The sequence below is a fragment of the Toxorhynchites rutilus genome, chromosome 1 (genome assembly GCF_029784135.1).
Source record: "Toxorhynchites rutilus septentrionalis strain SRP chromosome 1, ASM2978413v1, whole genome shotgun sequence".
NCBI classification, from domain to species: Eukaryota; Metazoa; Arthropoda; class Insecta; order Diptera; family Culicidae; genus Toxorhynchites; species Toxorhynchites rutilus.
The window spans coordinates 125,593,076-125,665,164 of NC_073744.1; the positions used below are offsets into that span (position 1 = coordinate 125,593,076).

A 72,089-nucleotide genomic window follows, 5' to 3' on the forward strand; every position below is an offset into this window, starting at 1 on the left:
ATGATTATTGTTTGCCAAGAAAAAATGTCGCTATGGAATCGTTCAAGCATGATCGTGCAAAAGGAAAAACAGTCGTTTGGAAATTTTGAAACTGAATTACGCACCCAACTGCAATATTGCGAATTTGAATGTACAAACTGTCGTACGTCTTATTCGGATCGAATGCTACGGGATCGGATCATAGTCGGAGTGCAAGATAAGAAACTTCAATTGAAACTGCTGGATGGCAAAGATGATCCTCTCCCTAAAGTGGTGGATACGTGTAAGGTGTTTGAAGCTGCTGCTGCAAACAAACAGTTGCTGGATCGGAAGGGTCAGAGCCAAATGGAAATCAAGGCATTAGTTGAGGAAATTCCGGTTGCGGTTGTGAGGCGTCAATGCTACAATTGTGGACAAAGTTTCAATGGGCAACATTTACGTAATTGTCCAGCGATCAACATCAAATGCCACAAGTGCGGTAGGACTGGCCATTTCCAGAAGTACTGTAGGACAGGAGGATATGAGGCAACTAAGGCGCAACCGTCGAAGAAGGATGACAAGAAAAAGACAACTGTGAAGAACATTCGATCAATTGACTGGCGTGACTCAGATAAATGTGTTTTTAACAAAGTAGAGCAGGATGATAGTGCTGATATGGTTATTTCGTATGTGTCTTATTGCAGAAGATATGTGAATGAACAAGTTGTTGGTCGATTGAGATGGATGAAGACTTACCTAATTCGAGATTTTCCTGTGACATTTAAGCTTGATACGGGGTCCGATATAAATTGTATTCCAGTTGATCTTGTAAAGAAATTAAAAATTAAAATATCAAACTTCAAGCAACATCGAGTGTTAGATTACAGCTCAAACGACATTAAAATTCATGGTCGGGTAACCCTTGACTGTTTGGAAGAAAACAGTAATTCAAAGCATGTGATAACTTTTCTTGTTGTTGATGACGATTTTGAACCTTTGCTAGGCTTGGAGTCTTGTGTTACTCTCGGTTTGGTTAAACGGGTTTACTCTGTGTGTTCAGAGGATGATTTACCGTCTGATGTACATGAGTTTACTAGTATGTTTAGTAAGATTTTCGAAGGCCTCGGTAAATGTCCTGGAAAATGTTCGATCGTACTTAAAGATGGATCGATTCCTTCGTTGCACTACAAGAAGAGAATTCCCTTCAGTTTGGTGGATCGTTTAAAGACACAATTGAATGAAATGGTAGGTGAAGGGATTATTTCACCAGTTGATTATCCCACTGATTGGGTTAATAATATCCAAATAGTAGAAAAGCCTAATGGATCTCTGAGAATTTGTCTCGACCCTAAGCCATTGAATGCATGCATCAAGAGGGAACATTTCTTGATTCCTACTCTTGAGGATATTATGAGTAGGTTGTCAAATAAACGTGTTTTTACTATCCTTGACCTGAGAAATGGTTTTTGGCAGATGGAACTGGATCGTCAGAGCTCTGACCATACAACCTTTATGACTCCATTTGGGCGATATAGATGGAACCGTGTTCCATTTGGTCTTAATAGTGCCCCAGAAATGTTCCAGAAGAAGATGGTCCAGATATTCGGAGACATTGTTGAAGTGTATTTTGATGATCTAGCTGTGTCCGGGGTCGATAATGAGGAGCATGACAAAACATTGAAGTTGGTGATTGAGAGGGCAATAAAAAACAACATCCGTTTCAATACTAGTAAAATTCAATATCGATGCTCAGAGGTTAAGTTCATGGGACATATTATTACAAATGGTACCATTCGACCGGATGATAAATACATCCGGGCAATTACTGAGCTTCAAACTCCTACCAGTAAAAATGATGTTATGAGAATACATGGTTTGTTTAAGTATCTGGCAAAGTTTATACCAAATTTATCGCAACGAACAGCTCTAATGCGTGAGGTGACTAGGAAAGATATACATTGGCAATGGACTGAAGGACATGATAAAGAACTGAGGGATTTACTACAGGTGATTTCGACATCTCCGGTACTGGTTCTCTACGATCCAGAAAAGCCAGTGACTGTTCAAACAGATAGCTCAAAAGATGGAATTGGCAGTGTACTGTTGCAAGCTGGGAAACCAGTTGCGTACGCATCACGTTGTCTCACTAAAAGCGAACAGAAGTGGGCTCAGATAGAAAAAGAGCTTTTAGCTATCGTATTCGCATGTGAAAGGTTCCACTATTTCCTCTATGGTCGGGATTTCGTGGTGCAATCTGATCATAAGCCGCTTGCTACCCTCGTGAATCGTGATGTTGATACTGTCAGTGTACGTTTGCAACGAATGTTTATGTTTTTGTTAAAGTACCCTGGTCTATCAATTGTTTATACCCCTGGAAAAGACATGTTGGTTGCAGATTGTCTCTCAAGAGCCCCACTCAATGATCCTGTTAGTGATGACTTAAATTTGGTTGGTTTGATTCACTCAGTAACTAAGCGCGTGTGCATGTCTGATGATAATTACAAAGCATGTGTAGAAGCTATTAGGAATGATGAACGTTACAGTCGTGTTTGTAAGTATGTTCAAGAGGGATGGCCGTCTTACCATAAACTTGATGACTTGTAACAACATTTACATAAGGTGAAGGATGAACTACATTTTGAGCAACAACTTCTTTTCAAAAATCACAGATTGGTTATTCCGACTGAGTTACAGAGAAGCATGTGCTATTGGCTGCATGCTCCACACATGGGAATAGAGAAAACTCTTGCGCGTGCGCGTATGCATGTTTACTGGCCAGGTATGACCCAAGATATAATTGAAACCGTTAGGGACTGTCCAACTTGCGAAAACTTAAAGCGGAATAATCAAAAAGAACCACTTATTCAGGATAACAAGCCAGAGTATCCTTTCCATAAGGTTTCCGTTGACATTTTTGAATATGGTGATTATAGTTCTGTGTCTTTGATCGATGCATATTCGGGTTTGTTATGTTCAGAAATGTTGAAGGATAAATCGGCTACTTCAGTGGTGAAGAGTTTAAATAACATTTTTTGTAAGTATGGTTTTCCCACTCAAATCCGATGTGACAATGTGCCGTTTAACTCTGAAGTTTGTGAGAGATTTGCTAATGAAAGTAATATTCGTTTTGTTTTCTCGAGTCCAAGGTATCCCCAAAGCAATGGACTAGCAGAAATAGGTGTTGCCATAGCGAAGAATCTGTTGAAGCGTTGTGTGGAATTAGGAGAGCTGCATATGTATCAATACCGTCTGTTGGAATATATTACTACCCCTGTTGCTAGTATGAAATTGTCACCAGCTCAGTTATTCTTCGGAAGATGTCTCAAGACAAAATTGCCAGTGAATTCAAAATTGTTGGTACGCCATTGTCTTGATGAATCGTTGGTTCAAGAATCTTTCGATAACAAGCGTGATATCCAGAAGAAGTATTATAATCAGCATGCAAAGAGTTTGCCGGGTGAGTTATGAAAAATGTTAATGATAGGTCGTACGTAGTTTCTGATTACATGAACAATCAATTTTGCAGAAATCGTTGCTTTATTTCTAAAACTAATAACAATGACATCAACACGAGTGATTTATTATACGATGAGGGATTGTTGACGGATACCTCAACGAATAGCAATAAAGCTAATGGTTTTGATCTTAATCACGACAAACCTAAAGCCAGTTATAGGAATATTCATAATGAACGTGAATTAGAACCAACATTAGATTTATCGAAAAACTCAGAGCTAGGTTCCTCAATTTATGATACAGCTTCAAGTGGTTCTGAATGTGATGTAGAAATTGAATGTGAAACGGCTGATGAGGTACAAAATAATTATCCGTTAGAAACGCGTACACGAAGTGGTCGTGTAGTTAAACCACGTGAAATGTATGGTGATTGGACTGTGTGAGAGAATTGTGTTCCCTCATTTTCCTTTTCCTTATCATACATAAATGTTATCCCTAACCTCGAGATAGCCGCGAGTAAACGGCTTCCAATGTAAATAACATTAAAAAAAAAAAGAAGCGTGTAATAATAATGGCCTTAATCCATTCAGCACTATCATAACCATAGGGCACTCTTTTATGTTCACACTGTTTTGACAGCTAGTTAGATATTTCATGCCAGTCAACTATGTTACAATGTCATTGATATGCAAAATAAAACGATTGTAGTAGATCCATGTTACTGCTGACGACAAGCACGAGTAATTATTGAGAAAACATTACATGCGATGCGTTTCCTTTTGTGATTTTTCAATCAAGTATTTATGTGAATATTTTGGGGGGAACTTTGTACGCAGAATCTACACTGAGGGAAAGCGGTACACCACGATTGAAGACCTCAAGGTCGCAATTTCGGAAACATGGAAAAATACCGAGCAGTCTGCTCAGCAGAATTTGGTAAATAGTATTCCAACACGAATTTTCCAGATTTATAGCCGAAATGGCAAGGTTGCCGGTTATTGACAAGTAAATCAGCCGTTTTGAATTTTTCATTGATAAAAATGAATTTTGAAATGGTTTTATAGAAACTGGTCAGCTGCAACTATCATATTTAAGCACAATAAATAAACAAACAACTCTTTTGAACGAAATTAACGTTAAATATACTTTATTCTAAGCATTCAACAATGTATGAATGTATCTTGTTGAAATTCCATCTGTTTGTGTTGCAACGAAATAGAATCAGGATGGTCTTATAGAAGTTGGACAGAGTATAGATTCGGACGAGAGATGTAAAAGTATTGAATTATAAAATTAATCTTCATCGAAATATGATTGAAATTTACTTTGAGGCTTATCTTAAATAAGCAATAAAAAAATAACCTGAACTTAAATTATTTGAAATTTGAGAAACTTTTGAGTTTGATTGACTGTGTGAAGAGAGTCGACCGCGAGTAATCGGTTTCCTATTTCATTAACCGTAGAATTAAGAAAACATGTTAATAGTAAAAGTATAGTTGAGAGTTTAGCTTCTTTAAACCTATGTAACTGAGCCTGTACAAATAAACGAATTATATAAAAAAAATAAAAAACTGTGTGAAGAGTAACAATATCAATTCTTGGTTTTCGTTGTTTTATCAGCAATGTACCGTACAAATAAACCATTGCGATGCCCCTTGTTGCTTCTTCTCACTCATGCGAGTCACATGGGCGTCTCCGATCCAGTTTTTACGTAACGACTCGTCGGCTAAATCGATTCATCTGTGCTATAATCACATGTGGAGCAAATTAGCACAAAATACAACAAAAAAAAAAAAAAGTTTTGGATTATCAGTCAGCCTGAAAAATGGTTCACTGTCACGGAACAATGAAGGTTTAATCGTATTAATATTTTCTCTAGTCTTTTCATCCTTTCGAAAGGGTTTCCTTTTGTGTCACATGGGTACATCAAATTCAGCGTCGCCGTCGCTCAAACAGGTGGAACGTCGTCTAAAGATAACGTTAATAAATTTATGGACGAGTTTTGGTTTGGGAAAATCAGGAGAAAGCATATGACAACCAATTTTCTCGACGAGGTAATTGCAAATCGTCTGCTGCAATAATCATTAAACGTGTTGCAATTTCTTCGTCTGAAATCCGGACTGGATCTTCCGGTGGTTTTGCCTGTTTCGAGTGAAAGAAGATTGCGGGTTAAATTTGAGATAAACCAATTATTGTCCGCTACCGGACACAATGTGTTGATGTTGTTTAGTGTTTTATTAGAGAGATCGAAAGAGAGTGGCAGCTGCTTCGAGCACCGTGCTTTTAGTTCGGGTCAAGAAGTTCAGCTCGTGTTATTTGATGTTTTCTCAATTTCCAAGCGAGCGAAAAAATGTAATGTGTTGTTTCGATAATTTGAAGAAAATTGCTTCGGATTCGATTGTCGTATAAACGACGGGTGTGAATCAAATTAAATTTTGCACATGATTTGGGCTTCGAGGCAACCCCTCACTCTTCAAACGCTCCGCGTTTTGAAGATGATCTTCGTTTGCGCCCTGCTGAAGGAACAAATCACTATCCAAAGGCTGCACCCCTCTCAATAATACCGCCCAATGTGACAACGGATTTCACCAATTTAATGAAAAAATGAAACGTTCAACAGCGCAGGGAACGCAGCGGTACGAAATATTGCGTCGGTTCACCTAATGAGCGAATGACCACCCGCTGATGCTGATGATTTCCTGAAATAGGGTTCTACAGTGAAGTTTTCACCAATTAGCTCGTCTGCTAGGGTTTCAAATCTCTAGTACAAGTAGACAGGCAATTTGAACGCACAGCAATTGTTGATCAATGCTCGAATTTTTATAACCATATTTTACCTCGGCACCTACGGGCATGTCAGTGCCTATTCGGAAATGTAGCATCAAATTTGAACTTATCTCGGAGGACGCTTGAACGAACGGGAGCAGAAGTTCAGCAGAGCTGGCTGCCGCTTGCCGCTTTCCGAACGAAGGCTGATTACTTTCGATGTCATTTCCGGCGTCCGGGTATGAACCGAACCCATCAAGACTGGGATGGATCTAGAGGCGAGGGCTTTCCTCGTCGAGATATAAAGTGTGATTTTTCTCCTGTACATCTCTTTACAATTTAATTTTGTTTCGCCCGGGATGCCCTGCCGGGACGTTCCGCAGGCTTTGCTGCAGCGCCAAAGGGTGCGATAGTTTCAGGCGACGGGATCCATGGGATGGACGGACGATCGGATGTGTGCATGAGAGGTGATTTAAAAGAGGATTAAAATTCCTAATTGAAATATTTGCATAAATGGACTTGTGGAGTGAGAGTGGAAGAGGGCTCTAATAAGCCGGAAAATGTATTTATCTCAACTGACTTATGTTCAAAGTAGAGTGGAAGATGGGTATCGATTGCTTGGAAACTGTATTTGATTTGACTAGAGCCTTTTGAAGGGTCGATAGATAGTCGCTTTAAAAGAAGGATTACGTTCTCAAGTTGACATAGATATGACAGAACCGAAGATAGTATGCATATGAACCATTTAATATTGGTATTTATTCGAACCTTCAATTTTCTTGAAATCTATTTAAACCCAAATAATCGCATATGTCAATGGTTTTAATGAGGGGGGTGGGGGGGGGGGGGGAGGTTGTCTTCGTTGCCACATCGGTTGCGCGTTCGGATAACAACAGGCGTTAAACCTGGAGAATTTATTTGAGTCTAGTGTCTATGAAGGAAGGAAGGAAGGTCTTGTATTATAGAGACTTTAAGCTTTTGCAGTTCATTCGTCTCTAGCCTTGAGAAAGGCCCTTTGAAAACTCTACTCTACTCTTTTACTCTACTCCAGCGCTACCACCTCCGCCCTCTTGCCTTGAGAAAGGCACTCGATCTCTCGCCGTCCAGCTCGTCCAGCAACGATGTTGTCCAGTCGGTGTCCACACAAAGAATGTGTCTATGAATGATGATGATGTTGGATTAAAGAGGCTTTAAACTTTTCAGTTCATTCGCCTCTAACTGTGTCTATGAAACCCCGAATGGCTTCTTTTATACCCAATAATATACAAATGGGCGGAGCTTGAATTTCCAAATTTCCTCGTTCCACGGTGCGACTGCGATTCAATATAGAACAGTTGTGTCACACCGCTACACCGCTTGATTCGAAAAATTAAAAATTAACATTAGCTTTGGTATTGCTGGATTTGATTTTCGTTGGGTTCTGATTAGTTTCTATTATATTTCTACACAATTTCTGAAATCCATCTCACTTCCTGTTTTCTGCCTCTGCTTTTTTGACGTAGAACTACGTCTTTCATTAAGGGTGCCAAATCAGGAAACAGGTCACGTTTTCGTGAAATAAAGTTAATAACGTTAATAACTATTTTTGCCGTGAGCGGATTCTGGCGATTTATATACCAAACGAATCGGAAATTCCCTAATTTTTGTTTTATATGCTATACATTACAATCCCATAGTCTGTAAGTGGTTTAAATTGATGAAAATTGGAAGCATTCTCATTTCCATATACATTTGTTCTGTCCATTTGTGTGCTTTCCCGAACAGAGCTGTCAATAACGAGCAACTTATCGACGAGCAACAAAGGGGAAATCGTAAGATGTAAAATCCCCGTGAACAAAGGAAAAGAAGAAGAACGAAGGGGAATATTTGCCTAGAGTATAAACAGTGGATCTTGCTGAGGCAAACTTCATTCTTTGTTTGGACACCGACTGGACAACATCGTTGCTGGACGAGCTGGACGGCAAGGGATCGACTGATTTTCTCAAGGTAATGGGGGTGGAGGAGTAATATAAAGAAAGAGTAGAGTTTTCCGAGGGCCTTTTTGAAGGCTCGAGATGAATGAACTGAAGAAGTTTTAAGTCTCTTTAATTTAACAGGGAAAGGAAGGAAAGGCGAACTTTCAGTATCGTTCTAGATACGAAACAATGAACATTGCTTGTTCTTCCTTGTTTTGCGCCATCACATTTCTTTGTTTCGCACTGAGCTGTGGACGCGACCAAATTACTCACTCGCTCATGTCTCTGGCCATGCAAACATTGCATCAAACTGACGCCATTGCATTAATGTTTTGAGACACACAATTGTGTGGGGAATCATCAAGTTAGGCTATCGTCAGCTCACCAAGAAAATAAATGTTCTGGAATTTTGTCAGTGATTTGGTTTCACATGACGGTAGGAAAACTCTCTCCACAAAGGATGATAGCGAAGGTAATCTAGACTGGCGATATTAACAGAAAGGGCTTCTTTTGAGAAAAGCGCAAAACAGAGATAAGTATGTCTATATTTATTTGCTCCAAGCCATCAATATATGGATATGTGTGTGCGTACGTGCGTGCTTCATAACCCGTACGTAAAAAAAGTGCATCTTCGCTAGGCTGAAACCCCTTTTGTAATGATAACTAAAGGGTGTGTCACATCAAATTGCATCACGGAAAAAACGCTGTAGAAATTCTCCCAGTAGACCGATCCTTTTGAAAATTTTAGACAGTAAAATAAAAACTATTAAACAACTTTTGGCATTTTCTTTTTATTCATACTTCGAGCCCAAGCCCGTATGCTCGCACCTTCCTCTTTACCATACCTCTTTACCGTCCATAAGGTTCTGTACAACGTCATGTTGTAGTTTTTTTGAACAGAAATCCATTTTCTCTTGAAGTCCGCCTCCGATTTGACAACTTTTGGGTTCTTCCGGAGGGCCTGCTTCATAATCGCCCAATATTTCTCTATTGGGCGAAGCTCCGGCGCGTTGGGCGGGTTCATTTCCTTTGGCACGAAGGTGACCCCGTTGGCTTCGTACCACTCCAACACGTCCTTTGAATAGTGGCACGAAGCGAGATCCGGCCAGAAGATGGTCGGGCCCTCGTGCTGCTTCAATAGTGGTAGTAAGCGCTTCTGTAGGCACTCCTTAAGGTAAACCTGCCCGTTTACCGTGCCGGTCATCACGAAGGGGGCGCTCCACTTTCCGCAAGAGCAGATCGCTTGCCACACCATGTACTTTTTGGCAAACTTGGATAGTTTCTGCTTGCGAATCTCCTCCGGAACGCTGAATTTGTCTTCTGCGGAGAAGAACAACAGGCCCGGCAGGTGACGAAAGTCCGCTTTGACGTAGGTTTCGTCGTCCATTACCAGGCAATGCGGCTTCGTCAGCATTTCGGTGTACAGCTTCCGGGTTCGCGTCTTCCCCACCATGTTTTGCCTTTCGTCGCGGTTAGGAGCCTTCTGAACCTTGTATGTACGCAGGCCCTCCCGCTGCTTGGTCCGCTGGACGAATGAACTTCACAAATTCAGCTTATTGGCGACATCCCGGACCGAACTTCTCGGATCACGTCTAAACTGCTTAACTACGCGCTTGTGATATTTTTCACTGACGGAGCATCCATTTTTGCCGTTCTTCACCTTCCGCTCGATGGTTAGGTTCTCGAAGTATCGTTTTAGTACTCTGCTGACCGTGGATTGGACGATTCCCAGCATCTTACCGATGTCCCGATGTGACAACTCCGGATTCTCGAAATGAGTGCACAGGATTAATTCACTACGCTCTTTTTCGTTCGACGACATTTTTCCAAATTTACGAAAAATTGACAGTGAAGCATGGCCAACGTGATCTATACACTTTTATCTGATTAAAGGGTGTGTCACATCAAATTGCATCACGGAAAAAACGCTGTAGAAATTTAATTTTTAGGAATTATATCTTCAGCTTTCGCTTAAAATCAGATAAGAGTGTATAGATCACGTTGGCCATGCTTCACTGTCAATTTTTCGTAAATTTGGAAAAATGTCGTCGAACGAAAAAGAGCGTCGTGAATTAATCCTGTACACTCATTTCGAGAATCCGGAGTTGTCACATCGGGACATCGGTAAGATGCTGGGAATCGTCCAATCCACGGTCAGCAGAATACTAAAACGATACTTCGAGAACCTAACCATCGACCGGAAGGTGAAGAACGGCAAAAATGGATGCTCCGTCAGTGAAAAAGATCACAAGCGCGTAGTTAAGCAGTTTAGAAGTGATCCGAGAAGTTCGGTCCGGGATGTCGCCAATAAGCTGAATTTGTCAAGTTCATTCGTCCAGCGGACCAAGCAGCGGGAGGGCCTGCGTACATACAAGGTTCAGAAGGCTCCTAACCGCGACGAAAGGCAAAACATGGTGGGGAAGACGCGAGCCCGGAAGCTGTACACCGAAATGCTGACGAAGCCGCATTGCCTGGTAATGGACGACGAAACCTACGTCAAAGCGGACTTTCGTCAACTGCCGGGCCTATTGTTCTTCTCCGCAGAGGACAAATTCAGCGTTCCGGAGGAGATTCGCAAGCAGAAACTATCCAAGTTTGCCAAAAAGTACATGGTGTGGCAAGCGATCTGCTCTTGCGGAAAGCGGAGCGCCCCCTTCGTGATGACCGGCACGGTAAACGGGCAGGTTTACCTTAAGGAGTGCCTACAGAAGCGCTTACTACCACTATTGAAGCAGCACGAGGGCCCGACCATCTTCTGTCCGGATCTCGCTTCGTGCCACTATTCAAAGGACGTGTTGGAGTGGTACGAAGCCAATGGGGTCACCTTCGTGCCAAAGGAAATGAACCCGCCCAACGCGCCGGAGCTTCGTCCAATAGAGAAATATTGGGCGATTATGAAGCAGGCCCTCCGGAAGAACCCAAAAGTTGTCAAATACGAGGCGGACTTCAAGAGAAAATGGATTTCTGTTCAAAAAAAACTACAACCTGACGTTGTACAGAACCTTATGGACGGGGTAAAGAGGAAGGTGCGAGCATACGGGCTTGGGCTCGAAGTATGAATAAAAAGAAAATGCCAAAAGTTGTTTAATAGTTTTTATTTTACTGTCTAAAATTTTCAAAAGGATCGGTCTACTGGGCGAATTTCTACAGCGTTTTTTCCGTGATGCAATTTGATGTGACACACCCTTTATAAGCGAAAGCTGAAGATATAATTCCTAAAAATTAAATTTCTACAGCGTTTTTTCCGTGATGCAATTTGATGTGACACACCTTTTATAAACAAGGAGGGGAGATAGCTGGAGGGAATTATTTACGCTAGGGTATTAGTAATGAATCTCTGCTGAGGCAAATATTCAGCCTTTTTCCAAGAAGTAAACATTGTTTGTTTTCTGTCATCATGAAGACTTCGGTAGTGCCTTTGACATTGCATCAATGCATTAAACTTACGCTATGGTGAACCAGGTGTTAAGCTTGTGCACCAAAACATTATTTGGGGAATACCGAGCTATTCATTAAGTTATAATAAGTCATTTATTTATTTGGGTTCGCGTGCAGATAGAGTTTATTTCGCCTATTTAGTCACCAAGAAAGTAAATGTCGTTCTAGAATTTTGTATGTGATTTGGTTCGGCTTGCCAGTTGCAAAATTTTCTTCACTAAGGATGACAACTGCGCTTATCTCAAGCATGTATTGCGAGCACAACAATGAATCATCAAACAATTATCGTCAAATGATTCCGAAATAAAAAAAAAAACATTTCAGGCCGACCAAACTGGTAGAATGACTATTTCAAAATTTTCGTAGCATTATAAAATAATATCCGCAGTTATAAACAAGCGACTGGAATTAAACTACAGCGTAGTTCTACGTCAACAATGCGGTCGTTTCCTGAAAACAACCTCCTATAATTTTTTTTATTTATTTTATTGATACTTTTCATTCAGACGTTCAATCGTTGGGGTTGTTTTGATGATGATGATAATAATGTATCTTGAATTATAGAGGTTCAAAACTTTTTTAGTTCATTTGCCTCTAGCCTTGAAGAAGACCAAGGAGAAAACTTGACCTAAACTCACGACCAGAGAAAGACAGTCTGTCCGCCACCACCAGGCAGTCTCGCCTGCAGACTTCAACAGTAACTGATATTTTAGTAGATTGATTTATGTTTTTTATTACAGAGACTTTCAACTACAAAGTTCTTTCGCCTCTCTCAGATGTTTTGGTGATTCGGTTCAGTTTTTGCATCATAAAGACTTTAAACTGTATAGTTCATTCGATTTAAGCCTTGGGCCTTTTTGGAAACTACCACACAAATGAAACACAAACTTCTGCATAACTCGAGAACCAATCAAGCAAATGGAACCAAGGATTGAAGGATTTTTGGTACGAGAAATGTTTCTATGATGGTATGACACCCCTTCCTCCTCTGGAAGGGAGAGGGGGTCCCATAAAAATAATGCACATATTTCAACCAAACATGACAATTGAAAATTTTCGGAAAACTCTGGAGGAAAATGGGAGAATTCCGAAAAATTCAACTCGCATGTGTTCTACAATTACATATTGACAAGCGTTGTTAGTCCATTTGATGTTTGCGCTGTCGAAATTGATCTTTGTTCGAAAGTGGAAATGGATTTCAATGCGATAAAACTCACTCCTATAGCTTCTTCTATCAACAGGGTTTTCCAACTATAAATTCCGAAAGTGAATTGAAATAAAAAAATTCGAATTTCGATGAAACTTTTATTTGAAATTAAAGTTTGGTTTATGCCATTATGTGTGAAATACAACATCATTCAAATGTCCACCTAGGACTTCCTCGCACACCTTGATCCGGAACAGATAATTTTCGATGACTTTTCGGCACATATGGGGCGGTATCTCAGTCATAACTTCACGAATGTTGTCTTTCAAATGTTCAAGAGTTTGCGGAGAGTTGGCATAGACACTGTCTTTCGCATAACCCCACAAAAAAAAGTCTAGCGGGTTCAAATCGCATGATCTGGACGGCCAATTGGCATCACCAAAACGCGAAATTATGCGTCCCTCAAATTTCGTTCGCAATATGGCCATGTTCGGTCGTGTTGTGTGGCACGTGGCGCCGTCCTTCTGAAGCCACATGTCATCCGTATCCATATCTTCAATTTGTGGCAAAAAAAAATCGGTTAACATGCGGCCATAGCGCTCACCATTCACAGTTACCGTTTCGCCGTCCTCATTTTCAAAGAAATACGGCCCGATGACTGCACCAGACCATAATGCGCACCAAACAGTGACTTTTGGCGGATGCAATGGCCTCTCAACAATCACGTGTCAATTTTCTGAGCCCCATATACAGAAATTTTGGGTGTTCACATAGTCACCGAGCTCGAAATGTGCCTCATCGCTGAAGAAAATTTGATGCAAAAATTCAGCATTTTGCTGCTGTTGTTCGTTCACCCAATCGACGTATACCCAACGCATTCCATGGTCACCACGATCTAATTTTTGTACCAGTTGGACTTTATATGGATGTAGGTGCAAGTCCAAATGCAAAATTCGCCACAATGATGTGTTTGACAAGCCCAATTGCTGAGCACGCCGTGGAATCGAAACAATCGGGTCATCCTCCACACTGGCAGCAACAGCAGCAATATTTTCGGCCGAACGCACATTACGATGATGCACAGGTTTCACAATATCCTCTACGGATCCAGTTTGTTCGAATTTACGCACTACATTAGCGATTGTGTGCTCTGTAGGCCGTCCATGTCGACCAAAATCCGTCCGTAATGCTCGAAAAACATTTGCCGGTTTTTCATCATTTTTATAGTACAATTTAACAAAATTAACACGTTGTGCGATGCTAAAACGATCCATATTGTAAAATGGCACACATTCAACTAACGATATGACGCTTTGGTTGACAGCTATGTCAAACGGTTGTCAGCGCAGGGCTGTATACTTTCGGAAGCCCGAAATGGAAAACCCTGTATATAAATCATAATGGATCGCCGAATGTGTTTAAAAGAGCAAAACTCGAGAAAGGAATTATCCGATTTAGGGCTGTCTTTATTCTATCATATTTTCTGTATCAAACATCTTTTCCATGTAACGAAGAAACATGTTATTTTCAAGTGGTTGAAAAATCGTGAACGAGAATTTTGTCTAAAAATAATCTGATATTATAATGACGAGTAATGGTTGAAGTACTAGGAATTCAATAGTAAAAGGTAGTTTTCAAGAGTAGATTAGAAGATCAATCAATGAACAGTTCTGCGATTGGACCCATGGACGTTCGCTTAGTAAGAAAACGTGAATGTGATAACGTCAGCTAGTATTGAATAATAATCAACTAGCGCGATAATTTGAGTAAATAGTTTATCAACTGAGTGTTGGAATTGGTAGTGAGAATGAACTTTCGTAGGAGTCGATTCAATATTTGTTGATTTTATCATTCAAAGTAGTTTTTTTTCTTCCATTGACACACTTTTACATTATTTAATCGCGATTCAAATGCTTGCTCTAGCACATTTTGAGAAATTGCGTTCAACATTTCGGGTAAAGCCACTCGAATGAACATAATATGGTCCAAAATATGTTCCTTTTATCTTTCTTTAATTAGTTTGATGTAGTTTGAGTCCTGGAACTTACTCGACACTCTGTGTATAGACGAATTAATATCAAATGAATAATAGAAAGCTTTTTTGTATCAATATTCATATCGAATTTAAGTTTACCGTCGATAAACTCTGAGACATAACTTGGCCAAATGTATTACAACGATGTTGTGAATTTTGGTGAATGCAACCGTATACAGGTAAACTTCGATATAACGTACATTTCACTTTCAAAATTGTACGTTGTAACGAATTGTACGTTATATCGAAGCATAATTTCTCATGATGTTTTCCTTCGTACTGTTGATTAAAGCTTGATTCATTTAGAATCCGAAATCACAAAACCAGCTGTATTTCGGGATTTATTGAAGGTACAAAACTTGTTTTAGCATCACAATACAGGTAATTCATTGTTTTATCAGAAAAAAATATTGAAAAAAATGTTCCTTTACACTTTGGAAATGTGTACGTTATATCGAGGGTACGTTATAACGAGGGTACGTTATATCGAAGTTTACCTGTATTGTTGTTCGTTAAGTAACTTACCTTGAATATAATTATCACGCAAAAATGAGTCCTCCTTTAGAATCCGTTTGGACACTATTTTTCCAAATTAATAATGTGCTCCCCGAAGTAAGTGTATTTTTTTTAATGAATAAGTATCCAAAGTTGATCATCATCAACTATCACTTGCTTTCGTCACTCGACCGACCACTGGACAGATTTCGCCTCCAACTGACCGATCCGCACCGCATTAATTACCGCGAAAAACTGATTAAATAATCATTGCCAGCCTCGCTGGAAGCCACCTCCGGATTCTCGAGCACTTCGATTGGATGGTTTCGAATTGTTCCGAGTTAACTGTCACCTAATAACAAGCGGCAGTAGCAACCAGTCCCAGTGAATAGCGCCAACTGTCAACCAAAGCCAAAGCCATCCAAAAGCACCACTTCGGTTCGGTTCCGGTCTGGCGGGGACAGAACAAAACTATTCCACTCCCACAATACCCGATACTCGGTCCAATGTGGCAGCAGTGTGCAGCACAATTTCATTATCGTTCTCGAAAAATTTGTCTTTAATTTGAATCTCATTCGGTCGAAACGATCCCAATTGGTGTGTACTTGCGGGGCTTGCGACCACACTCGGGAAACTACGACAACAAAGCCAGAAAAAAAATCTGATATAGTTCAAACGCATAAAATCAGATGAATAACAGAGCAAGGGCCACACCGAATACACTCTGCGCTCAAAATGACCCAAACAAGCATGAAGTTTTATTGGACGTCGATACCATTTGTCACGGTGTATTCAAACATCCTCCGAATTCAGCGTGTACACCGGTAATAAAACAAATATGCGGCGGAATTACCCCCTTCTTCCTGCCCAAAATGTCCCCGTCAAGCGTACGAATGAATGAATGAATATGGTTTTAAATGAACAATCAGATGGTGTGCTCTCTCGCTGATGTCGCAATGCATTCGCTGTTCTGACAATTCGCGTATGTTACGCCTTTAATTGCATTCAACCGTGACACCCCCGCCACACTCGACGCGAATAACGGTGCGACAGGCGAACTTTTCGAGCACAACATTAGCGATCTGCCGTCAATTTCAGCGTACCGATTAGTGTTGTGTGCGAGCATATCTGTTTATCTTGGTGGCTAAACGATTGACATTCCAATGAAGTACGGGGAGTATACTTGAACTGAACTGCTGTATCTTTCGGGCGTATTACTTATTTGTTGACGCATTTTAGTTACCATTGTATTATGGTTGAATCCGGCATATAATCTTTATTCGATAGAGCTTTACGCCAGCTGTCAAACGCAACGCAAACATGCGTTGGAACCATTAATAACTAGAATTTTCATCGTGTTTGAAGCGTCGTATTTTATTCCAAATAATCATCATTGCAACGGGAAATCACCGTTTGTCTGTGGGTATATACAGTAAAAATATCTTTCGGTGGTCAAAGTTTTGGTTACGATACATTTAAATTAAAAAATTATAGGAGGTTGTGTCCAGGATACGACCGCATTGTTGGCGTAGAACTACGCTGTTATTTTATATAAGTCGCTTATTTATACCTTCGGATATTATTCTATAATGCTGTGAAATTTTAGAAACAACTGCTCAGTAGAATAATCTCTGAAATGGTTTTTTCATTGTAGAATCAGTTGACGATAATTGATTGATGATTCATTCTTGCCCTCGCAAAACAATACACTAGCTGATCGTATGTCCCAATTTATTTCATGTCAATGCATTGAAAATTTATCTCGAACGTTATTCCGGTGGCCTTTTTCGCAATTGACATAGACTCGGCTACAGTCGATTGTATACATGTTGCATCAGCACCATTATTCCACATCTCATAACTACATCAATATATCTTTGGCACCGCATGGAAACAACAACAATGCACACGGGAGCAAATACAAATGGGGTTTCAGCGTAGCGAAGATGCACTATTTTTACGTACGGGTTATGAAGCACGCACGTACGCACACAAATATCCATACACGATGGCTTGAGGCAACTAAATATACACACACTTATCTCCATTTTGCGCTCTTCTCAACAGAAGCTCATTCTGTTAATATTGCCAGTCTTGATTAGCTTAGCTGTCATCCTTTGTGGAGAGAGTTTTCCTACCGTTATGTGAAACCAAATCACTGACAGAATTTCAGAACATTTATTTTCTTGGTGAGCTGACGATAGTCTAGCTTGATGGTTACCCACACAATTGTGTAGCTCAGGACTTCAATGCAATGGCGTCAGTTTGATGCAATGATTGCAATGCCAGAGACATCAGCGAGTGAGTAATTTGGTCGCGTTCACAGCTCAATCCGAAACGAAGACATGTGATGACGCAAAACAAGCAAATTTACTTTATCCATAATATTACTCCTACCGATCCCCATAACCCCCCCCCCCCCCATTGCCGTGAGAAAGGCTTTCGAACCCTCGTCGTCCAGCTCGCCCAGCAACAATGTTGTTCAGTCGATTTCCTCACGAAGAATGAAAGATCGCCTCAGCGAGATCCACTGTTTATACTCTAGGCAAATATTACCCTTCATTCTTCTTCTTTTCCTTTGTTCACGGAGACTTCACATCTTACGATTTCCCCTTCGTTGCTCTTCGATAAGTTGCTCGTTATTGACAGCTCTGTTCGTGGAAGCACACAAATGGACAAATCAAATGTATGAGAAAATGGGAATGCTTCCAATTTTCATCAATTTTAACCATATACGGACTATGGGATTGTAATTTATAGCATATCAAACAAATCTTAGGGAATTTTCGATTCGTTTGGTATGTAAATCGTCAAAATCCATTCGCGGGAAAAATAGTTATTAACGTTAACTTTATTTCATAAAAACGTGACCTGTTTTCTGATTTGGCACCCTTAATGAAAGACGTAGTTCTACGTCAAAAACCGAGAGAATTTCTAAAACTAAACTCTCGGCTTAAATTCTCAAAATCTTCAAATCATATCATCCGCGTCTTTTTTTAATTTTTTTTCATTCTTTCATTCTTTCATTATCCCGTTCTTTAATTCTTTCATTTTTTCATCCTTTCATCCCTTGATTCTTTCCCGTTGACGGGATTAGAGTTCGAGAAAGAGTACTATTGATGATTAACGGTATATATTGCCATTCCGATTGATTTTAGTGGAGTTCTCTCCTAAAGATAACACTCCGCTGTCGCGAGTGGGATTCCATACAGAGTAGGCGCGGTGAATAACGATACATATCGTCGGTCCTATTGGTTTTATATGAGTCTTCTCGGTTACTTTGTCAGGTTTCCGAAAGATAACTCTTCGCCGTCACAATTAGAATTTGACACAGAAAATGCGCCATACATAACAGAATATATCGTCACACACAACACACAACAGAATATATCGTAGGTCTGAATTTACAGGATTTTGCTCGGTTATCTTTTCAGGCTTTTCAGGTTTCCCAACGATATCGTATGTAGAGTTCGATACAGATTACGCGAGATGAATAGAGAAGTTCTTTTATTTGCCTTCTCAGGTTCCTTAAAAATAACTCGAAATATATAGTCAATTTTAGCGAGTTTGAAAGAATTTCCTCGATGAACTTCTCATGTTAAGAATATATCGTCGATTAGAGGAATACTAAAAGGGTTTCTTAGTGACCTTCTCAGGTTACCAAAAATAACCTTGGTCTCCGCTATCGAATAAAAATATATAGATCGGAAGTTTTTATAGCAGTTTTTATGACCTTCTCAGGTAAAGAAAAATATCTATGTACTATGCACGATGAAAAACGAAATGCATGACCGATTCGATGAGAATGTATATTTTCTTCAAATCTCATTTTGCCGAATAATTGAGAGTTCACGTTTATAGAATCTCTTACCGCAGTGAATCCTGATTTTTTTTAACCATTCCCACTAACAACTATCCCATGATAAACGCTAGGGTACCACGCTATAGAGGCGACCCTTCTGGCCTTCGGGCGGCGAATATCATACTAACATTCCTTCCCTTCCCTTGGTGACTGTAAGGACGTGGCCGCTCGAATCACCGAAAATTGCACAACGAGAATGATTTGCTAGTCCCAAGCGTCATTTTGTGTGTTTTTTGTGCAATTTGGTTGGTTCAGGTCAATCACGGAGAGCAACTACGAATTGTACAGTCTACCCAAGCTCAAGCTAAAGCTCGAGCTCAAATTGGAGTCTACATTTTCGCTGTTGGATGTTCCCGTGCCGACGAGAAGCCGTCTCTCACGAAGCAACGAAAATATCGCAGCCGCAAGTGAATCCATCAGAAACGACCCAAATCAGTCAATTGCACGGTGTTCTCAATAATTGGACATCTCTGAATTTTATTTTTCAATGTGTTGCCAAGTAGTGGAAAATTGTGTCCAACGGATCGATCGTTGTAAACGAGCCCGTGGTATTCATATGACCAAAATCAATTCTATTCTTAAAATGTAAGAGTTAAACTACAACAATCAATATCTTAAAAAACCTGTGTTTTGTTACAAAACAATTCGACGGATTGTATCTGAGACACGACCGCTTAAGACGTAGGACTATGCAATCTTTTCTTTCTTCAATTTATTGGTTTATCATTTCGGATATTATTTGCGAATACGTCGAAACTTCATAAATAACTCTTTAGTAAAAAGTTTCGAGGACCCTGAAAAGTTTTAGTGGTTTGCGTGATTTTGTAGAATCATTTCGGGAAACAACGATTCTTTCTCGCCTTTTCGAGAAAAATACACTAATTGATCACGACTCGAGGGGAAACATAAAACACAAAACGAGCGGATTCTGAGAATTTTCCTCAGAGGAGATGCACGCTAGCGACAGCTTACTCACTATGCAAGGGTGGAATTTACTTCGCAAATATTCTCTTTTCGCTATTCCCCTTCGTTGTTTCTATTCTAGCGGTTGCATAAGTTGCCCGTTATTGACAGCTCTGTTCGGGAAAGCACAGAAATGGACAGAACAAATGTATGGGGAAATGGGAATGCTTCCAATTATCGTCAATTTAAACCATATACAGACTATGGGATTGCAATGCATAGCATATCAAACAAATCTTAGAAAATTTTCGATTCGATTGGTATGCAAATCGTTAAAATCCGTTCGCAGCAAAGATAGTCATTAACGTTAACTTTATTTCATAAAAACGTGACCTGTTTCCCTTAATGTAAGACGTAGTCCTACGTCAAGAAAAAACTTGACAATTCTTAATGAAAGACCCGTTACAAGAGGAGGCTTGCATCTCCGATTTCGACCAATCAGAGGGCGGAATTAGCGTTTGGATAGTGGTTGAGATTTTTGAATTGTTCGATAGTTAGTTTTTTTTATATGTATTATTTCCTTCAAAGTACCAAATTGTTATGGAGTGACCAAATAGACAGACGCAGAAGTCTCATAAATCCATCAGATGAGTTCAGCCGTCAAGTCAAAGACAAAGTATCATCGATGGCAAGATGAAAAGCAGCATTGGTAAAAAAAGAACAACCGGGCGAAGAATTAAATACTGAGACAGGAAAAGTTATAAATATGCAACACCTAACAAAAACGATAAAGTATCCTGAAATTTTTTTAACATAATCAATAATTACATTATTCTTAGGCTTTGAAATCGGGAATATCTGCTAAAGCGAACAACGCAATATTTTTAAAAAACATGACCCCCGCCCCATTCTATCAAGCAAAATTGAACGCACCAACATTTCCCCTATGCTTTTGTTTTCCCTATCAACAACAACACGACATCAATCCATTAGGCCTTCATTGCGAGGAAGGCAAAATATCGGTAGTTATAATTGAATTTCCAGTTCACCCACACCTGGCCTCATGTCCAACGTGCCGCGAGTAAAGTCAACCGGATGTAGGAGGGATGCGGTGTTGCTACTACCTGGTTGAGAGAATCGGAATTTTGATTCAAATGGAATGCCATACTTACACATACCCAACCACGTGCTGCCATCTGTTGATTATCCAGTGTTGGGATTTTTTTTGCTCACACTCTCTCTCTCTCTCTCTACTGCTGTTAAACATTTGCACTCTTAAACCGGGCGCGAACTCAATTGAAACTCAATATTTCATCATCACATCCTATTGAATTAATTCGATTTAGCCGGAATAAAGGTTTTTTAATTGAATCCTAAATTCAATTTTGTGATTGAGCAGCTCCTCGACTCGTCCCCATTGTATCATTGTTTGAGTCGTCCTGGAATGATCAGGAGTTTTTCGTTAACTGAGCAGTTTGTATAATTGCGGGTTCCATAATTTTGAGGATAGCGATTTCATGGACATGTGATGGATCCAACATGAGACAAACAGAAATCCCTGCTAGGTGACTCGTTCAGATCCTATTCACTAGAAATTCGCTTAATTGGTAGATGTCAGTCGAAGCAACAGGAAACAGCTAGGGAGAGTAAATGCACTAGCCCTGTTTGTTTGTTGTTTTTTTTTGCGTTCATAAATTCTATGCCCCTTGTGTATGGGAAAACTGACTGAAGCCATTTCTGTGGGAAAATATGGCCAACACTGAGGTGATCAGATTGGCCATCTGGTAAAATGCACTGAAAGGGTTCACCGGTAGGAGTCAATTGGATAAAACCGCTCTCTTTGTTGTTAATAGCAAAGCTATTATTGATTGTAATTAAATTACTGTTTGGACTCTTCCGTCTTTGCAATATAGTATAGTGATCCCGGTGAGTGTAAATGGACGGAAGTTGTCGCAAATACGATTAGCCGCGGTCATATGTACGGAGGAAAGAAGGCTATTGGTGCCAGCGAAGCAAGTGCGCATAATAAAGGGGCTTGATAGCTCCTCAAAACATCCTTTGTCCCACTGTAGACAATACTCATTCAAGAATGACATATGAATAGTCACAAATTAGTGCATGTTTTAATGCACATTTTGAACTTTACTTCGATCATTCTGATTGAAAATAAATCAGATATACCCTCGTCATCGATGTTCGATGCAAATGGTAAACCCTAATCACCGGTCACATTGCAAGCTGTTTTTGCTTTTCCACGGTAGTAGTATAGCACAAACCTGGCGAAGCCGTCCCTATCCGCATCGGATCGCTGCTGTTTATATTAACATCGGATGGGATAGGTTCTTAAATTCCGGGTACAATGTAAACACACAAAACAACCAAACGTCACACATGAATGGGCACACATGCCTCTGTCCAAAGAACGAGGCTTGGAATATACATATATCACCGGCCGACCAGGGTGTGCGACACTACCTGAAGCACTTCAAAGCCATTTCGCGGTTCAGAAAACTATAAACGAGGTCAACGAACATGAACGGTGTACTCCTGCCCGGGGCAGACTAAGCCACAAAATGGCGAAATTTATAGATACGAAATAGGCTGATCAAACAGTTCAGGAATAAAAACGGGACACGTAAACCAAAAAAAAAAAATCATCGTTCATTATTTTATGAAGAATTTTGAATTTTGAAAATATTTGTTGAAGAGAAAAAAAATCATTTATTAGCATGAAAAAACACTCATTTATTTAATACAAATACATACATTTACATTTGAAAGTCATTCGTGTGTTTGATAATGTTTATACTTAGCTTTTTTTCTGAATCTAGATTGCATACTATCATTTATTAACATTTTCTAGTTGTCGCCACGATGTTTGACCAAATCTTTTGATCTGAAAATAGCGTTCGTATCGTTGCTGATCCAATTTCGAAGCATATTTTTGTTCTGATTATATTCAGAAAAAAAAAGACGGGTGTGTAATGTCGGGGACATAACCGGAGTGACGTAGGACTATACAAAGGGGACAGCTTTTGCTAAGTATATATTTCGAATATATTTTTTTTATTTTCTTCTGCTACGTGAATACCTACCTATCTACCTGAAAAATGGATTAGTTTACTGTTTACTCTTCATGAACATGTTGGGGGTTCTGAAAAGAACCTTTGGTGTTGTGTTTTTTGCGTTTTTTTTACAAACTTGAATATTGTTTTTTTCTGAAGGCTTTGTACTTATTAAATGTTCAACGCCGGGCATCTTTCGGCGTATACACATATCGGACAATCAAAATGATGGCTGTGATAGGGAATGCATAGGTGGTTATCAGCTAATTCACTATCATATATTTCACTATTGAGCACATTTCCGTACCTTAAACTGTGGTTTCGGAGACGAATGAATTGTAAGATTTGTAGTCTCCGCAAACAAAGTAAATACAAATGAAAAAGAGCTGAGGTTTTGGAGACGAACTCTACGATCTGTCGAGAAATAAACGAGCTAGAAGCGTTCTGAAAAACCAACAGTGAATACAGTGACGGATGACCTTCGGATTAAAGTCCTTTTACAAAAAGAACAGAGCAGCAGGAAATACATAGCTCATCATGTTGCTCCTTAGTTAATTTTCTATGCAATGCAGATGTAACGTCAGTCAATTTTCAACACCAGTTATCAACCAAAGAAAGCAGTTCTTGCTACCGAGAAAATTCGTCAATGCCATCCTGCATACAATGTGTTGTAATTTGAAGCCACTTTTAATTCGGAAACCAAGCATGGGTTTGTGAAAACTGAATGATCAATTTAAAAGGCCCCAACCACCAATAAGTTCAAGAACAAGCATAAACAAAATAAATCAGTTTATATTATATGTCATATTATGTCACTTTAGAATGCATTGGTATTTTGAATAACTTTTAATAACTCTTCTTTGAATGGTTTAATGGCCCTGAAAAGCGCGGTGTTTTACGGTGGCTGGTTTTGTCACCAAAGCAGTCTGTATAAACAAACTTTTTCCTTCATCTAACTGCTGCCGTTCTGCGATTGCGTTTGCCACTCGCTGAAACTAGTTGTTACCATCGAACCGAATGTGCTCTGTTCTGTAGGCGAGTTTTCTTGTTGTCGTGAGCAGCTTTGCAAGCCAACTCGAGCACTCCGGCGGCCGAAATTCTATAACCGCTATTAGGTATACTGGTGCTCCGGCACCAATCCGTTGATGCGATGTGATGTGGAACGATGCCATACAACCACACTGATTTACGGTTTGGAAGAGAATGATATATTTTTCAGCGGATCCGCACGTTTTGTACTTTAGCGGTACACGCTCACAGGATAGAGAAAAATCGGCAGACTCAGCCAGAGGGGCGAGTCCAACGAGACGAACGAATGAGCGTTAAAAGGCAGCGATGGCAAAAAAATACATTCATTACGATTTGTTCGCTTGTTGGATTCACATACAGGCTAAAAAGGGTCCTTTTCAGGATCACAAAATTATCTTCAATCTAAAGAGTTTATTGTTTTGTTATCACTCGATATCCCCATCTTGTTCGGCTAAACCTTCCTGTTTAGCGATTTGTTGCCACTCGCCACAGCTTTCACAGTTGGAAAATTTCTTCCTATCCAGCTTTGTGACATGTTTTACAGTAAATTACATTCAATGCGACGTGCCGAAGCACTACTCATTGTCGCATTGGAGGCGATTTTAACCTGTAATTGAACATTTGCGATGACAGTGGTACAGTGTCGACTTTCAATGTGGGGTCATAATTTGAACCCCGAACTCTATGTTTACAAAAATGTCCAACTAAATATGTCGCATTACATGTCCGTCCAATTAGCTAAATGTCGAACTAATTGTAAATTACTGTACTTTCAATCTGGAAACAATTTAAGAATTGGTGAAAATTGAATAATCAGGAAAGTCCCCAGCTATCAATAAGCTCAGAACAACTGCCAAATTCACATACTCATCAGATCCTGGCAAACAAATTATGAAAAAATCAATTTATGTTTATGTTTATTATTATTTTGGATATTATTTTAGAAAGCATTGAACTGTATTTCGTAAACTCTTTTTTGAAAGGTTTAATGGCCCTGATAAGCGCCTTGTTTTATGGAATGGTTCCAATTTAGAAAACTTTGTACTCGTGGTTTTGAAAAAAACCTTTTCGAACGCCCTCGATGCCGCCTTGTTCTGGATTTGCCACCAAAGTAAAAAGAATAAACTTTTTTATTCTGCTACCAGCTGCCGTTTTGCGATTGCGTTTGCCACTCGCCACTCACTGCAACTGCCTGTTGTCTTGATGTCCACCGAATGTGTTCTGATCCGAATTCAGTTTTTCTTATTGTCGCGAGCAGCTTTGCCAGCTAACTCGATCACTTCGGCGGCCGAAACTAAACACGGTTCGAGCGGGATTTTGCCTTTCCCTTCACTTTTCCTCCTTTGCCATGTCCAGACATGTCTGCTTGGGTTGGTTTGTTGATGTGTTGAGATGCGAACCGATGTGGTGTACGGTTTGAATGAGAATGATCGTTACGGAAGGAAGGAAGGAAGGTATTGTATTATAGAGACTTTAAACTTTTGCAGTTCATTCGTCTCTAGCCTTGAGAAAGGCCCTTTGAAAACTCTACTCTACTTTACTCCAGCGCTACCACCTCCGCCATCTTGCCTTGAGAAAGGCACTTGATCCCTCGCCGTCCAGCCCGTCCAGCAACGATGTTGTCCAGTCGGTGTCCACACAAAGAATGATCGTTACGGCAGCGGAGCGGGGATTTTTAAGCTGACTGGCTGGCTCGAGAATTACGCATGTGTGAGACTGCGACCAATGTTTTGTTAATTTTTTTCTTTTTCCTTTCCAATCGTGCTTCATTCTATTTCGCTGCTGCTCTGGTTGCCCGTTTTGGTCGGTACGATTTGAGGAGCACAAAATGGACCAATCAAAAATGGGCACATAGTGCATTTGGACAATGCTTGATATTTCACAATTATTCAATTATTTATCTCAAGAAAAATGAAATGTTATTCGTTATGATAGATGCGTAGATATATTTCCTATCAATTGATGCAAAAACCTTTGCGATCTATTGAGAAACGTTCGAGTTATAAGCGTTCCAAATCTTGCATTTTTTCCTACTTGTTCAGTGCCTAGATTTCCATTTCACCCCCTATATCTTCCGGTTAGACGTAGTCCTACGTCAAAAATCGCTCGACAGTTGCCGAGGAGTGAGGCATAATGAGAACGTCACAAACAAAGCATCGAAGCGACGAAAATGCGAGCGAAACGTAATTTTTTTTACGCATCCAATTTTTGTCCATCAACTCATGGTAAAAGTAAACCTCACGTTACTCCTGCAGTGGCCGCAAGCTAGTCCTGGGATCAGTGCTCTGCATAGTCGTAGTCAACTGAGGATAGTCTGCTGACTAACTGACTGACTATATCCATAGTTAGTTAGTAATGACTTTTGGCTTCTTCACGCAGTTTCTCCGCCAAAACGACTCAACAGTCAGTCGGGCGTTGAGTCGCTATCTCCCTCTACCGACTCGACTATATCATTTCATTCTTCCCAGTCAAATTGTCCTCATCGCATTTTGAAGTGACTTCCTCCAAAATGAATTCGTTCCTCTCTTTTCCTCTCCCATGTACGCGTGCATGCATCGATGTTTGAGTTCAGCGAAGTTTGACATACGCTACAGATGAGCTAGATTATTTTGTATCGTACACGAAAATTACTTACACGTATAAAATAACGTGCAGTGTGTGTGCGCTATTTTGCACGCCTAATACTAACTTAAACTAACGCGAGAACCTTTATAGCATTCGTGATAAATGTCTAAGTTCGTTGGTTTGAGTTCATGATGGGTAGACAATAAACCGTCCGTTGATGGGGTAACTTCTTTTCTGCATCAGAAATCATGTTTTCGTTCCTCTTGATATGGACGTAAAAATAAGATTGTGTACGCGGGTATGAATTAGTGTCAGGGGGAAATGGAAGTGTGTTAGTTAAAATAACCACTGACTGGAATAGTTCACCAGTCATCCTTGCTAGTCAACGCTAGTCAATTCATTTTCTAGTCAAGTCACTTTTTGTTGGCGGCGACTGCCGAAGCAGCTCTAGTCGAAGCGAAGCTGCTGAGAGTAGAATCGGTCCTCATTTTTCACCATCGAAGATTTCGGGCCCTGCCTGGGATATGTTGTATAAAGAAGTAGAACCTGCGAAAAAGTTGATTGTAATGACGAAGCGCCGAAAAACCTGAGGAAAATAAAAGGAAAACTGAGTTGATATGGGAAGAAATCCATACATTAGCTAAGCTGAGAAAGCATGATGAACGGATGGAGCAGAAAGAAAAACCTTGAAGAACTGAAAAAGACAAAAAAAACTGCAAATACAAAACACAAGAAAAGTACAAAAGGATAATGACAAAATAGATGTAACTATGTAACAAAAATGATGCCTTCCATTATTTTATTACTTTGAACAACAAATAACCTGAATTCAAATATATAATTATCATTGAAGCAATATAAGCCTTACGGTATTTTAAACCATGCAGCTACAACGAAACATCATTAAACGACAAGCATTTTGGGTAAAATAGAAAATATCATAAAAGAGGTGGTTTAAAACGCTTTCAAGTCAATTAAAAAAACAATTGGTTAAAGTTCTATTACAATTTCACCTGCCATCCATGGTTGTAGACAATTTTTAAGACATTTGTGTGTGCATGGAAGGTTACAGCATACTTTTAGACAGACCAAGTCGTTGTTATTTTCGGATGTTTGATCATTTTATAGTATTAGTTATTGTACAGAAATCTAAATTGTGCTTAAAACCACAATAAACTGTTAAGCAAACAGAGTGTCCAAAATTTGAATTCAATCTGTCCGAAATTTGATTTGTTTATAAATAGTGTCCGAAGTTTGATTCGTATTCGCTTCATTTGAAAAGCATATTGAACTAATTTATTAAAAATATCAACCTAAAAATACCGGTGCAAAGATTTTAGATCTGTTTTCTGCATCATATGCGTTAGGCGTCCGAAATATGATTCAGAACGGTATAATGATAAGTTTTGGAGATCAAAATAGATCATCATTGTGCTTTTAACCGTGTTTTGAATAATAGCCGTTGGATTCAATTGAATTCGAATGAATTTATTCACTAATTGGAATTCGAGAGACGTCGTTCGTTATCAAGAAAACTAGAAAAACAAAAACTATATTATATACTTCATTTACAAAATTTGTGATTTTTGGAATATTTTGCAATTTGAAATAGAGGCTTTCTTTCTGTAATGGGTTGTAATATAAACCACCTTATGCATATCACAATGTCTGTATTTATCACCCCCAATTTGTTGGCCTAAATATCTACCGCTACAAATCTCATAATTCTAAATTTTCATCTAACCAGCAGAATTTCGTTTTAAATCTTCTTAATTTTAAATCAAGAAAATGCAACTATCAATGACCGAATTCACCCGGTTCATATGAATGGCGCCAGATGTCCACCAAACAAACGGACGAATGGAAGCGATAGAACATGATCAATGGGAGCGACAGATGGTTCAGAATTGACCATAGTTCATCACCGTAGTATTTATACCTGTAATTGAATACATGTTATAATTATTGCCTAATTATGGCTTAATGTTGATATGAAAATACATTACCTCTCATCTCCGAAATCGCCCGTTTTCACCGAAAACGTGTAGTAAATCCAAAGCGAAACGTTCGCAATGGTAAGAAATGTGACCAATTCCTTCCCTGGTTTTTCTTTCCGCAACTCCAATGTATTGGAACACCGCCGCAGAGTATCGATGATCCACGGCGTCTGTATCAACATCTGTACCGGCTGGGCTATGCTGATAAACCCATTCAGGATGGATCCATTTTCCACCGCTGGAAACATACTAAATACGGTCTCCGAGAAGAACGCCGGAACTGCTATTAGGAGTAGAATATCATCTAGCCTGGAAATAGGATGTTGATTGATATCCAGCTTGATAGTTTGGTAATACGCGAGGATTACGGCGACGATCATGACGGCAAGAACGATTATTCTGAAGATGGAATCGATCAATATACCGACGTCCCGATAGTCACTGGAAGACAAACGATAAATCAGTTTTTTTTCTGGTGTAGTGTCAGAGGAATACAAACTCACTCTTGTCTGGAGGCGAGGTGAAACAATATTATGACAACCATGGTAGCTACAATCAACAGTAGACCAGCGAAGAGTCCCCGACTGGACGCGTGACAGTCCCCATAGATGATCATTTTTCCTTTTACCTCTACATCGTGATCGGCCAAAGCATCCTGATTCTCGGAACAAACGCTGTCATTATCTCCGTGAATACTTTTCTGACTGCCGTGGAAACTCTTCTGGCTGCCGTGACTTCCGAGACCTTTGTGTCCCTTGGCGGACAGCTTCTTTGGGCAACGGTTTATGTTGGCGAAGATCATGTACAGCAATCCCACAATGAGAATGTTAAACTCAATCACGAAAGGATACAGGTACGGAGAGAAGTAGGTCAGGATAGCGTTCAGCTCTTCCGGTCCCGGACAGATCATCATGGCAAAGCTTTGAATGTCGTTGTCCTCTTTGGCATCATCCTTCGTTGATTGCTTCAACCGAATTGCCACTTCCGTTTCTCGCACAATTGTATATATCCAGAAAGCGAGTGCCGTTCCGATGGCATGGAGCATTCCGAATCGAGCCACCCCTCGATAGTGATTGATTACCACGTTTGCATACTTCCAGAAGAAGAACACCAAGAATAAGCTGTAGATTATGAAAATGACCTCCAAGGCTATTCCGATTTTCGACGCACAAACGCTCCATTTACCGTCGGTACTGTTCAGAAGAATTCCCTGGTAGGAGAGCAAAAGAATCGAGTGAATGAGTAGCCCAAAGCAGAACCAGGTCGCACCGAGCTTCAGATAGATAAATTCTCCGTGTCTACCTCTCACAAAACAATAGTAATGCGGAATAGGATCCATTTTGGGGAATTCCCAATCATGTGGAACATTTTTCTGGGGAGCATTTGGGTTCAGTGCCAGCGGTCCGTTGTTGAACTGGGTCGCCGTATTGGCCATCATCTCTTCATAGGCTTGCTGACGTTTCTCCAACTCTTCAATCGCTCGGTGCGTTCTCGAGACGTGCAGTTTAATATCAATGTATAGGAAAACAAAATAAACGAGTCCAATGGACACCATACACAGCGCAAACACTTCCGCCAGCGGATAGCGTGCATTGTTTTCAACGGCATCGGTCACAAACACAATCGCACCGAACACAATCAGGAAGAGTGTGTAGCACAGTGCCAACACAATCGCCATATATCGGCGGGTGAATTTGGATTTCTCCTCGGCGCTCGAAGGTGGCGGAATCGAATGGTCAACCGCCGACGAGGATCCGTGAGATCTAATTGATTGACCCCCTATCGAGGCTTGGTAGGATATCGCACGCTTCATCATCGGTGATCGACTGGTGGATAGCATAGAGGCGGGTCGTTTCCGGAAGGATGAGATCGTTGGGGTGTAGTTTGGATTGAGTGTGGCTCCATTCGGTATCGGCTCGTCGAAGGAGTCCATCCGAGGCACGGCGGCAATGTGCTGAGGAGAGATAAAAAAAAGTGGAGGAATTAATTTGTTTAATCCACAATTTATTTGTTCGTGTTTATCGTGGGGAAATGTCGTCTTGGAAAAATGTAACGAAAGACAACACATTCAAGTCTGGGATTTTGCTTATCTTAAATCATTATTTGCAGCCATCGAGCAAAGTCTATGCGAGGTAGTATATATTTTATGTGACGCATTAATTAATTGTAATAAGGTGTTATAGATAAAGAGATTAACATACATTTTAGCTTTCCTGAGTACCTGCTGACTCGTACCGGCATGAAATTACAGTGTGTGTCTCTAAAACAAATTTGATTATAATCTTGATAGCTTGAAATGAAGCTTTGTGGATACGCCATTCAACATCTTGGCCTGGTTCGATTTGTATAATACATTTGAATGCTTAGGTTTGTCAGCTGGCTCGAAGTGATGTCTCTCAACAGGATGTTTACGAACTGAGAAAAGCAAATTTGGCGGGAAAGCTAGATCGTGATCACGAACATTGGCTCTTGATATCGGCCAGGAAATGACGCAATTCCTTATATGTCTATTTCAAATTTCTTTCTTTGATTGGCAGTAACGTTCTTAGAGGAACTTTTTCCGTCTCCACGTAGGTATTAATTAACTTGCGTCAACAGGTTTTATTAGTACTTAGTTGGGATTTCTTATGCCAAATAACATCCTTTGAATGTATTATGAGCGGCTCGCTCTAGAATATACATACAGTTCAAGTCGGAAGGAATTTCTTTGACAAAAAAAAAGTAGAAGGCCTTGGGGCACGGACGGAAGTTTGACGTAGGGTTTTGATTGTTCAGAACAGTTGCTTTGTTTTAATGTAATTCTTTTCATTGTTCAGAAATCTGTTAGTTTAACTCTTTTGAAACTCCAAATAGTAGCCATGGGAAGGGTCGTTTTTTATATGTACTCACAACCGTCAAACAGTCCGCATCCTTACGCAAAACATACCTCTTTTATTTGTTAAATTGCTCACTTGTTTTATTATTTCGACTGCTGATGTCTCAGGCGAAAAAAATGCTGGATAAATTTGCCGTCTAATGGTATATATTATAACATATATCACAGGAACGATTTTGCGTAATATGCATTTGCAAACTCTTAATAAACGTTACATTTTTCGTGAGTGACCCCCCTATATAGAAATCAAAGACGTAGTCCTACGTCAAAATCCCGGAACAGAACAGCATTCGAACTATATACCGGGAAAATATCATTTAAAATCTTCCCGCTGAACATTTTCCCATTTTTGACGCAGGGCTACGTGTTTCAAGAAGGGTGCCAAATCAGAAAACAACTGACATTTTTAAGAAATAAATGTTAATGCTATACATTACAATTCCCTAACCCCTAAACGGTTTAAATTAAAAACAGGAATCTTTCCCATTTTCCCCGATCTGCTGATTTGTGTGAATCCAACAACAAGCAACTGATATATTTGTGTTTAACCGTTTTCAACTTATTCAGTATAATTAAGCCATTAATGATTTTAAATCACAGTCTCGAGCGAAATAGAAAACACAGCGCAACGAGCGTACATTTTTTCCTAACGCTGATATGGATGCATGGGGAAAAAGCCCTTGATTTTTGATTTTGGTTTTCGGTTTTTAAAAAGCTCTCATTTTGACGTCTGCAACACTAGTAAATAAAGTCCGAGTGAGCTAATATTTAGCATTGAGTATTTTATCATGCAAATTAACATTTCGCAGGAAGTACCGTTTGAAAAATCGAGGTAACGATTTTCATTGGCAACCTTAACTATACGTTTTGCCTCTTGATCCAAAAGTCCTAGAATGTCGATTTTTGACAGAAAAAAATCGAGATGACAGTAGATCTCGGTGTTTCATACAATTTGTAGATATTTGGCGTCAAAACATATTTTTTGAAAATCCCGATTTCATGTACCCCAAACCTACCAAAACACTGGAAGAGAGAGCAGGACAACAACAGAAGCATTGATAAAGCACAAATCTGCTCTTCGCATCAAGCTTCACATCAAGACTCACACCAAGAGGTGTATCTCTAATGATTTCAAGTAATAACACTCGCTTAGTAAGCGATCAATCGTGAGTTCAAAACTCAGGACCCTCATTGACCATCTTTGTGTTGTTACAGAATAGCTACGTCCACGCAACAATCATCAACGATGGAGATCGATCCACGGTCGAAATAAGATCGATTCATCCATACAACTGCTCTGCTCTGCAAGAAACATCGGGCTGCTGTTCTATAAATAACTCAACAATGATCAATCAACTGTCTCCGCTGTCCGGTGTCCAACTGGATAATGGAAGAACAGAAAAGAATACTCTTACGCCTAAATGGCTACTGTGTGAATGTACCATACGTAATGGTAAAGAAGGAATACTGGCGAACGGCAACTGTGTAATGTGCTAATTGTAGATATGATAACCATGTGACATGTACACGATTAAAATTCGGCTCTGTTACAGCTGAAATGCTAATGAGCCTTAAATAAATAAATGGGATAAAAAAAAAAGTAATAACACTGAGCTAAGTAATAACTTTCACTGGCGGTAAAAATCTGTACCAATCTGTGCTTAATGACGAAAGTCTGTAATCTGTCCCGTACAGAATCTGTACAAAAAATAACGAAAAAAAACTGTACTTTTCCAGATAATTCTGTTCGAGTGGCAACACTGCTTGTGGAACGCTGCTTGTTCGCAAAAAAGATCATCTTAGATTAGATTATCTGAGGAACATCCCCGGGATCTCTGGTTTCATAAAACTTCTTTTTGTCCTGGAAGCTTTTCAATTCAATTTAATGTATGTTGCATCGTCCATTATAATGCATCCGTTGAACTTGGTCAGCACTTGGTCATACAACTTTCAGATTCGCTTTTTGCCGTAATTACCGCTTTACGGTTTTGTTTGGTTTCTTGCAAGCCCGATCAGGGCTTGCAAATAATTTATTTGTTTATTTGGTCAACAGGTAACCTTGTACCCCAATGACAAGTAAAATAATATAAATTAACACAGAACACTTCTAAAGTTACACATATTTGTTTCACGCGTCATATTAAAATTAAAAACGTGGTAACACCTATTGAAGAGACGAGACATACTCCGCATTGGTTCATGCAAACCATAATTCGTTCTAGCAGAAGGGGTACTAAGGAACGTGTGTGTACGAAGGCTGCGACGACGTATATTAATGTCTAAAAAGCCGAGCAAAGTAGAACAATCAGTGTTGCCCTGCAGCAGGTCTGCAATGAAGCAAGCCTTTGCTACGTTGCGTCTCTCATCCAACAACTCCAGTTTAATAAGTAAACAACGGCTCTTGTAACTAGGCAGGTTAAATGGACCCGTCCACCTAAGATGACGTAGAGCAAAGCGGACGAATTTTCTCTGTACTGCCTCAATCCGTTGGTTTTCATTTTGGTAGTAAGGAGACCATATGACCGATGAATATTCCAGGATGGGGCGCACAATAGAACAGTACAAAGCTTTCAGGCAGTAGATATCCCTAAACTTTTTGGCAAAACGAAAGAGAAAACCCAGCTGCGAAGAGGCTTTAGATACGACGAGTGTAATGTGATCCTTGAAGGTAACTTTCGTATCAATCAGGATGCCCAAGTCCTTGATAGTCGATTCTCGCTGTAATTGTACACCTTCCAGACTGTAACCGAAGTGAAAAAGAGAGCGTTTACGTCCAAACGAAATTACCGCGCATTTGGACACGTTTAGTGACATTCTATTACTATGACACCATTTAGCGAATGTTTCTAACTGTTGTTGTAGAAAAACCGCGTCTTGTGGCTGCTCAATCTTATAGAACAGCTTCAGGTCATCTGCATACGAGAGTTTGAGGCAGTTTAGTACGAAGTTGACATCATTCATGTATAGTAGGAATAGAAACGGTCCGAGGTGACTTCCTTGGGGAACACCAGAGCAAGCTGGAAAGGGTTTCGAAACATGGTCTCCAATCTTGACAGACATGTTACGACCACATAGGTAAGATTCCAGCCAGAGTAACAGATCGCCATCCATGCCTAGTTTGTCAAGTTTAGCTATTGCGATTTGATGGTTCATTTTATCGAATGCTGCAGATAAATCCGTGTATATAGCATCCACTTGCTGACGATTTTCTATTTGACGAACTACATAGGAAGTGAAGCAAGTTAGGTTAGTCGTCGTTGAACGTTTTGGCATGAATCCGTGTTGGTCCTCCGATATATAATGCGCGTATCTGTGCACTAACCCGTTAAGAATGATCAATTCAAATAGCTTGGACGTGGCACTTAACGCAGCTATACCGCGGTAATTCGAAACGACCCTTTTGCACCCTTTCTTGAACACAGGGAAAAACAAACGACTGTTTCCAACAGTTCGGAAATACGCCAGAGTTCAGTGAAAGATTAAACACTGTTGCGAGTGGTTTAGCCAGCGAATGCATGCAACGTTTGAGCACAAGTGATGGAATACCGTCAGGGCCACATCCCGTGGAGGACTTCAATTTCTTTCCTGCTGTGCTAACCATATCATCGGTAATTAAAAACTGTAGCAAAGAAGTAGAAAACCGAGGAACGTTTAGAGTGGCAGCTGCTACATCCGCCGGATCGAGTTGTTCGTCAGTAAAGACGTTGCTGAATTGAGAGCGAAACATATCGGCAATGTCAGAAATCGTATCAGCCTCAATCAAACCATTGGACATCGTTGAAGGCAGTCCAGTTTCCTTTCGTTGTTCATTTACGTAGCGCCAGAAAGTTTTGGGGTTATTCTTGATGCGTCTTTGCAAATTGTCCTGATAATGCAATATTTTAAGCTTATTAATATTAAGCTTATTAAGTAATATTGAGAATAGATTTTTATCAGTGTAACGCGTTTACTCCGCTTGTCGATACTGCTGTCATTTATTTGACGTCAAACAAATTTACTACTGTGCTCATTCATATTCATTCTATTCTATCTGAGCTTTCTTTTAAGTTCAAGTCATGATATTTCGTTCACATTTAATCATTGCCATTGAATTGTCTGGGATGTTGTAAATAATGTGTTCATTTCCATTTCCTTTTCATTATTTTTGAGTGATTTTCTCAGCGGTTTACTTATTCTGAAGTCAGTTATTTCTAAAATAACTCCGAAAAAGGCAACGCGATGCCAACAAAAGAGCAGGCAATAAAAATAATTATCGATTTTCTCAGGGCGTGTTTTGACGACCTAAAAATGTAATTCAACTTGAATAGAATTTCGTCATACTGGAAAAGCCCTGGCTCAGATAGCTTTCAACACGAATGCCCAGTCAGAAATGCAATGAAGTACTACAGAATCATTTACTTTTTGTTTGTATCAAAAGCACCAATATTTGGCATTCATTAATAAAATCCGGAAAGTCATGGCATGGTTCGATCCTTTGCGGTCGTATTAGGTTTGGGCATGGGTGTCGTAATGGTCGGAATTATTTTTCCTTGAAAAAGCAGTGATACATGCAAGATTATGAAAAATAAATATTTTTTCAATTTTTTTTGGTGAACTATATTTTTTTTTGTGAACTCAACAATCTATTTTGATGCGAAGTTTTTACATAAAAAACAGGAAGTGGGTTATATCTATGGTATAACCACAAGGGTGACGTAGGACTATCGTTGATTTAGAGATCATTTGTTTGAAGTTGAATCAAAATCCATTCTGAATGAATGAATAAATGAATATTTGGGGGACTTCGAAAACGAGAGCGTTACGTTGGAGGCACAAGGTTTTATGCATCCAATATAGGATACGAAAAACCTTGTTCTGAAGAATAATCTTCAGAAGCTTTCCTGCTAACTGCACTTGATTGACAAATCACAAAACCAAATGTATTATATGGATATTTTATGGATAGAAAACATTAAAATAAACTCTTTCGCTTGAATGTAATTTTCAATTCCAAGGGGAACTGGTAGATTATTTTCCAGCAACGATTAGATATTTCCACATTTTCCTCGATACTGGAAGCCCACCAGTGGTTAATACTAACTCGATAACCACCTGTTAATAGCACTTGATTGAAAAATATTTGGTCACAGTGTTACATGGATAGAAAACATTAAAATAAACTCTTTCACATGAAGGTTTTTTTTTAAATTCCCAGAGGAACTGGCAGATTATTTTCCAGCAATGATTAGATCTTTCCGGAACTTTCTGGATGCTGAATGGCATCCAAACCGAAAGAATTCTGCGCGTGTATGTGTCCAGAATATCGCTTAAGTATGCTTTTTGTGTGTGATTGAATCGAGAGAAGGTGTGGTTTACGATGGCAATTTGGAAGGCTTTAAGGAGAATGAGTAGAATGAACTCTCTGAGCTCGAAACTTTCGGCGACTGAGCAATAATCGATTGCGTGCGCATACAATATTGGATACGGAAATATCCTACTGATGGGGAAGAATAATCTTCAGAAGCTTTCCTGCTAATTACACTTGGTTGAAAAATTACAAAAGCAGATGAATTTGATCACTGTGTTACATGGTTAGAAAACATTAAAATAAACTCTTTCACATAAATGTATTTTTAAATTCCCAGAGGAACTGGCAGATTTGTTTCCAGAAATGATTAGATCTTTCCGGAACTTTCTCGATGCTGAATGGCATCCAAACGGAAAGAATTCCGCGCGTGTATGTGTGTGTGTAGCGATGTCTTCCCGGGGAACCGTTTGTGGCATCACTCTCCTCCTGACGGATTTCCTTCTGGCCTAGGGTGCACAAACAGGCTCTTGGTGACACCGTTCATCCGCGCTTTCATGATAAACGAAGAGCTTCACCACAACAGCGACAACATGCTCCAATCGCTGTTCAATTTGAACTGAGTGGATTTCCGAGCGGCGCTCGCTTTTATACCGATTGGTGATTTCAATAGCCTGTTTTGAAAGCAATTTTAAGACTATTGAAACAAGTTTTCGGATCAGAAAGTATCAAGTATAGAACGCGTAGACATTTTATCTTTTGAATGAAGTGTTTATCATACCATTTCGTTCAGTTGTTCAGGAGCTATTAACGCTCAAAATCTCGGTCTCCGGCGTAACGCTTTTGGTTTCGAAACTTTGATTTTACACCCCGGTATAGAAATGAAAGACGTAGTCCTACGTCAAAATATATTGTCGTTTGAGACACTTATGTGATTATTCAAGTAACATGAGTCATTTATGAAAAACAGTAGCTCTGATACTTATGAACAATCTTTTCCACCACATCAAAGTGTTATAATGGCTAAATTTTACTGTTATGATTTTCCTATGCATTCAAACGCATTTGCGTGGTCGTATGCGGGTGAATACTTTGTGTGATACTGAGTACCGTTATTTATTACTCATATGAGTACCGCATTGATTTTTTTATTCTTCATAAGAGAGACTTTCAGCCTCCTTGGGTGGTTCGTCTCTACGAAAAACGGCCTAAAAGAGCCGTGAGATGTATTAACACATTGAACATATGTTTCAAAACGTTTGAACAGTTTTAACGAGGAACTACAATTAAGTTTTCGCATGACAAAATATAAAATCTAAAACACTGACAAAAAATTGATTTCCGTTTTATTTTGTTGTATTCTTCGGATCTTTGGCGAGAATGTTCACTTGCCATGAGGCCGTATGAATAAAAACAAAATTCACCTTTACTTTACTTCATTCGAGCAGTCGAGCAGTGAGATTAAGTTTTTACTACGTTTGGTATGAATAAAAGAAACAACAAAGTATTTACTTTTCGAAAATGGATGTTTAGCTGATTTCGTATGAATAAAACAGCATTCATCAAGTATTTACTTCGTTATTATCAAGTATGCTCATGAGCATACTTTGGATCTGAAAACACTATCATTCGTTTTGATGTCATATCCGATTTATGTTTAATGCTGCTATTTTGCGCTTGAAGTTAAACAAGTTAACGATCCGCATTGATGGCATTAAGCTTCGTTTACTAGTTCAGGGGAGCGTAAAAAATTGATTGATTTTCAGGCGGAATGAACACGTTTTTAAAATTTAAATTATGAATGAAAAATAACCATTCCGTACCAATTTGGTATTCTGTTTAAATGAAAAACACTATTGTTTGCAATCTTATACGATATTGTTTTTGAAGACAACTTTATATTATAATGAAAAGTTTCAGTAATGATGTTGGAAATGTATAGACAAAGGGTTAAAAATTTTAACATTTGAAAACTGGCTTCGTGTCTTCTAATATGATAGGTATTACACTAACGAGATAGGGACCCAAACTATGGTCCCCAATTGAAAGTCGCCACCAGACGTCGACACTATTCCTTTTTCATCGCGAATTCACGCTTTGTCAAAAAAAAAACCTTTGGAAACGAAACCTAAACAATCAGTTGATAGATGTTTGACAAAGTAAAAACTATGTTCGAATTCGAAAATCAAATTAGTAAAGTAAACTTTTATTCATACGGATTCAAGTAAATAATAGGAAAGTTTACTTTACTTGGAAACGGGCAGAATAAGTAAATACTTTGTTTTATTCATACGACCTATGGTCTCACGCCAGGGAAGGGAAACCTGCTCCGTTCGAAGATGCCGAGTGTTCAGCACCGTATTGATTCGTAAACAGGTTCACGGCTTCGTTTAGGAAAAGCATAAACTGATACTTGGTTGAGTAAAATATAAGATTAGCATGGTTTTTTGCTGTTGCTTGCTGTTCTTTTGGTTGTTTGAAGTGATTGAGAACTTCAGATGACCTAAGAATTAGGAACTTATTTTAATTCATGCGAAATCGACTTTAGTTTTGTAAAGGAGTAACAGTTTTTCCATCTGTTATGAAACACTGGAATTTTAGTTTTTTTTAATGTTTCGCGCCTGGACTCAACAATTAAGTTAGGTCACCATTTGCGGAGAGCACCGGATGGAAAAAGAGCTAAAACAAGAGAGTTTTTGTTTCTCACTGGAGTGGTGTTGCTAGTAAAACTTATATATGAATATTAGGGTGGCAATGGATGTATTGAAAAAAAGATTCATCACCGAATTTCAAAAACCGACCATGTACATTTCGTTTATTGGCCCAAAAAATGATCTGTGTAAAGTTTCAGCTCAATCGGACATGATTTAGGGGTGCCTTAAAGCGCTCAAACTTTTGGTTTTTTCATCCTCGAAAATCTTTCAAGGGGGAAGTAAAGGAAATTTGGAAAATCCATTTTTTTTCGATGCCAAATGACTTAAAAATGCATGAAACGTCGAGATCTGGTGTCGTCTCGAAAACAAATTTTTGGCCGAAAGACGACCTTTTGGGACTTGCCTTAGAGGTAATGAAGGTATGGAAAAAAATTATTATCGAATTTAAAGGACCGACCATTTTGTTTGACATTTTGACATTTTGTTTTTTGGACCAAAAATAATCTGTTCAATATTTCAGCTCGATCGGACATGATTTAGGGGTGCCTCAAAGCACTCAAAGTTTTGATTTCTTGGATATTCAGGCGATTCAGTCAGATTTTCGACCAAAAATTTTTCTGTTTGGGGCTGCCATACAAATGAAACACAAATTTCTGCATTGTTCGAGAATTAATCAAGCAAATGAAACCAAATTAGGCATGTGGAGGTTTAAGGGTGCAATAAATGTCTCTATGGTGGTTTGACACTCCACCCCCCTCTCTAAGGAGGGGCTGCCATACAAATGAAACACAAATTTCTGCATAACTCAAGATCTAATCAAGCAAACGGAACCAATTTTGACATGTTGATGTTTTAGGGGGCAATGGTGGTTCAACACTCCTCCCACCACTCTGAGGGGGGCTGCCGTAGAAATGAAACATAAATTTCTGCATAACTTGAGAACTAATCAAGCAAATGGAACCAAGTTTGGCATATGGAGGTTTTAGGGAGAAATAAATGATTTTACGGTGGTTTGACACTCCTTTCTCCTCTCTAAAGAGGAGGAGGGGAGGGTGCTGAACAACTCGAGAACTAATCTAATCAAATGGAATTAAACTTAGCATATAGGGGTTTTAAGGATCGCTAAACGATCGCTTTTATGGTAGTTCGACACTCCTCCCTCCTCTCTAAGGGGAGACTACCATACAAATGAAACACAAATTTTTGCATGACTCGAAAACTAATCAATCAAATAGAGACAAATTGTGCATGTGAAGGTTTTTGAATATGATAAATTTTTCTGTGGTGGTATGACACCCCTCCCTTCTCTGAAATAGAGAGGGGGTCCCGTAAAAATAATACACATATTTCAACTGAACATATTCCAACCAAACATGACAATTTTTTTTTAATGTGATAAAACGCACTCCTATATCTTCTTCTATCTATATAAATAAAAATGGAACAGAGCAAAACTCGAGAAAGGAATTGACCGATTTAGGGCTGTCTTTATTCTATCATATTTTCTGTATCAAACATTTATTCCATGTAACGGAGAAACATGTTATTTGCAATTGATTGAAAAATCTTGAATTGTGTTTGAAAATAATCTGGTTTTATGATGACGAATCTTGTTAGAAGTACTATGAATTTTATACTAAAAAGTAGTTTTAAAGGGTATATTAAAAATTAATCAATGAACAGTTCTGCGATTGGACCTATGAACGTGCGCTTAGTAAAAAACGTGAATGTGATAACGAAAAATAAATTTTGGGGCGGGACGAAGTATATCGGGTCAGCTAGTATTTCAAGGGATAGCAGCATTAAAAATGGAAAATATAATCTGACAACCCTTCCCTTAGCCTTTTTCGAGCTAAATAATCATATAGTTTGCACTATCTGAGACTAATGGATCGGGATCTGCTACATTAGTTGAATATGAATCATTCGCTTTGCGTAGTCCGTATGATCCTGCTGTTCCACAATGCATGGAGAAGTTCGCCACGCGATGAGTTCGATGCAAAGAAGAATATAAACGTTCTGCACCGAAACTTGCTTGCAAAACTGACGGTTTTGCTTGCGTGCTGATGTGTCATGAAGTGCGAACCGAAGCAGAGTTGTCTCGTTCTCTTTTGTGCCGTCATTTGTAGCACGTAACAACAAAAGAATGCCGCTGGGGGAAATGATTTCTGTAAGATCATATTTGAACGAACAAAGCGATGTTTTCAGTGAATGGATCAATCGGCAAACGCTGCTTTTGAACTATTGAACCGATTCAGATGATCGACACATCAAATTAAAGCGAGTTAGCTTCAAGTGAAAATGAACACATCTCTAATTTTTGGATATGTTATTTACAAAATCCTCAGCTTTCAAAAAATATATATATATAAAAAGATATTGGTCCCTCGAAAATGAAAACTATAAAAAACAAAAGCGAAATAATAACGAAAACAAAATTAATTTTTTTTGCAAGTGTACAATTTTTCAAAAAAAATCTGGCCAATTGGTTTCAAATTGTTATATCGATCATCTGAATCAGTCTAGTAGTATAAAAGTTAAGATTTTTGAGAATAGGAAAAAGGGAAAAATTGATATTCCGAGCTATCGGTTAATTTTGAAAAATCATGATATAAAAAAGAAAAAGAACTCATCGTTGATTTCGAGATATTTTGTGTAAAAAATCCTCAGCTTTCAAGAAAAAATATAAAAAATAGAGTGTTTTTTATCCCGAAACTAGTGTTGGAAAAAATCATCTTCTCTAAGATCAAATGCAAAAAATCCCGGATAGGTTGCATCGAAAACCTATACATTCCAAATGAAAATTAAAATGACAGACGAACTTTTGTCGTTCAATATATTTTGACGTTTATTTTTTCCACCCAGTGTCATTTTCATCTTGATTATCGGAAACGTCAGATCTGAATTGCATTTCAGCCAAATGAATATCAGCTGTTGTTTACTTCTAACCTGAGGCTGCTGTGAGCGGTTGGGTTTTGCAGTTGTCGGATGCCGTAATCGGAAATACCTTATGAAATTCCCGATGTCGCAAATGACTTGACGGTAGCTAAAATTACTCGTTGTATCCATTCTGCATATGCCGTTGCTACCGTCTCGCCAAATAAAATTTATTTTGAACTTAAATTCACTGCCAGAACGAATATCGTTTCAGATGTGATGAATATCAACTTGTTGCTTCTGATATCCAAAGTATAAATAACAGCGAAGTTATGAACCCCACTCAATGTCGCATTCATTCATTATAGCAAATTTGCTCATGCAACAGCTGAAAAAAAGTCAACAAAAAAGGAACAAAATCATATTCGTTTCTCGTGAATATTTATTGATATTCTAAGACCTGTCCGAAACCATGTGAACTAGAATAAAACATATACAATTAATAATTCGAAAAAAAAAATTCACCCTTAAGAAAAAAGGTAAGGGGTTGTACCTAGGACACGACCGCATATTTTCGACTTAGAACTACGCAATCATATTATGCAACATACATGCTCACCACATCGAATATTATTTTAGAATGCATCGAAATTTTTGTAATAGATTATGTTCTTCGTTACAAATAAAATTGAATAACGACGTCCTTCTACGTTTGATATGATGCCTATGACTACCAAAATATGTGAACGGAAAAAATTTCAAATGATCATTGTAGTTTACATTTCCCTCTGAAATTATTGCATATCTCATGTTTACGTAGTTCTCGAACCGCGAAAGTTCATTCACCTCTAGTATCTGAAATGACGATTTTCCCTGGCTTCACAGTTTAAAAGAATGTTCTAGGGAAACATAGTCCGGTCTGCCTAACGACAAGCGAGTACAAAATTACTCAAAACCAAAAAATACCCCCGACTTGCATGCATTTGCAAAGCGGATTTCCCCAAGCACATTATTGAGAATTCGGTCACAGTGAAAATAGTTATTAACGTTAACTTTCATTTTTCATTTTATTTATTATATCAACAGGCCTTTACATTAGTGCCCTAATGATATCTAAATCTAATTTAAATCTAAGTCTAAATGAAGATTTTATCAATGTCTAAGAACTACGAGGAACATTTTTTTGAGAGTTGAGCGAGACAGGTGAAAATCGAACGATGAAAAACATCGGTTTAGCACTCGACACATACTCGCTACGGGCTCGTTGTGCCCGTAATTTGTGCAGGAGTGAGGGAGACGAATAAAAGTGTAGTAGCGTAGGTTTCGATAGCAAATGTTGAAATTGATCGTTTGAAGAAGGTCGGGACAGTCGATATTCGTGAGAATCAGATCCGATATAAAAGTAGCCTTAGCTACGTCTCTACGTACGCTCAGTAGATCAAGTCCAATTAATTTACAGCGGTTCTCGTAGTGAGGAAGATTTGAGGGATCATTCCAGGGCAGATTACGTAAAGCGAAACGAACAAATTTACGCTGGATCGCTTCGATGCGCTGAATACCGTTTTGATAGTAAGGCGACCATGTTATGCAAGCATACTCGAGAATTGAGCTAACCAACGCACAATAGAGTGCCTTGATGCAATAAACGTCTTTGAATTGTTTCGTGACACGAAAAATGAATCCGAGAGTTCTAGAAGCTTTGGCGGTGACGTAAGATATATGATCCTTGAATGTGAGTTTACTGTCAATGATGACTCCTAGATCTTTGATTGCTACTACACGGCTTAAAATCACACTGCGCAATTTATATTCATAAACGACAGATGAACGTTTCCTCGAGAAGGATATAATGGAACATTTTTCAGGATTCAAAACCATTCTATTGTTATCACACCATTCAGCGAAAATGTCAAGCTGCTGCTGCAGGTACACTGCGTCATTAAGACAATTGACGGGCCAAAACAACTTGAAGTCATCGGCGTAAGAGAGTTTGTGGCACTCCAAGCAAAAGTTAACGTCGTTCAGGTACAGAAGAAAAATGTAAGGGCCAAGATGACTACCTTGAGGAACACCCGATGATACTGGAAACGGAGAAGATACAGTGTCACCTATTTTCACTGACATCACACGGCCAGTCAGGTATGAACGTAACCAGTTCAAGAAGTTGCCGTGGAATCCGAGACGTCGGAGTTTAGCGACCGCTATTTCGTGGTTTATTTTATCAAACGCAGCTGCGAAATCTGTATAAATTGCATCAATTTGTTGACGTGACTGTAGAGAGCGAGCGATGAATGAGGTGTACAGTACCAGATTTGTTGAGGTAGATCGCTTGGGAACGAAACCATGTTGTTGATGTGAGATGTAACTACTGCATGCATGGGAGATGAATTCCAAAACTATGAGTTCAAATAACTTAGACACCGAACAAAGGCTGGCGATTCCTCTGTAATTCTTGACATTTTTCCTGCAGCCTTTTTTGAATACTGGAAAAACGAAAGAATTTTTCCATGCTTTTGGAAAATTTCCACATTCCAGTGATCGAGAAAATAGCGAACTTAGTGGCGACGATAGACTACCAGAGCACTTCTTCAACACAATGGAGGGGATACCATCTGGCCCCGGATTTGTAGAATTTTTTATTTCGCGACAAGCTAATTGTACTCTGCTAGGGCTAATGGTAGTGAGGGCGCAGACAGATGGCAGATGAGGTACATTTCTTGTTGCTTTGAAAACTTGATCGTTGTTGAGATTTTCGCTAACGAAAACACTGCTAAATTGTTCCCGAAACAGCGCACATATGCTTTCTCTGTTTGAGGCCTCAACATTATTGTGTGTCATCACAGAAGGTAGTCCGAGCTCCTTTCGCTGTTTATCTACATATTTCCAGAATTCCTTTGGACTGAGTCATAGATTACTTTGAACGCGAGTCAAATTAGCACCAAATAAAATGTTGTTCAACCACTTGTAATTTTTGTTGGCGACAGAGTAGCGTTTTCTCCAAAAATCAGTTCGGTATTTTGAATATTTTTTCAAAGTAAGTCGTTTCTCTCTTCGAAGACGCTTCAAATGATAGTTTGTCCATGGAGGATGAGGAGGATCCTTAATAGTTTTCTTCGGAACAAACTGGTCAATTGCATAAAGAAGTACATGCGACAAGGACATTGCGGCTCCATCGATGTCGCGGTCGTTCAGAATGTCACTCCAGTCGATAGTTGAGAAGAAACGATTCATCATTGCGAAGTTTGATTTACGATAATTATAATATGTTGATTCGATTATGTCTGTAAAAACGAGCGGTGACGATTCATGTAATGAAACCAGCAGTGGTGGGTGATGATGACACAATTTAACAAGAGTAGATGGAGCTGAAGTTATTGTTGTATTGTGGACCATCTCTAAATTTACGAAGCATAGATCGAGAATGCGGTTGTTGTTGTTGTATATTCCGTTCATCTGATATAAACCAGCAGTACTATAACTGTCCAGTAGACGTTCTGTCATACGATGCATAGAAGAACGCGAGGAATTAGGATAAAAGTAGTTGGATGTATTTTTGATCCAACTGATACCAGGAAGATTGAAGTCTCCGAGGAGCAAGATGTTGTCATTCAGTTTTGTTTGATTCATTATCCACATAACCGAAGAAATGTGTTTGTCTATCACGGCTGGGTCATTTACACGGTCCGGAGGAATATAGGCAATGCCAATATAAGTAGTGTGGTTATAAAACGTCACAGCAACCCAAATCTGCTCCACACTTTGGCCATCTAGAGGAAGTAGTTCACGTGAGATGTATTTCGATCTAATAGCCAACAAAACACCTCCACCAGTGAGTTTGGAACTATTCGCAGCTGATCGATCTAGACGATAGACTATGTAAGAAGAATCGAACAATTGTTGTGACAATGTGTTGATATTGAGCCACGTTTCAGTAAAGGCATATACATCGTATGTAGCATCAGAACATGCTAGGTAATAATCAGTGATGCAGGTATTCATTCCGCCGACATTTTGATAATAAATTAAAATATTATGATCTATACAAGCGACACTCGGACTTGATGACGAGGTTATGGAGCGCTTATTCTCTGAACAAGTTACGCTGGATCCCCATTAGGGCAGAGGTTGTGGGGTTGCATAAAAAATAACCATGAGCGTTATCAGAATCTTGTTGGGCGGCTGCTCGACGTTGTTGGTTTGAGATTGATGCAATACGGTGAGGTGAGGTTTGCTGCACATTTTGAATTGTAGTCGGATTACGAATTACGAAAGTAGTGATCGATATTCCAACAGGCCAAAAGTTCTGAGATGTAATCACCTTCTCAATAATCTCAGGAACACCCAATTTGAGTGAAATGAAAGACAATGGAACATTATCTTCCCTATTCTGACGAACCAGCTTGTGACACCGAATAATCGAAGGATCACAACCGCATTTCTTAGAAATGAATTGAATTATGTTATCCGAGGATTCGGAAGGTAGGAACCGGGTGAGATAAAACCAATTCAATCGTTTTGTGATCGGTGCAACGGAGAGTGTAGGAAGAGTAATCGTAGACTTTATTTCATAAAAACGTGACCTGTTTTCTGATTTGATACCCTTCCTGAAAGACGTAGTTCTACGTCAAAATAAAAAAATACGGGTCTAATAATTTGTGATAACGTACAAAACGGTCAATTTGGAAATCAGAGAACCACTATATAGAGAACCACTATATAGAGAACCACTATATCGCCGTAACGTTCGAGGCATTTTTTATAGCGTGGTACGAGTATTTCTATTCCGAGCGCGAAGTGCGCAGTGTCTAACTTTTTGAAGTACGATGTAGCTGTGTCATGAATTTCTTCAGTGTTATCGAATCGTTGACCGCCGAACGCCTGTTTCATCACCTCGTTTTTGTCCTAACTTTATTTTTTCGCGATTTCTGAGGCACTGAAACTTATTTTTGAACGACTCTCGTATCGTTTGTCGTTAGTATGCGTAATGAATAAAAAATATTGACAAAGTATGAATATGATTTTTTCCGTTTTGTTCGGTCATCAATTAAACTGAGAAAATACTTTTCCAACCAAATCAATAACCGATCTGATTAATTTAATTACTCAATAGAGCACACTACTTGATGCATTGATGATCAATGACAAAAATGTTGTTGTTCATGCAATCAAAACGATCTCTTTAGTATTCCTGTTTTCCTGTATTTTTCCACGACATGAGGAAAGTCTGTAAATAATAAGAAACTGTATGTCATGTTCTATTATATCACAAAACCGTATGTATTGTGCACTCGTTCATATTAATTCATGGTCATAAATTACTATAATAAAAAAAACACATAAGCATAAATATGAAACATACAAAGATACAGTTCAAACAGCTCTTTGAAATCAGTCCCATCGGAAGTAATTTCCTCGTGTTTTTCACTCCATTTCCGCTTTGCACGGAAAGACCAATCAACCTGCACCGGGTAGGCAAAGTAACTATTCAAGCGTTAAAATCCGGCTCATCGCACCGGAACTTCAATCACTAATTCGGTCCCTTCTTGCATTTGAACTGTTGCATCGCACAGGTGTTCGATTTCTCTACAGCTACGGGAGACAGTGCCGAAGAAATTTTTGAATCGGTTTCAATTGATTGAAACATTTTGTTCAACCGATTTCACAAATCATTGATTATGTATTCACATTTTTGGTAACCGCCACCTACCGTTGGTTTTTCGTCTTCGCAGTCCAGGGTAGGATAAAAATTGAAGCGATCATTCTCCAACTCAGAAATTGAGTCAACAGCAGCTTCCACTATCACTTCGGGTGTGACTGGTGAGAGTGCTTCTCGCCCAGCGGACGCCGCGCCGCTTTCGACAGGCATTTTTGTTTCGTCCTTGAAATCACTTTCGAGCCAATTGGTTGTTCTCTGCAGCGCGCGAATTCAGCAAACAAAAATTATATCCGACCCGTACGCGGCTGTATCCGTGCAAACACTGACTTGTCGGGCTAAGGAGCCTAATCTAGTCCGGATTGGAAATTCTCCGGCGCCGATAAGCGCCGCCCGAAATCGCTGGAACTATCGACCAAATGAAACGGTGAAAATTTATTGTCTTTTCATTGAATAGCGTCACGAATCGTGATAAGCTGTGATTTTAATCGTCGGAACACACCAAAAGCTACCGAAAACGATAAGGACACAGCGAGAGATCCGCCGGAGATAAGATTTCGGTAGCGATGTGAACACTGATTTTTGATTTCGATTAGCGCCTATCGACTCATCGGCTAATGTGCGTTGATTTATTCCATCGTAATGACAACAACGGTGACGTTTGGTCAGGCTGTAAATCACGAATGAGTCAAGCTTACGGCTACGATATGATAATGGTAATGTTTTAGCATGTTATTGCTCTGATTATACACGCCGATATATCATAAGATTTGGGTTCGAGCAATGTTGTCGTTGTTGATTCGCACAAAATGCTGGTTTGGCGACATCACTTCACTTGTTCTGTTTATCAGATTATTTGAGTTGTTCAAATTTCATTAATGGAATCCTAAATACCTTATTGCTCGGTCATTTCATGATGGATTGATGAGATTTTTCCGTCAATCGATTTCGGCACTCCATAACAATTTTTTATATTGAAGAAAATAATATTAAGCTGTCAGAAAATTCCTGCGGTATTTTTTTTTGAATTTTCATTTGTTCATAAAATTAGTTACAATCATCTGTTTTAAGTCAAATATGCGCCGTTTTGTTCGATGACTTGTTATAGAAGCTCGCTTCCTTATTGGCAAAAAACTCGGATAGCCAATTTTCACAGGCCTCTTTTGTGGCTAACTTCTGACTACCTAGCTCGTTCGCCATGGACAAAAACAGGTGGTAGTCACTTGGTGCAAGGTCCGGACTATACGGCGGATGCAAAAGAACCTCCCATCCGAGCTCCCGGAGCTTCTGGCGCGTCACCAAAGAAGTGTGTGGCCTGGCGTTGTCCTGATGGAAGACAATGCGGCCTCTGTTTATCGAATATGGCCTCTTCTTCATGAGTGCTACCTTCAAGCGGTCCAGTTGTTGGCAGTACAGGTTCGAATTGAGCGTTTGGCCATAGGGAAGCAGCTCATAATAGATTATTCCTTGACAATCCCATCAAACACATAGCAGAACCTTCCTGGTCGTTAATGAGGGCTTGGCCACCGTCTGAGCCGCTTCAGCGGGCTTCGACCACGACCGTTTGCGCTTCACGTTGTCGTAAGTAACCCACTATTTATCGCCAGTCACCATCCGCTTCAGAAACGGGTCGATTTTGTTGCGATTCAGCAGCGATTCACATGCGTCGATACGGTCAAAGATGTTTTTTTGCGTCAACGTGTGTGGCACCCATACATCGAGCTTCTTTGTGAATCCAAGCTTCTTCAAATGGTTAATAACGGTTTGATGACTTATCCCCAGCTCTTGGCCGATGCTACGGCTGCTACTATGCCGGTCTTTCTCGGCTAATTCAGCGATTTTGTCGCAAGGTCTTCCGAAGCGTTGCGCATCTTCGACGACCTCTACATCAGAACGAAAACGTTGAAACCATCGTTGTTCGGTAGAAATGAAAACTGTATCGGGTCCATAAACTGCACAAATTTTATTGGCAGCTTGAGATGCATTTTTGCCTTTGTCATAGTAGTACTGTAAAATATGTCGGATTTTCTCTTTATTTTGCTCCATGTTTGCGACACTATAACTCACGAACGACTTAACCAAAAAAAAAAAACACTGTCAAGGACTATATTATAGCGCGCAAAAATACCTTTCCAACAAGCTATAGTATGACTCGATACAATGAATACAACTAGAACTACGCGCTTACAACGACACCTCGCGGAAATACCGCAGGACTTTTTTGACAGCCTAATATATGTCATGAAATTAATCATCGAACAATTGAAAAATCTCAACCCCTATCCTAACGGAAATACCCACTTTTGATTGGCAGAAATTGACGACACATGCGTCAGGTTCCTAACAGAGACATCAAAACCAAGCTGCCTGGGGGAAATCGGCATTGCAAATATATGCAAGTCGGGGATATTTTTGTATTGCAAGTAAGTTGAGTGATACGAATAATTCTAGCAAATACAATTTGAATTTGGAACTTTAATGTTGGTTTCTCGTGAAATTTCCCATCAATAACCGATCGTGTATTGTGAAAAATTCAGCACGAGTGTATGTGTAAAATTGTATATGGTAGCAGTTGGGCTAAAAATGACTTGAATGAACGATTTATTTCAATTTTCATAAATAAAAACGAAGGTGTGTTCCCGCTCGAGAACGAGTAATTTGGTTTATGCTGTCTGTTTTGTTGAGTTCATTTTCACACAAGGATAGTTTACACGGCGAGAAAAATTCGAAAAGTGAAAAAATATTAGAAAAAATGATTTCCCATATGCTTTACATATAGAATTAGGTGATGTTAGTCCAATTAAAATTCACATTGGGTTGAATAAACACTCAGAAATTAAAATTTATAAAATTACCTTTTCCTTTTCAAATATGTTTTCTCTATATTGCAGTAACCTGTTTTTACTAATGAGAAAAAATGTTAATTGTGTTCGGTATTGGTAATTATCTTCTATTACATTGGTCAGTTTTTTTTTCTTTATTTCATCCATACATATCACAGGAGATCACAGAGGGCGGTTTTCATCATATCTCGTTCCTCTTCAGTATTTTTTATCTGATATGGACCATCCAACGTTTACTGATATGGACCATCCTGATATGTTTACCATCCTTCTGTCATCATCACTTGGTAAACACTGGTGGAGTGAACAAACAATATTCAACAACCAAACAAAACGGCCTTTTTCAGGGCCACCAAATCATTATCAAAGAGTTTAACGATGTAATTCTTCAAACATATCCAAAATCAACAAATAGCCTAACGGAATCCTACGTCAATTATGCGGTCATGTCCCGGACACAACTCTCCTGTGACATTTTTTATCATAGTATTTACGTAGATTTTGCTACACTATTCTATTAATAATAATCAGTAGCTGAAAATATTTGCGTCCACTCTTCGGTATACCAGTATATATAATATGATATCGTCGAGTCGCAACTATTACAAAGCTGTTGAAGATTTTTAGTTTTGGACTGCTTCAAACTCGTTCTAACTCGTTTATATCACTCCTTCTAACTTGTTTAGACTGCCTCAGACTCGTTCTAAGCCAAAAATATACCTACATAGTCAATTCTAATGAATGTTTCTATTTCAAAGCTAAGAAAATATCTCACTAAAAAGTGTCCACCAACACTTGCTTGATAGGTAAGCAAAAACGAGTCACATTGAGATGTAAGATGCAAAAACGTCCACAATTAGTTTTCATAGGGGTTTTCATTGGACAATGGTCCAGGAGATGCATTTCAGTGGAAATTAGCATTTAGAGCTCGACAGTTATTCTTTAGACAAAAACTGTCTTAGACAAAGTTGTTACGCGCTCTATCGCTCGTTTTTATGTGATTAAAAATAGGGTGACCTAAAATGGTCGATGAAATAAAAAATCTAACTTTCTTATCTTTATAGATAGAGGTAAACATAGTTCGACAATGTTGTAGCTCCAATTATTTGAGACATCTTTGTAGAACAAAGTCTTTCTCTATCTCTTGAAATAATTGATATAGCGCCTTTTTTTTAAGTTACTAAAATTATAGCAAAAAAACAGTTTTTTTCATGGTGACCCTAACCACCATGAAAAAAACTGTTTTTTTGCTCTAATTTTTATATTTGAAATTTTACATGCAAACTGTCTTCGAAAGACTTTAGAACTTAATAATACAAACATTTTTCGATGTGGACAATAAGTAACATTTTTCGATGTGGACAATAAGTTGAATCTGTCCAAGTCTTTCGTTCAGAAAGCCAAGGACCGGGAGGAACTGCATACGCACAAAATTCAGAAGACTCCAAATCGTGATGAACGGCGAAATATGGTGGGAAAGTCACGGGTCCGGAAACTGTACACCCAGATGCTGACGAAGCCTCATTGTCTCATCATGGATAATGAGACTTACGTCAAGGCGGACTTCCGGCTGCTTCCGGGGCTACTGTTCTTCACCGCCCAGTACAAGTTTGATGTTCCGATGGAAGTACATTTTTCGATGCACAACTTGTCAATATCGCAACTTCACTGAAAGATATTGATATTTCTTTCCAAAAAACATGTTTTTTTCATTTGTTTGTCATTCTTTCTGGTGCAAACATAAAAAAAAATGTTTGTTGGCGGAATTTTAAAGAACAGATTTCACTCTATATAATATGTGATTTTCAAGACTATGTAATTTTTTGTGTTTGAGTAAATAAAAAATTGAAATCATGAGCTTTGTAAGGAAAACCCATCAATAATTTTGAGCAGGATTAAGTAATTTCCATGTTCTGCATCGCAAAATGTTGGTATTGATAAGCTCTAAAAGTCGTACGAAGACCATTTTGATGTAGAATTTTAAATATAAAAGTTAGAGCAAATAAACCCGTTTTTTCACAGTTACCCTAATGCAACTCAGATAGAAAGCGCTAAAAACAACTTTGTGTGAGATATTCATTGTTTAGACCAAAACTGTCTTAGACAAAGTTCTTACATATGATAGAGCGCTCATTTTTATGTTATCAAAAATAGGGTGACCAAAATTGTCGATGAAATGAAAAATATAACTTTCTTATCGTTATAGATAGAGATAAACATAGTTCAATAATGTTGTAGCCCCAGTTTTTTTAAACAACTTTGTAGAACAAAGCTTTTTTCTATCTTTTAAAATAATCGATTTGGCGCTTTTTTCTAAGATGCATTAGGGTGACCATGAAAATACGTGTTTTTTCTGCTTTAACTTTTATATTTCAAATTCTACATCAAAACTGTCTTCGTACGACTTTTAGAGCTTATCGATACCAACATTTTGCGATGCAGAACTTGTCTATATCTTAATCCTACTCAAAATTATTGATGGGTTTTCCATCCAAAAACTCATGATTTCAATTTTTATTTACTCATACACAAAAAATAACATAGTTTCTAAAATTACACATCATATAAAGTGAACTATGCTCTTTCAAATGCCGCCAATAAACTTTGTTTATGTTTGCCCCAGAAAGAATGACAAATAATTAAAGAGAGCGTATTTTTTGGGAAGAAATATCAATAACTTTGAGTGAAGTTGAGATATCGATAAGTTCAGCATCGAAAAATGTTTCTATCAGTAAGCTCTAAAAGTCTTTCTAAGACAGTTTGCATGTAGGATTTGAAAGATAAATGTTAGAGCGAAAACATAGTTTTTTTTCATGGCGACTCTAACGTCACATAGAAAAAAGGCGCTGTATCGATTTTTAATAGATAGAGAAAAACTTTGTTCTACAAAGATGTCTGAAATAACTTGGGCCTACAACTGTCTAAGACAGTTTTTGTCTAGAGAATAGCTGTCGAGCTCTAAATGCTAATTTCAACTTAAATACATCTCCTGGACCATTGTGCATTTTTTTTTTCACAAAAAATAATGAAAATTTATTGTTTAAATCAAAGCATCTAAATTAATTGTTACATACTGTTTTGCTATGACACTAAACTGCGCCAGGATTGTGTTACGTAGGTTTTTTTCAGTACAAATGTAAATGAGACATAACATAACAGAAAATGTCATGACACACAAATGCTGGTAAGCATTTGTATAATATACATGGTACAGCAATGTAAGATTAATACGAGCGAGCGAAACAAAATACAAATAAGCTTTCCGCATACACTGCCACATACACGGCCCAGACCGAGATAGATATTGTTCTCCTTCATGCGCTCCTTTTTTACTCTTAGAAAACACTTCCCAACTTCATTTTATAATCTGGTGCAATATTATCACGTATTTAATAAGCATCATTAGCCATGTGGATAGCGTGGTCGTGAAAAATAGCTTTGCATTCCAGCCGGCCTTGGTTCGATCCTCATTGACGTCGTATGGACTTTTTTTTGGCATAATTCCAAATGAAGTGAGAAAAGAAAACAGAAAGAGATGTCTGCACGTATACATACAAACCATTTTTAAGCTTTTAAAACAGCTCATTATTTGTGCATTTGACTCTCCAGCACACTAAATGGCATCATTTCTGCCATTAATTGTTTTCTGCTAACGCTAGTTTGGGTGTAGAAACGAATTTGAAACAAGCATAGTTCAAAGAAAGCTTAAAGGTTGTCCCACATCGAATAGCACCACGGAAAAAAACCCTGTTGAAAAAAAAACCCATTGGGTATTTTCTCTAGAAAATTGGAGTGGAAGTAGCTTAGAGTGTATTGTTCACAATGTATTTTTATCGCTGTCAGTTTTTCGAAAATTGGAAAAAACCCCGAAAAGCAACGTCGCGAATTGATTTTGCGCAAGCACCTGGAGAATCCTTAATCCTCGGAGTCGTGCAATCAACGATGAGTCGTGTGAAACGATACTACGAAACTCTGGGCTTCGAACGGAAGGAGAAATGCGGTCAGAATAGATGTTCTATTGGTGATTAAGGTCACAAGCGAGTCGTGAAGGCGTTTAATCGGAATCCCAATGCTTCGGTCAGGGATGTGGACAATAAGTTGAATCTGTCCAAGTCTTTCGTTCAGAAAGCCAAGGACCGGGAGGAACTGCATACGCACAAAATTCAGAAGACTCCAAATCGTGATGAACGGCGAAATATGGTGGGAAAGTCACGGGTCCGGAAACTGTACACCCAGATGCTGACGAAGCCTCATTGTCTCATCATGGATAATGAGACTTACGTCAAGGCGGACTTCCGGCTGCTTCCGGGGCTACTGTTCTTCATCGCCCAGTACAAGTTTGATGTTCCGATGGAAGTAAGGAAGCATAAACTTTCATAGTATGTCAAGAAAAACATGATTTGGCAAGCCATCTGCTCATGTGGCAAACGGCGCACTCGCCGTTCGTGACTACCGGGACTGTAAACGGGCAGATCTACCTCAAGGAGTATGTACAAAGCGTCTTTTTCCTCTGTTGAAGCAACACGAGGTCCCTACGGATCTAGCTTCGTGCCACTATTCGATGGACTTCCGGGAGTGGTACGAAGACAACGGGATATAACCCAAGATACGTACCTATGGATATGAACCCCCTACGCTCCGGAACTGAGGCCCATCGAAAAATGCTGGTCTATTACGGAAGCATCCCAAGGAGATCAAATCAGAAGAAGACACGAAGAAAAAGTGAGTTTCCGTACAGAAGAAGCGGCAGCCAGATATTGTGCAGATCCTTATGAGTGGCGGTAAGCGTAAGGACCGAGCACACGGTTATGGTGTTGAAGTTGAATGAAATAAATATGCCAAGAGCTTACTAATGGGTTATATTTTATTGTCTGAAAGTTTGAAGAGGATCGGTCAATTAGGTAATTTTCTACAGAGTTTTTCCCATTTTTTCCGGTTGAACATTTCTCTAATAAATAACTCTGTAATGGTTGCGATAAGATCATATACGTGGAAAAAACTTTTTTTTGTCGAATGTAATTCTCTGCAACGAAATCTCAATTACATCCTGTATAGTGTGCGGTAAAGATAATTGCTGTTAACATTTCTAATTCCATGCTCCTACTCAACTCGTCACTGAACAATTGTAAACATTCTCGATATGAGATGGATACATCGCTCAAAACTTAGGTTATCATTTCTGTTATCACGAGTACGATAACAATAATCTCATATCATATCATATGTATAATGTGGCAAACATACACATGGATACACCTTCTCACCTTCAACCCAGTCAATTAGTATGTTCTTTCAACAAAAAAAAACTCTAGACGTTGACGATGAATTTATCGAGAACTGTAGGGCGAAAAAAAATGTTATCGAATAATGACGGACAATTTATTTTTTGTATCTGTTTCACTTGTAAATAATTTACTGACAATGAATAGGTTTTTCAATTACAATGATCGATGAGGCTTAAGCTCGCGATATCGATAGCGGAAATGCACCACTGGGATTCACCTAGTTCGGTAATCTTCATGGCTTCAAGCTGAACAGTCACGAACAGTTACGAAGAAGTCCCACCGTTAGTAACATGGTCAACTTTTGATTTCTCATAAAATTACGGTACGTTAACCATCACATAAAACTTAATTAAAAAAAAAAATCTATCCATTTCTGTAAGACTACCCTCAATATATTAGGTGTACCGATAGGTTTCATCGGTTTTACAACAGATGGCGTAACTTGATTATTATTCCAGTAAATCAAATTTCCAGACATTCGTTGGAAAGCTACTGTCATTGCGCGTCTTTTTCAGTATATGTCAAAAAGTAGAAGCGTAAACAACATAGTTTTTTGTCACTTCGAATATTTAGAATATCGTACCAACGAGAGTGTTTTTGCGGGAGTGTTACTTCATTACTTCAATATGAAGAAAAAAGCTGCGGAAAGTCATCGCATTTTGGTGGAAGTTTATGGTGAGCATGCTCCAACTGAGCGAACGTGTCAGACATGGTTTGAACGGTTTAAAAGTGGTAATTTTGACTTGAAAGACGAAGAACGTTCCGGACCGCCAAAAAAGTTTGAAGATGAAGAATTGGATGTTTTACTCGATCAACTCAACAAACCATATCCGATAGTTGAAAAGCAATGGAAATGATCCAAAAGATTGGACATTGGGTGCTGTATGAATTGAAGCTACGAGCCGTCAAACGCCGTTTTTTTCAAGTGCGAACAACTGCTCCAACGGCATAAAAGAAAGGTTCTTTTTTGCATCAAATCGTTACTGGCGATGAAAAGTGGGCCTATTACGACAATCCTAAACGTCGGGCAACGTATGGATACCCTGGCCATGCATTAACATCGACGACCGCGCGGAATATTCACGGCCAGAAGGTTATGCTGTCTATTTGCTGGGTATGGTGTACTATGAGCTGTTAAAACTGAATGAAACCGTTACGGGGGACCTCTACCGACGACAATTAATGCGTTTGAGCCGTGCACTGAAGGAAAAAGATGACGGACGGGATCTTGACATAGGACTGTGATTGTGTGTAGTAAATGTATTTAAATTGAGTTTTTCATTGTTCAAAATTTGTATGTTTTTCTCTTTTGATACATCATCCTGTATGTACTTGTTTCCTCTAAACGGGTTAGATCACATAACGTGGTAAAATTCGGTACCGCATTCTGTTCAAAAATGTACACAAAAATACCATTAAAACCATTACTACCCTTTTCTTCTGTTCATTCAATCATGCAGAAGAAGACAAAGAGTCACCATGTATCATTTTTAAACACAAGTTTCAATAGTTAAGACCTACATAAATATAAGCCTGAGTCAAAACAATCTATGACTACAAAAATATTTTATATATAAAAATATCATTATCTCCTTCGTTACCACGTTGTCCGGAACATTGTTTGTAATAACTTTATAGCCCTGTAAGATCGTGACTACTCAAGCTATCATAATCTGATTTACGTGGGTATACCCTTTCGATCTTCTAAATCAGCAGCCATTTAAATTCATTTATTGCATTTTTACATAACCAAACAACATACTCGATATTATGACATCCTGGACCACAATTACACAAATTGTTAGTGATGAAACCTAGACGATAAAAAAATGAATTGAGCACAAATTGATTGGACAACATACAATATAATATAAAATTAATTATCAGTAAATGGAGAATAATTCATTTTACGCATCAACTCACATTATGAGCTAACGCCCGAATTTAGGCATAAAGATTGCTCTTTGCGTCGGGGAGGAAGCGAGTGGATAGTGCAATCGAAAGAAAACATACCCAATTAAATCGTCAAATTGTTTTTTACTATATTCACTATTCATGTTTCAAGCAAAAAAAAATCTGGATAAATTTCCTAAAATGATATAGTGGGGAAAAAGAAATGTCGTATTTCAGATCGAAATTTGACGCTTTATTTAACATACTCAAAATTATCCAATTTAGGTCAAATATGCGCCGTTTTGTTCGCAAACTTGTTGCCATTTAGAAGGCAACTTCATTATAAAATCCCCCTTCTTTTTTGCAAAAAAATCAGACAGCTATTTTTTGCAAGTCTCTTTTTAGGCCAACTTAGTATCACCAAGAGCGTTTTGCATGGACCGGAAGAGATGATAATCACTTGGAGCCAGGTCCGGACTATACGGTGGGTGCAATAGGACATCCCATCCGAGCTCCCGTAGCTTCTGGGGGGTCATCAACGATGTGTGATGCCGAGCGTTGTCCTGGTGGAAAACAGCACCATTCCTATTGATCATTTCTGGCCGCTTCTGGTAAATCGCCTGCTTCAAACGGTCAAGCTGCTCACAGTAGAGAACCGAGTTGAGGGTCTGGCCATAGTTGAGCAGCTCATAGTGGATGATTCCCTTCGAATCCCACCAAACACACAGCAAAACCTTCCTGGCCGTCAATCCGGGTTTGGTGATGGTTTGGGCCGGCTAACCGCGCTTCGACCACGACTTTTTTCGCTTTAAGTTGTCGTACGTGATCCACTTTTCATCACCAGTCACCATCTTCTTCAAAAATGGGTCGAGTTCGTTCCGTTTCAGCAATGCATCGCAGGCGTTGATTCGGTCTAAAAGATTTTTTTGCGTCAACTCGAGTGGCACCCATACATTCAGCTTTTTTTTGGAATCCAATCTTCTGCAAATGGTTCCAAACGGTTTTATGGTCTATACCCAGTTCCTGGTCAATCGAGCGAGTGCTCACATGCCGGTCTACTTGGATGATTTCAACGATTTTATCGGTTTCCACGACAATTGGCCTACCAGTACGGGGTGTATCTTCGACAGCCACTACACTAGAACGAAATCGATCAAACCAACGCTGTGCTGTGCGAATCGTTCCAGTATCGGGTCAAAAAAACTACACGAATTTTTTCGGCCGTCTTCGTTTCCTTTTTTCCTCGCAGGTAGTAAAAACGTAAAATATGGTAAATTTCTTGCTTGGCGGACTTCATTTTTGACACGCTATAACTTCAGACTGAAAAGGACAATCACAACACTGTCAAAACGACACTTGTAGTACAGATTGTCGTCTTTAAATAGCCAGTATGGCCCGATGCGATAAGTACAACACAAGATATGTTTAAGTGTTGCCATATATTGACAATACACGACACAACATATATCGCAATAACCATTTTGAGTAATATGCGTTTGAAAACTCTTAAAGCGTCGTGCACAAATTGCGTAACGCTAAAAATCCGGATTTTGGACCCCCTGCCCCCCTACGTAACGCAATTTCCTATCTCTAATACACAGAAAGTAACGCAACCTCCTCTCTAAGGGGGGGGCTGCCATACAAATGAAACACAAATTTCTGCATTACTCGAGAATTATTCAAGCAAATGAAACCAAATTTGACATGTGGAAGTTTTAGGGGGCAATAAATGTTTTTACGGTGGTAATAAAAATGCGCGGGCTTTCGATATTGTTCTACGCTTCGATTACGTGTGTCATTGTTGTGTGGCGTTGTTAGTTGTGTGTGTTTTGACGTAGGACTACGTCTTTCATTTCTATACCGGGGTGTAAAATCAAAGTTTCGAAAACGAAAGCGTTACGCCGGAGACCGAGATTTTGATCGTTAATAGCTCCTAAACAACTGAACGAAATGGTATGATAAACACTTCATTCGATAGATAAAATGTCTACGCGTTCTATACTTGTTACCTTCTGATCCAAAAACTTGTTTCAATAGTCTTAAAATTGCTTTCAAAACAGGCTATTGAAATCACCAATCGGTATATAAGCGAGCGCCGCTCGGAAATCCACTCAGTTCTAATTGAACAGCGATTGGAGCATGTTGTCGCTGTTGCGGTGAAGCTCTTTATTTATCATGAAAGCGCGGATGAACGGTGTCACCAAGAGCCTGTTTGTGCACCCTAGGCCAGAAGGGAATCTATCAGGAGGAGAGTGATGCCACAAACGGTTCCCTGGGAAGACATCGCTACACACACATACACGCGCGGCTATTAACAGGTGGTTATCGAGTTGGCATTAACCACTGGTGGGCTTCCAGTATCGAGGAAAATGTGGAAATATCTAATCGTTACTGAGAATAATCTGCCAGTTCCTCTGGGAATTTTCAAAATATATTCATGTGAAAGAGTTTAATTGAATGTTTTCTATCCATGTAACACTGTGACCAAATACATTTGGTTTTGTGGTTTTTCAATCAATCGCAATTAACAGGATAGCTTCAGAAGATTATTCTTCCCCATCAGTAGGATATTTCCGTATCCAATATTGTATGCGCCCGCAATCGATTATTGCTCAGTCGCCGAAAGTTCCGAGCTCAGAGAGTTCATTCCCCTCTAGTTTGCCTTCCAAATTGCCATCGTAAACCACACCTTCTCTCGATTCAATCACACACAAAAAGCATACTTAAGCGATATTCTGGTGGTGAGACACATTAATTTTTCGTGAGGACATCGACAAGACAACATCGTTGCCTAACGTGCTGGAGGAGGTGGACGGCGAAGGATCGACACATACACGCGCAGAACTCTTTCCGTTAGGATGCCATTCAGCATCGAGAAAGTTCCGGAAAGATCTAATCATTGCTGGAAAATAATCTGCCAGTTCCTTTGGGAATTTTCGAAATATATTCATGTGAAAGAGTTTAATTGAATGTTTTCTATCAATGTTACACTGTGACCAAATATGTTTCAACCAAGTGCTATTAACAGGTGGTTATCGAGTTGGCATTAACCACTGGTGGGCTTCCAGTATCGAGGAAAATGTGGAAATAACTAATCGTTACTGAAAATAATCTGCCAGTTCCTCTGGGAATTTTCAAAATATATTCATGTGAAAGAGTTTAATTGAATGTTTTCTATCCATGTAACACTGTGACCAAATATGTTTCAATCAAGTGCTATTAACAGGTGGTTATCGAGTTGGCATTAACCACTGGTGGGCTTCCAGTATCGAGGAAAATGTGGAAATATCTAATCGTTACTGAAAATAATCTGCCAGTTCCTCTGGGAATTTTCAAAATATATTCATGTGAAAGAATTTAATTGAATGTTTTCTATCCATGTAACACTGTGACCAAATATGTTTCAATCAAGTGCTATTAACAGGTGGTTATCGAGTTGGCATTAACCACTGGTGGGCTTCCAGTATCGAGGAAAATGTGGAAATAACTAATCGTTACTGAAAATAATCTGCCAGTTCCTCTGGGAATTTTCAAAATATATTCATGTGAAAGAGTTTAATTGAATGTTTTCTATCCATGTTACACTGTGACCAAATATGTTTCAATCAAGTGCTATTAACAGGTGGTTATCGAGTTGGTATTAACCACTGGTGGGCTTCCAGTATCGAGGAAAATGTGGAAATAACTAATCGTTACTGAAAATAATCTGCCAATCTCTGGGAATTTTCAAAATATATTCATGTGAAAGAGTTTAATTGAATATTTTCTATCCATGTAACACTGTGACCAAATACATTTGGTTTTGTGGTTTTTCAATCAATCGCAATCAACAGGATAGCTTCTGAAGATTATTCTTCCCCATCAGTAGGATATTTCCGTATCCAATATTGGATGCATAAAACCTTGTGCCTCCAACGTAACGCTCTCGTTTTCGAAGTTCTCCAAATATTCATTCATTCAGAATGAATTCAGATTCAACTTCATACAAATGATCTCTATATCAACGAGAGTCCTACGTCATCCTTGCGGTTATACCATAGATATAACCCACTTCCTGTTTTTATTCTTTGGATATGAACCCTACATGCGCATGTTAACTTAGGGTAAAAATAGGTTTCTACTCACACTACCTAGGTTTTACGTGGAGAATCTACCTTATCGCTGTTCCACGCCAGGCGATGAATGGTGAGTCCGTAGGTGTAGGCAGGTATGGGCAAAATCGCATCGAAATTCGTTCAACAACACTCATTCACAGATAAAACTCACCCTTCTATTCTCCGTTTATACCTCACTTTATTTGAGACAGAAAACATTCACCTATCCTCTTTGCAAAGTTCATTCTCGATTAGAACGGAGAAATACTGTGTCGATTCCGCTCTTCTACTCTCAGAAATTTTTGCATTCCCTCATTTGCCTCATTTTCTTGAGCCAGCGAGTGTCTCTGTAAAATCATTCGTTTTTCACTCAAATAGCAATAATTGAGCATCGATCGCGGCAGTAGAATATAGGTAGATAGTTGAAATCGTTTTGTTTCCTGTGCACTATTGCAATGACATTTTGACGTAGAACTACGTCTTTCATTAAGGGTGTCAAATCAGAAAACAGGTCACGTTTTTATGAAATAAAGTTAACGTTAATAACTATTTTTGCCGCGAACGGATTTTGGCGATTTACATACTAAACGAATCGGAAATTCCGTAAGATTTGTTTAATATGCCATACAATAGAATCTCCTGGTTAGTAAATGGTTAAAATTCATGAAAACTTTAAGTGTTTCTATTTTCCCATACATTTGTTCTGCCCATTTGAGTGCTTTCCCGAACAGAGCTATCAATAACGAGCAACTTATCGACGACCAACGGAGGGGTAATCGTAGGATTTGAAGTCTCCGTGAACAAAAGAAAAGTAGAAGAATGAAGGGGAATACTTGCCTAGAGTATAAACAGTGGATCTCGCTGAGGCATACTTTCACAACTTAAAGATGTAGAACCCTAGGTTGATCACTTGAAATGTAGTATTATATTATAATGTAAACCAAATTAAGAAATAAAAAGAATTTAAGCGAAAAAAGACGGGTGGGTAATGTCAGGGACATAACCGGAGTGACGTAGGACTATACAAAGGGGACAGCTTTTGCTAAATATATATTTCGAATATATATTTTTATTTTCTTCTCCTACGTGAATACCTACCTATCTACCTGAAAAATGGATTAGTTTACTGTTTACTGTTCATGAACATGTTGGGGGTTCTGAAAAGAACCTTTGGTGTTGTGTTTTTGCGTTTTTTTTACAAACTTGATTCTTGTTTTTTTTCTGAAGGCTTTGTACTTATTAAATGTTCAACGCCGGACATCTTTCGGCGTATGCAAATATCGTACAATCAAAATGATGGCTGTGATAGGAAATGCATAGGTGGTTATCAGCTCATTCACTATCATATATTTCACTATTGAGTATATTATCGTATCTGTGGTTTCGGAGACGAATGAATTGTAAGATTTGTAGTCTCCGCAAACAGAGTAAATAAAAATGAAAAAGAACTGAGGTTTTGGAGACGAACTCTACGATCTGTCGAGAAATAAACGAGCTAGAAGCGATCTGAAAAACCAACAGTAAATACATGGACGGATGGCCTTCGGATTAAAGTCCTTTAAAATAAGAACAGAGCAGCAGGAAAAACATAGCTCATCATGTTGATCCTTAGTTAATTTTCTATACAATGCAGATGTAACGTCAGTCAATTTTCAACATCAGTTATCAACCAAAGAAAGCAGTTCTTGCTACCGAGAAAATTCGTTAATGCCATCCTGCATACAATGTGTTGTAATTTGAAGCCACTTTTAATTCGGAAACCAAGCATGGGTTTGTGAAAACTGAATGATCAATTTAAAAGACCCCAACCACCAATAAGTTCAAGAACAAGCATAAACAAAATAAATCAGTTTATATTATATGTCATATTATGTCACTTTAGAATGCATTGGTATTGTGAATAACTTTTAATAACTCTTCTTTGAATGGTTTAATGGCCCTGAAAAGCGCCGTGTTTTACGGTGGCTGGTTTTGCCACCAAAGCAGTCTGTATAAACAAACTTTTTCCTTCATCTACCTGCTGCCGTTTTGCGATTGCGTTTGCCACTCGCTGAAACTAGTTGTTGCCTCCGAACCGAATGTGCTCTGTTCTGTAGGCGGGTTTTCTTATTGTAGTGAGCAGCTTTGCAAGCCAACTCGAGCACTCCGGCGGCCGAAATTCTATAACCGCTATTAGGTATACTGGTGCTCCGGCACCAATCCGTTGATGCGATGTGATGTGAAACGATGCCATACAACCACACTGATTTACGGTTTGAAAGAGAATGATATATTTTTCAGCGGATCCGCGTCTTTTGTACTCAAGCGGTACACGCTCACAGGATAGAGACAAATCGGCAGACTCAGCCAAAGGGGCGAGTCCAACCAGACGAACGAATGAGCGTTTAAAGGCAGCGATGGCAAAAAAATACATTCATTACGATTTGTTCGCTCGTTGGATTCACATACAGGCTAAAAAGGGTCCTTTTCAGGATCACAAAATTATCTAAAGAGTTTATTGTTTTGTTATCACTCGATATCCCCATCTTGTTCGGCTAAACCTTCCTGTTTAGCGATTTGTTGCCACTCGCCACAGATTTCACAGTTGGAAAATTTCTTCCCATCCAGCTTTGTGACTTGTTTTACAGTAAATTACATTCAATGCGACGTTCCGAAGCACCACTCAGTGTCGCATTGGAGGCGATTTTAACCTGTAATTGAACATTTGCGATGACAGTGATACAGTGTCGACTTTCAATGTGGGGTCATAATTTGGACCCCGAACTCTATGTTTACAAAAATGTTCAACTAAATATGTCGCATTACATGTCCGTCCAATTAGCTAAATATCGAACTAATTGTAAATCGCTGTACTTTCAATCTGGAAACAATTTAAGAATTGGTGAAAATTGAATAATCAGGAAAGTCCACAAGTATCAATAAGCTCAGAACAACTGCCAAATTCACATACGCATCAGATCCTGGCAAACAAATTATGAAAAAAAATCAATTTGTGTTTTATTATTATTTTGGATATTATTTTAGAAAGCATTGAACTGTATTTCGTAAACTCTTTTTTGAAAGGTTTAATGGCCCTGATAAGCGCCTTGTTTTATGGAATGGTTCCAATTTAGAAAACTTTGTACACGTGGTTTTGAAAAAAACCATTTCGAACGCCCTCGATGCCGCCTTGTTCTGGATTTGCCACCAAAGCAGATTGTAAAAAGAACAAACTTTTTTCTTCTGCTGCCAACTGCCTTTTTGCGATTGCGTTTGCCACTCGCCACTCGCTGCAACTGCCTGTTGTTGTCTTGATGTCCACCGAATGTGTTCTGATCCGAATGCAGTTTTTCTTATCGTCGCGAGCAGCTTTGCCAACTAACTCGATCACTTCGGCGGCCGAAACTAAACAAGGTTCGAGCGGGATTTTGCCTTTCCCTTCACTTTTCCTCCTTTGCCATGTCCAGACATGGCTGCTTGGGTTGGTTTGTTGATGTGTTGTGATGCGAACCGATGTGGTGTACGGTTTGAATGAGAATGATCGTTACGGCAGCGGAGCGGGGATCTTTATGCTGACTGGCTGGCTCGAGAATTACGCATGTGTGAGACTGCGACCAATGTTTCGTTCATTTTTTTCTTTTTCCTTCCCAATCGTGCTTCATTCTATTTCGCTGCTGCTCTGGTTGCCCGTTTTGGTCGGTACGATTTGAGGAGCACAAAATGGACCAATCAAAAATGGGCACATAGTGCATTTTGACAATGCTTGATATTTCACAATTATTCAATTATTTATCTCAAGAAAAATGAAATGTTATTCGTTATGATAGATGCGTAGATATATTTCCTATCAATTGATGCAAAAACCTTTGCGATCTATTGAGAAATGCTCGAGTTATAAGCGTTCCAAATCTTGCATTTTTTCCTACTTGTTCAGTGCCTAGATTTCCATTTCACCCCCGATATCTTCCGGTTAGACGTAGTCCTACGTCAAAAAAGGCATACTTTCATTCGGCATCGGACTGTTGAGTAATCCAGTTCACTTTGCTTCCGCTGCGCTTCGATCTAAGATTGGACCCCACCAGTGAGTGGTAATCCAACTTGGAAATCGTCGTTTGATTTTTCTGTTCGTTTTTCGCGATATTCGTATCGTGTGTTCTTCTTTCCGCGTCATAAATTGGACGCTTCGCGTAGTGTGCGATGAGCAAGAAGAAGAGGAAGGCAGGCTCGAGCCCTGCAAAAAAAGAACGCATTGCCAGGGGCAATAAAATTTCGAGGTAAGCGTCATCTAATGATGCACGCGATGTTGGTGCAGTGAAAAGCGCTCGCACTGAGCCGAGCCTTCGCGAGTGTGACACCGCATCGAATAACAGCGAAGAATGCGATTTCGGCGCGTCGGTCGAAAATGTAAACGCCGTTACCCAGGCAGCAACCAAAATCAAGCTCCACTTCGCTGGTGGTGAAGGTGATGACTCTTGACAAACTCATCAGCGAATTCGCATCGATGGGTGTTACAGCAGAGTACAAGCTGTGTGGCATAATTCAGTCTTTTTCCAAGCAGTTCACATTGTTTATTTTCCGTCTTCATAAGGGCTTCGTTGGTGCCTTTGAGAATGCATCAATGCATTAAACTGACGTTATGGCGAAGCAGACGTTAAGGTTGTGCACCAAAAAATTATTTGGGAATACCAAGCATCTTGAATGTCTTACTGGAATGTTATAGGTTATTTGGGTTCGCGTGCCAGTCGCAAAACTGCCTTCAACTAGAATTGCATTTGCGCTAATATTGATCATAAACATTGCTACTGTTTTCGAGGTTGTTATTAACAAAAAGAGTTTATTTTACTTCTTTAGTCACCAAGAAAGTAAATGTTCTGGAATTTTGTATGTGATTAGGTTTTGCTTGCCAGTAGCAAAACTTCCTCCACTAAGGGTGACAGCTGCGCTTCTCTCGAGCATGAGAAAGTAATGCAACTCTTTTCGAGGCCAGTAATATTAACAGAAGCGTTTCTTTTGACGTAGGACTACGTCTAACCGGAAGTTATAGGGGGTGAAATGGAAATCTAGGCACTGAACAAGTAGGAAAAAATGCAAGATTTGGAACGCTTATAACTCGAGCATTTCTCAATAGATCGCAAAGGTTTTTGCATCAATTGATAGGAAATATATCTACGCATCTATCATAACGAATAACATTTCATTTTTCTTGAGATAAATAATTGAATAATTGTGAAATATCAAGCATTGTCAAAATGCACTATGTGCCCATTTTTGATTGGTCCATTTTGTGCTCCTCAAATCCGACCGATCAAAACGGGCAACCAGAGCAGCAGCGAAATAGAATGAAGCACGATTAGAAAGGAAAAAGAAAAAAATGAACGAAACATTGGTCGCAGTCTCACACATGCGTAATTCTCAAGCCAGCCAGTCAGCTTAAAAATCCCCGCTCCGCTGCCGTAACGATCATTCTCATTCAAACCGTACACCACATCGGTTCGCATCACAACACATCAACAAACCAACCCAAGCAGCCATGTCCGGACATGGTAAAGGTGGAAAAGTGAAGGGAAAGGCAAAATCCCGCTCGAACCGTGTTGATCTGGAGTTCCCCGCAAGGGTAGCTAGGCCGAGCGCGTTAGTACCAGTGCACCCGTCCACCTAGCCGGCGTTATATAGTTTCGGCCGCCGAAGTGATCGAGTTAGCTGGCAAAGCTGCTCGCGACGATAAGAAAACCCGCATTCGGAACAGAACACATTCGGTTCGGTGGACATCAAGACAACAGGCAGTTGCAGCGAGTGGCGAGTAGCAAACGCAATCGCAAAACGGCAGCTGGTAGCAGAAGAAAAAAGTTTGTTCTTTATACAAACTGCTTTGGTGGCAAATCCAGAACAAGGCGGCATCGAGGGCGCTCGAAATGGTTTTTTTCAAAACCACGAGTACTAAGTTTTCTAAATTGGAACCATTCCATAAAACAAGGCGCTTATCAGGACCATTAAACCTTCCAAAAAAGAGTAGGAAATACAGTTCAATGCTTTCTAAAACAATATCCAAAATAATAATAAAACACAAATTGATTTTTTCATAATTTGTTTGCCAGGATATGATGAGTATGTGAATTTGGCAGTTGTTCTGAGCTTATTGAATTTCACCAATTCTTAAATTGCTTCTAGATTGAAAGTACAGTTTACACTTATCTCGACATTTAACTAATTGGACGGACCTGTAATGCGACATATTAAGTTGGACATTTTTTTAAACATAGAGTTCGGGGTCCAAATTATGACCCCACATTGAAAGTCGACACTGTACCACTGTCATCGCAAATGTTCAATTACAGGTTAAAATTACCTCCAATCCGATACTGAGTGGTGGTAATGCGACGTGCCATTGAATGTAATTTACTGTAAAATTTGTCACAAGCTGGATGGGAAGAAATTTTCCAACTGTGAAAGCTGTGGCGAGTGGCAAACGCAATAGCTAAACAGGAAGGTTTAACCGAACAAGATGGGAATATCGAGTGATAACAAAAACACAACACCAAAGGTTCTTTTCAGAACCATCAACATATTCATAAAGAGTAAACAGTAAACTAATCCATTTTTCAGGTAGATAGGTAGGTATTCACGTAGGAGAAGAAAATAAAACAATATATTTAAAAAAGACGGGTGGGTAATGTCGGGGACATAACCGAAGTGACGTAGGACTATACAAAGGGGACAGCTTTTGCTAAATATATATTTCGAATATATTTTTTTATTTTCTTCTCCTACGTGAATACCTACCTATCTACCTGAAAAATGGATTAGTTTACTGTTTACTCTTCATGAACATGTTGGGGGTTCTGAAAAGAACCTTTAGTGTTGTGTTTTAGCGTTTTTTTTACAAACTTGATTCTTGTTTTTTTTTTTCTGAATCCTTTGTGCTTATTAAATGTTCAACGCCGGTCATCTTTCGTCGTATGCACATATCGCACAATCAAAATGATGGCTGTGATAGGGAATGCATGGTTTCGGAGACGAATGAATTGTAAGATTTGTAGTCTCCGCAAACACAATAAATAAAAATGAAAAAGAACTGAGGTTTTGGAGACGAACTCTACGATCTGTCGAGAAATGAACGAGCTAGAAGCGTTCTGAAAAACCAACAGTAAATACAGGGACGGATGACCTTCGGATTAAAGTCCTTTAAAATAAGAACAGAGCAGCAGGAAATACTGCTCCTTAGTTAATTTTCTATACAATGCAGATGTAACCTCAGTCAATTTTCAACATCAGTTATAAACAAAAGAAAGCAGTTCTTGCTACCGAGAAATTTCGTTAATGCCATCCTGCATACAATGTGTTGTAATTCGAAGCCACTTTTAATTCGGAAACCAAGCATGGGTTTGTGAAAACTGAATGATCAATTTAAAAGACCCCAACCACCAATAAGTTCAAGAACAAGCATAAACAAAATAAATCAGTTTATATTATATGTCATATTATGTCACTTTAGAATGCATTGGTATTGTGAATAACTTTTAATAACTCTTCTTTGAATGGTTTAATGGCCCTTTACGGTGGCTGGTTTTGCCACCAAAGCAGTCAGTATAAACAAACTTTTTCCTTCTTCTACCTGCTGCCGTTTTGCGATTGCGTTTGCCACTCGCTGAAACTAGTTGTTGCGACCGAACCGAATGTGCTCTGTTCTGTAGGCGGGTTTTCTTATTGTCATGAGCAGCTTTGCAAGCCAACTCGAGCACTCCGGCGGCCGAAATTCTATAATCGCTATCAGGTATACTGGTGCTCCGGCACCAATCCGTTGATGCGATGTGATGTGAAATGATGCCATACAACCACACTGATTTACGGTTTGAAAGAGAATGACATATTTTTTAGTGGATCCGCGCGTTTCGTACTTTAGCGGTACACGCTCACAGGATAGAGACAAATCGGCAGACTCAGCCAAAGGGTCGAGTCCAACGAGACAAACGAATGAACGTTAAAAGGCAGCGATGGCATAAAAATTCATTCATTACGATTTGTTCGCTCGTTGGATTCACATGCAGGCTAAAAAGGGTCCTTTTCAGGATCACAAAATTATCTTCTATCTGAAGAGTTTAATGTTTTGTTATCACTCGATATCCCCATCTTGTTCGGCTAAACCTTCCTGTTTAGCGATTGCGTTTGCCACTCGCCACAGCTTTCACAGTTGAAAATTTCTTCCCATCCAGCTTGTGACATATTGTACAGTAAATTACATTCAATGCGACGTGCCGAAGCACCACTCAGTGTTGCATTGGAGTCGATTTTAACCTGTAATTGAACATTTGCGATGACAGTGGTACAGTGTCGACTTTCAATGTGGGGTCATAATTTGGACCCCGAACTCTATGTTTACAAAAATGTTCAACTAAATATGTCGCATTACATGTCCGTCCAATTAGCTAAATGTCGAACTAATTGTAAATTACTGTACTTTCAATCTGGAAACAATTTAAGAATTGGTGAAAATTGAATAATCAGGAAAGTTCCCAACTATCAATAAGCTCAGAACAACTGCCAAATTCACATACTCATCAGATCCTGGCAAACAAATTATGAAAAAATCAATTTGTGTTTTATTATTATTTTTGATATTATTTTAGAAAGCTTTGAACTGTATTTCGTAAGCTCTTTTTTGAAAGGTTTAATGGCCCTGATAAGCGCCTTGTATTATGGAATGGTTCCAATTTAGAAAACTTTGTACTCGTGGTTTTCAAAAAAACCATTTCGAACGCCCTCGATTCCGCCTTGTTCTGGATTTGCCACCAAAGCAGATTGTAAAAAGAACAACCTTTTTTCTTCTGCTACCAGCTGCCGTTTTGCGATTGCGATTGCGTTTGCCACTCGCCACTCGCTGCAAATGCCAGTTGTCTTGATGTCCTCCGAATGTGTTCTGATCCGAATGCAGTTTTTTTAATCGTCGCAAGCAACTTTACCAGCTAACTCGATCACTTCGGCGGCCGAAACTAAACACGGTTCGAGCGGGATTTTGCCTTTCCCTTCACTTTTCCTCCTTTACCATGTCCAGACATGGCTGCTTGGGTTGGTTTGTAGATGTGTTGTGATGCGAACCGATGTGGTGTACGGTTTGAATGAGAATGATCGTTACGGAAGGAAGGAAGGAAGGTCTTGTATTATAGAGACTTTAAACTTTTGCAGTTCATTCGTCTCTAGCCTTGAGAAAGGCCCTTTGAAAACTCTACTCTACTCTATTACTCTACTCCAGCGCTACCACCTCCGCCCTCTTGCCTTGAGAAAGGCACTCGATCCCTCGCCGTCCAGCTCGTCCAGCAACGATGTTGTCCAGTCAGTGTCCACACAAAGAATGTGATCGTTACCAATGCGACCAATGTTTCCTTCATTTTTTTTTTCTTTTTCCTTTCCAATCGTGCTTCATTCTATTTCGCTGCTGCTCTGGTTGCCCGTTTTGATCGGTACAATTTGAGGAGCACAAAATGGACCAATCAAAAATGGGCACATAACTCATTTGGACAATGCTTGATATTTCACAATTATTCAATTATTTATCTCAAGAAAAATGAAATGTTATTCGTTATGATAGATGCGTAGATATATTTCCTATCAATTGATGCAAAAACCTTTGCGATCTATTGAGAAATGCTCGAGTTATAAGCGTTCCAAATCTTGCATTTTTTCCTGCTTGTTCAGTGCCTAGATTTTCATTTCACCCCCTATATCTTCCGGTTAGACGTAGTCTTACGTCAAAATATATTTAACAAAAGCTGTCCCCTTTGTATAATCCTACGACACTCCGGTTATGTCCCCGACATTACCCACCCGTCTTTTGAGAATAGCGCAAAATGATGAGAAATGTTTATATTGCTAGTAGTTTCAAGCCACTAATGTATGGCTCTGTATGCATGCTATGGCGAACGCTTGTTTGGCGCTTGGTTTACGCTTAGTTTGTACGAACGATATCTAGAGGTGCGATTCCTTTAA

The 72,089-nt window shown here is 39.2% G+C and overlaps 1 protein-coding gene across 1 annotated transcript; it reads right to left on the bottom strand.

Moving 5' to 3' along the window:
• Positions 1-28,363: 28,363 nt before the first annotated feature.
• Positions 28,364-48,356, bottom strand: LOC129763247 (proton channel OtopLc-like). Its single transcript, XM_055762121.1, has 4 exons — positions 48,069-48,356; positions 29,175-30,625; positions 28,681-29,112; positions 28,364-28,613 (listed from the first exon to the last, which is right to left on the bottom strand). The coding sequence occupies exons 1-4, from the start codon at positions 48,225-48,227 to the stop codon at positions 28,472-28,474; spliced, it is 2,184 nt and encodes a 727-aa protein (XP_055618096.1). The 5' UTR covers positions 48,228-48,356; the 3' UTR covers positions 28,364-28,471.
• Between the last annotated feature and the right edge of the window lie 23,733 nt (positions 48,357-72,089).

What these genes read in the sequence shown, in the direction of transcription:
- LOC129763247 (XM_055762121.1), bottom strand. Translation starts at nt 48,227, where the DNA reads ATGCCTGTCGAAAGCGGCGCGGCGTCCGCTGGGCGAGAAGCACTCTCA. An exon ending in GCGAAGACGAAAAACCAACG is followed by an intron (nt 30,626 to 48,068) that starts GTAGGTGGCGGT and finishes ATCTCTCCTCAG; the next exon opens with CACATTGCCGCCGTGCCTCG. An exon ending in CACCTCGCCTCCAGACAAGA is followed by an intron (nt 29,113 to 29,174) that starts GTGAGTTTGTAT and finishes TTTGTCTTCCAG; the next exon opens with TGACTATCGGGACGTCGGTA.